The sequence below is a fragment of the Rhinopithecus bieti genome, unplaced genomic scaffold (genome assembly GCF_001698545.2).
Source record: "Rhinopithecus bieti isolate Rb0 unplaced genomic scaffold, ASM169854v2 scaffold_28016, whole genome shotgun sequence".
NCBI lineage: Eukaryota > Metazoa > Chordata > Mammalia > Primates > Cercopithecidae > Rhinopithecus > Rhinopithecus bieti.
Window position 1 is genome coordinate 2,989,456 of NW_016813202.1, and position 64,512 is coordinate 3,053,967.

A 64,512-nucleotide genomic window follows, 5' to 3' on the forward strand; every position below is an offset into this window, starting at 1 on the left:
GTAACTGTTTTTTTTTTTTTTTAGCACTTACCAGATGTCAAGCTCAGCTAGGTGTTTTCCATATACTGTCATTTAATCCTCATACATTTGGAAGGTGTGTATTATTAACCCTGTTACAGAAATCAAGAAGCAGGCTTTCAGAAAGGTTAAGTAATTTGCCTAAAACTGCACAGGACACTGCTTTCAAAATCTATCTGTTTTCACCCTTAATTAAATGATGAGTCGCCTGTTCATTCATAGCTGATGTATATTGCAAGGAGAAAGTGATCCTTTTGCTTGATAAAACACACTTTTTGAATCATCATAGAAAATGTGCTGTAGCCCAAATAACCCATGCAGAAACAGCAAAGAAGACGTGCTGGGGTAAGACTTTCTCTTCCCCAGTCTCAACATATGGATAATTCCTCCTTTTGGAATTGAAGTCATAACTACAGAATTTTCATGAACATTTTAAATGGAAAATCCTCATTGCCCTTTTGAATTATAATTCTAATACTTCTTCATGTAGGCGAAGAGAAAGAGAGAGAAAGAAAAATGGGTAAGGAAAAAGTAGGGTTCCTTGGTAGTCCCATGCTACTCAGAAATGATCACTGTTCAAAATTTGTATGTATTTCTACGAATTTTTTTCCAGGCAAATGCATATGTATGTCTAAGTATGTACACACAGACACGAACAAACATGAGATTTTCTTATAAGGACTTCTGTGCAATCTGCTTTTCTCATTTATTTAACAGTATTTTGTTTAAATATCTCATGATGCATATAGCTACCCAATTTGTTGTAAGAGCTTCACTATGTTCTATTATTTAGAAATGGTTACCAAACTTAAATATCATTTCAAGAGCAAAATAAAGTTAATGAAGAGTGGAACAACACGCAAATCTGAAACTACCTATATTGTGTATCTGTAGTGTATTTGTTCTCTAGTGTCCATTTCTGTACCCTACAGCTAGTTGGCTCAAGAAGCAGACACTTTCAGATGAAATTTTCCCAGAGCAGAAAAAAATTAAAAATCTTAATTGGACCATCGATTGCTGGAGTCAGAACTAGACCCGCAGCTTCTCCTCAATCTTGCTTTGCACACTGGCGATGTCTCACCCACTCCCAACACCCCAACTCCTCTGTCCTGGGGCTCATTCCCATGGTACATTATCTTCTTTCACACCAGGGGCATCCTACAGAGAGTTGCCTACCTAAGAAGCGGCAGCCTGATGCTGATGAAAATCCAACAGGGGCTCATAACTGAATAAATTGTTTATCTGTTCCTGTTGTGTGATGTAGTCACTATATACTCCAGAAAATAATCTCTCTCTCTCTCTCTCTCTTTTTTTTTTTTAGGCCCATGACATGGTTTTACTGTAGCTCCAATCTGACTCTACCCTACTCACACTCTATTCTCAGGGGCTTGGGGAAGGCCACCCCACTAGGGACCCTGTCCTCACCAGAGCTTGGACATGGGATCTCTTTCAAGCAGGGGGCTTTGGCCTTCTTGGAGGCTTCCCGTCTCTCTTGGGACTGTATGTGCTCTGAGCTGGGCTTGGCTGACACTTGGCTGTTCCTTCAGTCTTGGCCCTGAGGCCATGACAATCGGGAAGGTCCAGCTGTCCATGTCAGTGGGGCTCGGGGACATGGCAGTCCACGTAGAAGTTCCTCGTGTTCTAGGGTAGACTGAATTCTGCCCCTTCCAGCTCTAGCGTCAGCACGATCTGCCAGCCCAGAGGGGAGTTCTCCTGGAGGAGTCAGGCCACGTCTAGCATGCTGTCTTTCCTCTCTTCGGGAGCAGGCAGAAGGTCCAGTTGGTCTTTGCTCACATGCACATGGCAGGTGGAGCATGCCAGGAAGGCTTCACAGGTGCCTTTCAGGTTCACCCCATGGCATTGGGTCAGGTGGAGAATATTGTCTTCCGACTCTGCAGCTCACTGGGATCCGCCAGCTGGACAGGTCTACAAACACCATGTTCACCACATCCCTGGGCCGCTCAGGGCAGCTGGGCTCTTCCTCTCCTGCCTGGCACGTCAGCCTATCTCCTGAAAGTTCCTGGCTGTGCTGGCGCCTACGCCTCCCTGGAGCCTAAAGAGCTCCTGGGTCTGTTACACCAGGTGTCCCTGGCAGTCCACAGCAGAACCCTGGCACTCATTCTACAGCGGCCCTCTGAGGCAGCCATGACAGGTGTCAGGTGACTCGGCCAGACAATTCTCTCTATTATCTTTCATCACGGCTTGCCAAAAGGAAATTTTTTCTCAAAGTATATATCCAGGTTTTTATGTCTGAGAATCATAAATAAATCTTCCAAATTTGACGAAAAAGTTATCTAGTCATTTTCAAGTTAAATCATAATCACAAAAAAAGAAAAAAAATGGAGCAAAACATGATGTCATTTGCATAGATCAGGAGTCTGTAAATTAGAGACCATGGTCCAAATTCAGCCCGTTGCCTGTTTTTATAAATAAAGTTTTTTGTTTTGTTTTGTTTGAGACAGAGTCTTGCTCTGTCGCACAGGCTGGAGTACAGTGGCACAATCTTGGCTCACTGTAATCTCTGCCTCCCAGGTTCAAGCAATTCTCTTGCCTCAGCCTCCCAAGTAGCTGGGATTACAGGCGTGTGCCACCACGCCTGGCTAATTTTGTATTTTAGTAGAGACGGGGTTTCACCAGGTTGGCCAGGCTGGTCTTAAACTCCTGACCTCAGGTGATCCACCCACCTCAGCCTCCCAAAGTGCTAGGATTATAGGCATGAGCCATGCGCCTGCCCTAAATAAAGTTTTTAAAAAAACTTTTTATTAGCCCTGCCCAAGCAAGACCTCAAAAAATTTGGTTATCGACTCACACTGTTGCTCTCCTTGGAAACTTTGAGTAAATGGCAAAAACTATATTCGTTCCAAAGAATGAGCATTATAAATAAAGTTTAATTGGAACACAGCCACACACATTGACTTATGTATTGTCTGTGGCTGCTTTCACTCTATAATGGCCAAGTTGAGAAGTTGCAGCAGAGATCATATGGCCTTCAAAGCCTAAAACGTTTACTATGTGGCCCTTTAGAGAATGGTTGTCAACCCCCGATATAAATCAATACTCAAGAATCTTTCCAATAATTTGATATGTTTTCTCTGCTAGAGTTCCAATTTGTTTCATAGAAACACAGTGCCTTATGTCAACAAAATGTCCCAGTTGTAAGAATTCTTAGAAGAGCAGCTGTTCAGTGAGACTGGTCTTTCTCTTTGGGGGCAGTGAAATGTTTCTCTGCCTTCTCCAATTATCCCTCTAAGCGATGCCTTCTCCCCTTCATTCATCCTTAGCACCACAATGACACTTGGAAAGAGTCCTACCATGCCATTCAGCGAGTTCTCTCCCTGCTTACCAGAAAGGAAGAAAGAAATTCAAGAAAACAAATTAAGAAAGAAAATGTGGGTGGAGGACAGATGACTTACTGGTATCTCCTCCACCCATCCTGTCTCCTGTCCCTACTCCGATCACCAGTGAGACGCCTGAGGTGTGGGAGGGGCTGTCGACAAAAGCGTGAGTGCCTGCAGATGTGGGTGTGTGCCTTTGAAAACGAGACTGTTGGAGAATGGCCCTGTGCTCAAAGGAGAGAGAATTTGTCCCCCGGGACAGAGAGCATCTGTAGGAAATTACAAACTTGAGGTCATGTGTATTTAAGAGTGAGAAACTCAGTGTGGAAGAGACTTCGGCAGAATGAGTGATAGAGATGCAAATGTAACCAGGACAGTGAGCGTGTGAGACAGTGAAGAACGCAGGAATGAATATGTGTCCCAGAAAGACACCAGATGTGTGACTAAGTGTGTGTGTGAACAAACAGGGAAGGAAAATAAATGAAATAAATGAGGGATACAAAATATGGATGAGACTGAGATTCTCTCCAGCAAGAGGGGATTTACACATACATGATGTCACTTTGGTGTGACTACATTGCATGTCAATCCAGTACCACCAACAAGAAATTCAATCTTAATCCAACTCCTCTGGATTGTAAAGCATAGTAGAATTGGATGACGAGATGGTTAACTATATCCCTGCATTTTCATGAATTGAGGTAATTTTAAATGATGTAGGCAGGAAAACCATTTCAAGACAGAAATCAACTGTCTCACAAAATATGTATTCTTTCAGTGTTTTGTTGAGATTTCTATTCCACCAATTATAATGTTGTGCTGTAATCATCAATTAACCACTTACTTCACTTGCATTTCCTGCTTCATTCTGGGTCTCCCACACAATGTTTGGTGCATAGTTTATAATCATTAAATAGTTGCTGAATGAATGTATTAATCAGTGAAATAGGTTAGCTCTAAATTGAAAATTACACCTCCTGCCATCGATATGCAGGTAAAAAAGACAGCTGCTCATAGCTTACTTCCATAATCCCTTCAGTGAGACGCAAACTGGCAGCAAGGATCATGGTTATTATCGTTACCACAATTGAAAGACAATGATATATGTGCACCAGTCTTCACTACAATCTTTTTAAACACTTTAAAAAAAATTTTGGTATTTAAATAACTTTTTGTTTGTTTGTTTGTTTTTTGTTGTTGTTGTTGTTGAGACAGGGTCTCCCTGTGTTGGTAGGTCTGGTCTCAAGCTCCTGGGCTCAAGCATGCTCCCACCTCAGCCTCCCAAAGTGCTGGGACTGCAGGCGTGAGCCACCATGCCCAGCGAACATCAGTCCTAGAACAACAAAGTATTAGAACTGACTCATGATCAGCCAGGTCCCCAGTTGTGGAGAAAAAGTATTCTCTCTCAGGACCCGAGTATCAACCCTTGTGGGAGAAGCCTATGTCTGGAGTTGGATTTCACTCAGATAAGACATGGCAGAGCTGACTATTCCCCAGCAGCGACCCAAGTTGAAGTATTTACCTCTGCTCTAGCTAAGGGATAGATGGACATTTCTGTTCAGTTGAACTATTCCCCAAAACAGAACAAGCATATCCTGCCCAAAGGGAAGTTTATAACATCAAGACCATCTCAGGGATTGGATCTGGGTGCAGACAATGAACCTGAGAACCATACAGTTTTAGAGCTTCAAAGCTTCTTAGAGAGGAAATGACCAAATGTTCCAGTTTCTCCAGGAGAGTCCCAGTTTATGCCTGTTGTCTTGGTATAATTTCAAAGGCACCCACTTTTCACTCTAGAAAGTTCATCATATGGTCAACCTGCTCAGAAACGATCTAATGCTCACTTTACATAAGAGATGCTTGTAACCTGGAGCAGGAAAGTGACTCACCCAGTCACATAGCTAGTGGGACTGTGTGCCCATTCGCTGTGGGACTTTCACCATTGCAAATGGTAACAAACCATTTCTTTTTGCAGAAAACTCAGGACAAAGCCTTCACCTCCCTATTGTGTAATTCTCTAATGACATGAATAAAAATGGAAGGAAACTGTCTTAGAAACATCCACTTTCCTAAGGCTTAAGCTATGGAAGGATTTCTTCATTCATGAAGGAAATGCATACATCTAGAGAAAACATTTCAATCAGGAAAAAGAGTCCTGATTCAGGTCTTAAGAGAGGGATCGTGGATCTCTCGCAGGAAGGAATTCAAAGTGAGTTGCAGAGTACCGTGAAAAGAGATAGTTTATTGAAAGCTACTCAGTTACAGAGTAAGGATGTTCTCAGAAGCAAAACGAGGAATGCACCATCTTTGTTTTAAACTCTTCTTATATAGGGATCTTATCTATGTAAAAGCTAAGCTATGTCTACATGCGGGTGAGCCGGAAAAATGACAACATTTATTACTTTGTTGATTTAAAGAAAGTTATCCTTGGCATTTTAGTGCGTAAGTACATCAAAGCATGACTATAGTCACCTTAAAAGCACATATTGTTTTGCAATATTGGGACATCTGGACATTTTGTTGTCACAGGAGTTTGTCCTTGCAGGCGTTATTAAGCTGTTTCCTTGGTGGTAAACATCTTAAGACCGTGGGTCGTGACTGGCAAGAAATGTGTCTTGCTAGTTTCAAGATGGAATTGATTTGAAAATGATGTCACCCTGGCTCTCCTATGTTCCTGTTTCCCTAACAATTCCACCATCATATTGGCCTCATCTCAAGTACAACTCAAAATCCTTGATTGTGGGCATACCAAGGGTGGTGAATTTCAGCTTACACTTATGCTGCTGGGTAAAGTCCAGCCAGGATTATGCCTATTCCTGGCATGGGGATAGGAGATGGGTGTTGTGGCTACAAGGTCAGCACTAATTTGCTGACATTTGATGAATCTATACACTGCATTAGACATTCATGGACGTTTTAAAAAGTATTTGTATAAAACACTTTCCATTCCTTGCTACATAATGTTTTGGATCCTAACACAACTTAGTACAGAGGTCAAATTTTGGAGTTCAGCAAAGGCTCCAGCAATCTTACGCAATACATGGGACCTTCACTGACGACAGAGCTATTGGGTCATCTCATGACGTGATGACCTACCTCTCACATACCCAATTTGTCACCTCCTTTCTTCCCTCTCTGTCCCACCTTGGTTCAGGCTTCGTCACTTTTTATATGGTTGTCAGATGGCTCCATTCGAATGCATCTTGGAGACCACTGTTCTCCATCCTAATGCACCCTGGAGACCACTACAATCTCTGTCACTTACTAGATGAAAAATATTTTAATAATTCTCCATTGTCTATAAGATGAAATCAGGCCAGGTGTGATGGCTCAAACCTGTAACTCCAGCTCTTTGGGAGGCCAAGGCAGGAACTGAAAAGTTCGAGACCAGCCTGGGCAACAGGGCGAAACCCTGTTTCTACAAAAAATACAAAAATTAGCCAGAGTGGTGGCACACGCCTGTGGTCCCAGCTACTCAGGAGGCTGAGGTGGGAGGATCCCTTCACCCTGGGAGTTCAAGGCTGCAGTGAGCCATATTGCCTCACTGCGCTCCAACCTGGGCGACAAAGGAGACCCTTTTTCAAAAGAAAAAAAACTGAAGAAATGAATACACAAAAGAATGAATAATTCATGAAAGAATGAAATTCTTAGCATGGTGCGATTAATGCTGGTGGTTATTGCACCTGCCTGTCCACAAAGCTTTCTCATGATTCACAGAGTAGGAATGTGACACAGGGCTGGCCAATCAAAATGCCCCTTTCCTATCATCACGTGATTCAACTAGGGTGGTCATGTGACTGAAGCCACAGAAATCAGAGCTCCACCCTGTTTTTTTTTTTTTTTTTGAGACAGAGTTTTGCCCTATTTGCCCAGGCTGGAGTGTAATGCCGCAGTCTCAGCTCACTGCAACCTCTGCCTCCCATGTTCAAGCGATTCTCCTGCCTCAGCCTACTGAGTAGCTGGGATTACAGGCATGCGCCACCATGCCTGGCTAATTTTGTAATTTTAGTGAGATGGGGGTTTCTCCACGTTGGTCAGGCTGATCTCGAACTCCCAACCTCAGGTGATCCTCCCGCCTCGGCCTCCCAAGGTGCTGGGATTACAGGCGTGAGCCATCGCGCCCAGCTCACCCTTGTATTTTTTGTTTGGAGCTGTACAAGAGGCAATTTTGCCTCTGAAATCACAATAATAGAAGACTATGAAGTTAGGGCTGTCTGGTGAGGTAACTCATAGTTACAGCACTTTAGGGGGCCAAGGTGGGAGGATTGCTAGAGCTCAGGAGTTTGAGAGAAGCTGGGCAACATAGTGAGACTTTTCCTCAAATAAAATATAAAATAATAAAATATTAAAATAAAATAAACAAAATTAAAAGTTGGGGATACAGGCAAAGACTTGCATATTAGAAGAGAATACAAATAAACAAAGGAAAGAAAGTAAAAGAAATAGATAGCAGTTTGGAGTGTGAGAGCCACTAAATCCCTATTACACCCTCTCTTAGGGTTCTCTTGATACCTTGAACTGCCTCAATGTGTTTCCAAGTTAAATGAGTCTCCCCTCCCCTTACTTTCCTAAAGCTTGAGAGTTTCTGTTTTGTTTTGCTTTCCTGAAAGATGCTAACTCATTAATTAATTAGTTTTATCTTTACCCACTACAAACTAATGAGTCCTGTTTAATACTGCTGCCATTCTGGTCTTTTCTGGGACACTCTTGTTCACTTGCAAAATGTCTTCTTGTTACGTCCCAGTGTAAAAGCTCTGTTGGAACGAATAGGCCTGAGTGTATCCCTGAGTCACCTTCCAGCTCTGTTCTTTGTTCTTTCTTGATCTCCCTTCTGGGAATGTTCTTCCACTGTATCCTTTCTATTCCACTAATGACAAAACTACCCATTCTTCAAGACTGAGTTCAGATTTCACTTCCTTCTGAAGCATTTCCAGCTCACTCAAGCCAGAAATAATCACCCTTTATTAAACACCATAACCAGCATTATTTCTGCCTTTTCTTGTATTTTGGATAATTGTACACAGTTGGACTCTTACCCATTCAGAGCCTTTTCCATTTTCTAGAGTGTTTAGTAGAGTCCTGTGTACAGCAGTGCTCAATGAATATTTGGTGAGTAAATATCCCTATAGGCATAAGTGATTGGTTTTTCAGGAACCAAACAAATCTTTCCAACATGAAGATCATGAGATACATGGCCTACTTCTAGAATCTGTGAAATCTTTTGATAATTCACCCATAAGTGCCACCTTCCCACCTCTCATACACATGTGCATGCACACACAAATACACTTCCTTTCTGAGGGTAACAGTGTAGGAGCCTCACCTCATAAAGAATACATGTGGACTGGGCGCAGTGGCTCACGCCTGTCATCCCAGCACTTTGGGAGGCCGAGGCAGGTGGATCACCTGAGCTTAAGAGTTCAAGACCAGCCTAAGCAACATGCTGAAACCCTGTCTCTACTAAAAATGCAAAAAAATTAGCCGGGCATGGTGGTGCCTGCCTGTAATCCCAGCTACTTGGGAGGCTGAGGCAAGAGAATTGCTTGGACCTGGGAGACAGAGGTTGCAGTGCGTTGAGATCATGCCACTGCACTCCAGCCTGGACGACAGAGCAAGACTCTGTCACAGACACACACAAAAAGAGTACATGTGAATTTAGAAAAACTGGAGAGTTTCCATGGAAAATGTGGAAATTTTTTAGATAGAGAATTGTGCTTAAATATTTAGAGATGTGATAATATACATATAATGTAGGGGGTCTTACCCAACACTTGGAAGCACCAACCCTAAAAGAATGCAATTGAGATAGGAGAGATTTTCACTGTGAAGGTGGATATACTTGTTTGCAGCCTTTTCTTACTCCAGGCACATCCATTTGGGAATTTTTTTAAATGTGCTTCCAAAAGTCATTTCTGGAATCCTTCGGGAATCGGCTTGGCTTTCCTGTTGTTCAAGTGAATCCACATGGCTGTAACACCTCAGGCAAAATGTGAACGAACACCATGCTGGCATGTCCGCAGAGCGGTGAGTCTGAGCGCAGTCTTCTTGCTTTGGTGGTGGGGATGAATTAGGGGAACAGATCATGAGCAGAGAGAAGGCAAGACACTGGACAAGGTAGTTATTACAGCGATTACTTGTTGTTTAAAAAGTACATAGGGATAGGAATGAAGCGTGGCTGGCTTTCTGTCACCTAATGTGAAATATCTGGAAGGGATGTCATCCAGTTCTCTCTCTCCAAGTTCATGGGGATGCTGACAATGTGTTGTCCCAGAACTACATGAAAGAAAAACCTCTGGCCTTATCCCAAACCCATTGCATACTTATCCTTTTTTTTTTCTTCTTTTTTTTTTTTTAAAAAAAGCATACAAACACATTTTCCAGCAGGGATACTTCAAAGCAATTGCTGATTCATTGATCCATTCATTCAGCAAACAACTATGGAGTGTTTATTATGTGCCAGACATCATGGTAAATGTTCAGGAAAATTAATAAAAATAAAATATGGTCCCTGCTCTCCAAAGCTGCCTAGAGGTTTATAGGAAAGAAATACCAAGGAACACAGTAACGATACAACAAAGTAATGATAATATCAATCATAATATTGGGTAGCAATTATTAAAAATGTAACACATGGCTGGGCGCGGTGGCTCACGCCTGTAATCCCAGCACTCTGGGAAGCCGAGGCGGGTGGATCACGAGGTCAGGAGATCAAGACCATCCTGGCCAACATGGCAAAACCCCGTCTCTACTAAAAAATACAAAAAATTAGCCGGGCATAGTGGCGGGTCCCTGTAGTCAGTCTTGCTGTGTCACCAGGCTGGAGTGCAATGGCACGATCTCGGCTCACTGCAAGCTCCGTCTCCCTGGTTCATGCCATTCTCCTGCCTCAGCCTCCTGAGTAGCTGGGACTACAGGCGCCCGCCACCACACCCAGCTAATTCTTTGTATTTTTAGTAGAGACGGGGTTTCACTGTGTTAGCCAGGATGGTCTGGATCTCCTGACCTCGTGATCAGCCTGCCTCGGCCTCCCAAAGTGCTGGGACTACAGGCCTGAGTCACTGCGCCCGGCCCATGCCCAGCTAATTTATGTATTTTTAGTAGAGACAGGATTTTGCCATGTTGGCCAGGCTGGTCTTGAACTCTAGGTCTAGGCCTCAAGTGATCCACCCGCCTCAGCCTCCCAAAGTGCTGGGATTACAGGTTTGAGCCACCATACCCAGCCTACATTATTTAATGCTTACAATACACTCTGAGTTTGGTTATAATTCCAGTTTTACAGATGTGGAAACTGAGGCTTAGAGAAATCAAACAACTTATTGAAAAGTAGAGAGGCAGTTAACTCCAGAACCAGGAAACTTAAGTTCATCTGCCTCTAGAGCTTATGATTTTAACTACTAGGTTAAAGAAAGCACAGAGAAAAGTGGGTGTTAACTCCCTGGATCATGAACCGGATCATGGAAATAAGGGGGAATTTGCCTGTGGAATCAAAAGAAGCTGGGTAGCCTAAATGCTGTGAACCTCCCTCTGAGGGGCCACTGGGCGGCCAGCGTGGATAACCACCTAGCATAGCTCAATCTCCACCGTCTCTGAGCAGTGTGAGTCCCTAGGCCAGCACAAGTAGGCCTCTAGTGAAAACACCTTTGCAAAGATTCTAACAGTGAAAGAAGTCTAGCGTGGCCGATTCCACCTTGCTTCTAGTCTCACAGGCTGGCTGGCCCCACTCATTTCTGGGCATAGGCCAAGCTAACCATGGGAGAAATTTAGTCTATAATTTAACTTTAAAGCAATGATGATCATCGTCTCCCCCTAAAACTGATCCCCTCCTTGCTCTGGGACTGAAACTGCCTTTGTAAGACTAATGAAAGCCCACAAGATTAGGATTAGCCTGAATTCTGCTAAAATGTAGGTGGAGCTAAGTGATAACCAGTCATGTGCCCTAGCCTGTTTTTCCATAATCCCTGACTGCTCTGGAGTCGTGTGGCCAGAGGTCACAAGATTTGTGACTTCTCCAATTGTTCCCATAGATAACATCACTATTGTGAAACCTAAGGTTGCTCTTTTGAGATGTTTTTCAGACTTTTGCAACTGACAACCCCACCCAGACCTGTGACTCCTGGCTCAGTCAGTCCTGTGGCCCCTATCCAGAGGCTGACTCAGCACACAGGGTTCCCTTTTCATAGGCCTAAGATTTCACTTTTTTTTCTTTTTTTTTTCTTTGAGATGGAGTCTCTCCCTGTCCACCAAGGCTGGAGTGCCATATCAGCTCACTGCAACCTCTGCCTCTTGGGTTCAAGCAATTCTCCTGCTTCAGCCTCCCAAGTCGCTGGCATTATAGGACGTGCCACCATGCCTGGCTAATATTTTTAATCTTTAGTAGAGATGGGGTTTCATCATGTTGGCCAGGCTGGTCACGAACTCCTGACCTCAAGTGATCTGCCCACCTTGGCCTCCCAAAGTGCTGGGATTACAGGCATGAGCCACTATGCCTGGCTATGATTTCACTCGTAACCAATCAGCAGCACTCATTTCCTAGGCCCTGCACCCACCAAACTATCCTTGAAAAACCCTCACCTCTAAGGATGAGTTTGCGTCCTTTGTAGGGACATGGATGCAGCTGGAAACCATCATTCTAGCAAACTATCACAAGAACAGAAAACGCAACACCGCCATGTTCTCACTCAGTAGGTGGGAACTGAACAGTGAAGATCACTTGGACTCGGGGAAGGAACAGTCACACACTGGGGCCTATCGATGGGGACGGCGGGAGGAGGGAGGAAGGGATTGCATTGGGGAGTGTATAATGTTATAAATGATGACATTGATGGGTGCTGACGAGTTGATGGGTGCCAGCACACCAACATGGCACAAGTATTACATATTAACAAACCTGCCACGTTAGACACATGTACCCTGTAGAATTAAGTATAATAAAATAAAAAATAAATTAACATAATTAAATAAATAAATAAATAGAAAACCCTCACCTCTGAACCTTTGGGGAGACAGATTTGAGTAATAACTCCCATGCTTCCACTCGACTGCCATGTGTCAATTAAACTATTTCTTTAGTGCAGTAATGCTGTTTCAGTTAACTGGTTTTATCTGTGCAGCAGGCAAGAAGATCCTAATGGATGATTACACTAGACTGTCTTCCTTCTCCATGAAAACATGGATTACATTTCTTTCTTTTCTTTTTTAATTATTATTTTTTGAGATGGAGCTTCACTCTTTTTGCCCAGGCTGGAGTGCAATGGCGCTATCTCAGCTCACCACAACCTCCACCTCCCGGGTTCAAGCGATTCTCCTGCCTCAGCCTCCTGAGTAGCTGGGATTATAGGCGCCTGCCACTACACCCAGCTAATTTTTTGTATTTTCAGTAGAGATGGGGTTTCACCATGTTGGCCAGTCTGGTCTCGAACTCCTGACCTCGTGATTCACCCGCCTTGGCCTCCCAAAGTGCTGGGATTAGAGGCATGAGCCACGGCGCCCAGCCTTACATTTCTTAGAGTCTGTTAAATTAAGTTTAGTCTAAAGCTGCCTCCTTACATATCTTAAACTCAGCCTAAAGGTTTCTCTGTACATGGTGAACTATACCCTAAATGGAGTTGTAAATAGACTATCACTTACTCTTGTGCCAATCACTAAGTTTCAGTCAGTGAACTGACTGTTCGAACTGGGTTCAAAGAAGACAAATGCTGAACTGCAACCAATCCGGCTGTTTCTGCACCTCACTTCCATTTTCTGTATGTCCTTTCCTTTTTCTGTTCATCACATGGCTGTGTTGGAGCCTCTCTGAAGGTATTCTGGCTTGGGGGTTGCCTGACTCTCAGATTGTTCTTTGCTCAATTACACTCTGTCAGTTTGTCTAAGATTTTTATTTTAAGAAGCCCCATAGTCCAGATTATTGACTGCAGCTCTCCTGATAATCCTATTCCTCAATATGTAGACTGAAGGATGGGGCAGGCTACTTTTCAAATTTACTTAGATATGGCCAGGCGTGGTGGCTCACGCTTGTAATCCCAGCACTTTGGGAGGCCAAGGTGGGCGGATCACTTGAGGCCAGGGGTTAGAGACCAGCCTGGTCAACATGGTAAAACCCCATCTCTACTAAAAGCACAAAAATTAGCATGGCATGGTGGCGTGCGCCTATAATCCCAGCTACTCAGGAGGCTGAGGCACGAGAATCACTTGAACCCGGAAGGGTGGTCAGAGGTTGTAGTGAGCTGAGATCGCACCACTGCACTCCAGCTCTCCAACCTGGGCCACAGAGTGAGACTCCATCTCAAAAAAAAGATAGGCTGGCTCTGGACTCACTGCCTATGGGTTAGCCCTGCTTCACACACACACACACACACAAAGAAATGTACTCACTTAGGAGTTTGTGGAACACGCACAAAGCTTTACATTATCTCTATAGCCAAAGTGACAGAATCATTTTGAAACGATTCTTCTTGTATCTTGTACGAAGACCTTTAATTCTTTATATCTCGTCAACTTTAGGCCCTCACACTGACTCTCTGTCTTTAGTTTTCAATTGTTTGTGAAAGCTCACTTCTTTTGAAAACTATTCTGTAGTACTGAGCAAGGAAAACCCTCTCCAAAAGAATGGCTTCCTTATTCAGAATATGAAGGAAAAGATAAAGGAAAAGGCAGAAAAATGTAGGTTTTCAAAAATATCCATGTGTTACTTCAGGTATTTTATTCAACATTTGTTGGTTTCAAAAAAAAAAAAATTTGTTTTTTACTCTGTCACCCAGGCTGGGGTACGGTGGCACAATCTTGGCTCACTGAACCTCTGCCTCCTGGGTTCAGAGGATTCTTGTGTCTCAGACTCCTGACTATCTGGGATTACAGCTGAGTGCCACCATGCCTGGCTAATTTTTTTGTATTTTCAGTAGCAACAGAGTTTCACTATGTTGGCCAGGCTGGTCTGGAACTCCTAGCCTCAAGTGATCGGCCTGCCTTGGCCTCCCAAAGCACCGTTACAGGTGTGAGCCACCATGCCTAACCATCATAAATCTTACTGATGGACTGATTTCTCTCACACATTCAACAATCAAATTTTTTAAAAAAGTATGTGATAAACTTTGAAAAAAAAAAACCCATATAAATACTAGGTGTATTCATCTTCTCTCGCTGCATAAGAAAGTGCCGCACACCTGGGCAGGGTGGCTTGTGCCTGTAATCCCAGCTACCCTGGAGGACAAGGCTGGAGGATCAGTTGGGACCAGGAGTTCAAGATCAGCCTGAGAAACATAGCAAAATACCTCTGTCTCTTAAAAAAAAAAAATTGAAAAAATTAGCTGGGCATGGTGACAGGCACCTGTAGTCCTAACTACTCAGGAGGCTGAGGCAAGAGGACTGACTGCTTGAGGACAGGAGTCTGAGACCAGCCTAGCAACATAGTGAGACCACCATCTCTATCAAAAAGTTAAAAACTAGCCAGGCGTGGTGGTGCACACCCATAAACTACTCAGGAGGCTGAGGTAAAAGGATTACTTGAGCCCAGGCATCGGAGGCTGTAGTGAACTATGATTGCGCCACTTCACTCTAGCATGGGCAACAGAGAGAGACCCTGTCTCAAAAAAAAAAAAAAAAAAAAAAAAAAAAAAAAAAAAAAAAAAAGGTATCACCAATTTAGCAGCTGAAAATGACACTCATAATACTCATAATATTAGCTCATAGTTCTGTAGGTCCAGACAGGCTCAGCTGGGTCCTAGGCACAGAATATCCAAAGGCAAAAGTCAAGGTGTTGGCTGGGGTTAGTTGTTATCTGGAGCCTGGGGAAGAATCCGTTCCAAGTTCAGCCTGGTTTCGGTAGAATTTGAGTTCTTGCAATTGATGTGCCGAAGTGCCTTTTTTGCTTGGTAGCTGTCGGTAAGGGCTGTTCTTGGTTCCTCAAAGTTGCTTACATTTCTTCTCAGCAGCCTTTGCCATCTTCAAAGTCAGCCATGGAGCATGGAGTCCTTCTCACTTTCTGAGTCTCTGTGATTTCCCCTTCGGTCTTCTTTTCTGCCCCCTTCTTATCTCAGCCAGGGAAAATCCTCTGCTTTTCAAGGTCCATTTGCTTGGAGCAGGCCCACTGGAAAACCTTCCTCTCTTAAGCTAAACTGTGTCCTGCAGACCTGTATATAAGAATGTAATCATGGGGGTGGTAGCTTTCCAGATTCAAAGGCTCCAGAGGTTAGGATATGAAGTCTTGGGGGGCTATTTTTAGAATTCTGTCTGCCACATTAAGGTATCAGTAAATAAAAGTACAGAATTTCCAGTTAAATATGAACTTCAAGAAAACAACAAACAATTTTTTTTAGCCTGAGTATGTCTCATGCAATATTTGTGACATACATAAACATTTTTGTTGTTTACCTGAAATTCAAATTTAATTGAGCATTCTATATTTTTACCTGACAACTCTAATAAATATAATCCACTATTATCATACTTTCTTTGCTTTAGCATGCCAGAAATGCTAATTTCCACATGTGCAGAGACAATCGTTTAATAATGTTACATGATCTAATGAATTCACTTTCATACAGAAACTACTTTAGTTTATATCTACTAATTCTAAGTTATTATTATTATTATTGAGATAAAGTCTCACTCTGTTGCCTAGGCTGGAGTGCAGTGGCATGATCTTGACTCATTGCATCCTGCCTCCCAGGTTCAAGCGATTCTCCTGCCTCAGCCTCCTGAGTAGCTGGGATTACAGGCATGTGCCACCACGTCTGGCTAATTTTTGCATTTTATTTATTTATTTATTTATTATTATTATTTTTTAAATTTTTGCATTTTTAGTAGAGACAGAGTTTCATCATGTTAGTCAGGCTGGTCTCGAACTCCTGACCTCGTGATCTATCCGCCTCGGCCTCCCAAAGTGCTGGAATCACAGGCATAAGCCACCGCGCCTGGCCAAAATTATTATATTTAAATGTAAAGGGAAGAAAATTGAACACTTTTGAATGCCCACTGAGTACCAAGCACCAAACTAGGCATGTAAAGAGGGGAAAGAAAAGGAGAGAGAGAGAGAACATGAATTATGGGCAAATATTCTACATTTTTTTTTTTTTTAGATAGAGTTTTGCTCTTGTTGCCCAGGCTGGAGTGCAGTGGTGCAACCTTGATTCACTGCAACTCTACCTCCTGGGTTCAAACAATTCTCCTGCCTCAGCCTCCTGAGTAGCTGGGATTACAAGCATGTGCCACCACGCCCGGCTAATTTTGTATTTTTAGTAGAGACAAGGTTTCTCCATGTTGGTCAGACTGGTCTCGAACTCGCGACCTCAGGTGATCCACCCACCTTGGCCTCCCAAAGTGCTGGGATGATAGGCATGAGCCACTGCACCCGGCCTAAATATTCTACTTTTTTCCTCACAATAGAACGAGCACATAAAAACTGTATCAGTCAGATATTCTATCTCCATTTCAAAAACTGTTTTAATCACGTCTTCTTTTTTTAGTTTTTATTTTTTGTGTAGATGGGACCTCACTGTGTTGCCCAGGCTGGTCTCGAACTCCTGGCCTCAAGTGATCGTTTTCTGTATGTTTGATGCTTTGACATCTTGGGGCCTTACTGACCCTGGAAAGAGGCCTCCTCTCAGGGCTAGCAAATTCCTAGAGGTAGGCAACAATTTGCCTTTCAGCATACCTCACATGTGCAAACCAGCCAGGCCAGAGCCCAAACTCCCAGCCACCTCCTTCCTTGGGCTCTCTCAAGGCCTTTACACTCAGGGCCATTATCAATCATGTGTCCTGTTTAGCTCAGGACCAGTTACCAAAACGAGGGGCATCACCCCCAACCCCAAGGCCCACTGAAATTATTCAAACCAGCTGGTCCCGAACCTGCTCAGCCTACTTCCCCTGCCCAGCCTGTTCCTTCCTGCAGAGCCACAGTAAAGTCTCTTGCCCCTGTTTGCCCCCTGCTCCCTCTGTGTCCCAACAGACCCCAGTGCTTCCCCATGTGGCCCTGTGTGGCCTGCTGTAGCCCCTGTTTCCAGGGATCTGTGAGTACAAATAACTTATTCCCTCATGACAGTCGTTTCCACGTCTGCGTGCCTTACCATACCTGATTCAGACACATTTCAGGTATCCCTAAAACACCTTTAATGAAATACCCACTTTATGCATATGGCTTTGAAAATCACTGGGCAGTAGGAGGGATTGAGAACACAAGGATAAGTAAGACTCAAGTTTGCCTGTCAAGTTTTTCAGTATTCTGGTCAGAGGGTGTACTTCTGTCTACGTATAGCCCCAGGAAGTAAGCGGTTTAGGTGGGGAGAGAGAAGTGCTGAGGTTGTATATTTCATGCTGCATGTTTCCAAGTGGAAACCTTGGTCCTTGAAGCAATGCCTTGATGTTATCCTCCCGCCTCATCGCTTCCTTCTCACCTAGAAGCTGGAGACTGGACATCAGGCCTTCTGGAACATTGTCAAGTCTTCGCAATAGCAGGTGTCAAGGTTTTTTTCTCTAGAACCCACGGGAGAGGAATATAATAGTACATAGCAACTGTGTGCACATATGCAAATACATAATCATATACAAATAGGAAACAAAAGCTTCCACCACAAAATTTACCCATATACATTTTTTTTTTTTTTGAGACAGTCTCCCTCTGTTGCCCAGGCTGGAGTGCAGTGGTGCAATCTCTGCTCACTGCAGCCTCTGCCTTCCGGTGATTTCTCCTCAAGTGATTCTCCTGCTTCTGCCTCCTGAGTAGCTGGGATTACAGGCACCCACCACCATGCCCAGTTAATTTTTGTATTTTTAATAGAGACAGGGTTTCACCATGTTAGCTAGGCTGGTCTTCAACTCCTGACCTCAGATGATCCACCTGCCTCAGCCTCCCAAAGTGCTGAGATTACAGGCATGAGCCACTGCGTCCGGCCCTCTTACACATTTTGATATTTTCTTCTTGCTTATCCTTCCTTTTGTTCTATTTTGTCTGCTTTGTTATTTTTAATCTTGCTGGTCCTGATCCACCAAATTGATTTCATGATTTACTAAGGGGTCAGGGAATAGAGTTTGAAAAACATTGCTCTGAATATTGTAGAGGAGAGAAAAATGGTGGCTGCAGTTTTCTCTCTGAGCTAATGAACAGATGAACAATCCCAATCAGGAAAACAAAATTTTCAGAGTTTGAGGCCCAGCTACAAATTTTTCTATCCTTTGCTCATTGCCTTCTTCCTTTACTAGCTCTCAAACAGAACTACCGTTTTGAAGTTTTGTTCAAATGATAAGCTCCAGCCAGAATTTTCCTTTTAAGGTGGAATAAAAGTGTGTAGGACTTTTAAGATTGATGACCTGGGAGAGGTTTAGGGGATCGTGTATAGAAACTTTCAGGTTTTAACTATGTTTTGTAATGTGTTTTGTAATGCTTTGTAAAGCATGTACCCACAACCTACCCGTAATGTAGGCTATGGGTACATGTTTACTAATTGTACTGTTCTCCATACTTTTTATATGCCAGAATTGTTTCATAATAATAAAAAGAGAATGGCAAAAATGGGAAAGAAATATCAAACACATTCATATGATAAGGATGAGCTAGGAAAGGGGATGCACCATCTGAAAAAGAATTTTAGGCTGGGCGCAGTGGCTCACACCCTTAATCCCAGCACTTTGAGAGGCCGAGGGGGGTGGATCACCTGAGGTCAGGAATTTGAGAACAGCCTGATCAACATGGTGAAACCCCTTCTCTAACAAAAATAGAAAAAAATTAGCCAGGTGTGGTGGTGGGTGCCGTTAATCCCAGGTACTCAGGAGACTGAGGCAGGAGAATTGCTTGAACCCAGGAGACAGAGGTTGTAGTGAGCTGAGATCACTACACTCTAGCCTGGGTGACAGAGTGAGACTCTGTCTCAAAAAAAAAAAAAGAAAAGAAAAGAAAGAAAGAATTTTACGGCTAGGCATGACGGCTTATACCTCTAATCTCAGCACTTCGGGAGACTGAAGTGGGAGGATCGCTTGAGCACAGGAGTTCATTCGAGACCAGCTTGGGCAATCAGTGAGGCCTTATCTTTAGAAAAAAAAAATTGTTTTAATTACCCAGTTGGGGTGGTGCATTCCTGTAGTCCCAGCTACTTGGGAGGCTGAGGTGGGAGGATTGCTTGAGCCTGGGAAGTGGAGGTTGCCATCAGCTGAGATTGTGCCATTTTACTCCAGCCTGGGAGACAGAGTGAGACCCTGTCTCAAAAAAAAAATTATTAATTAATTATTTATTTGTTCTGTAATTTTAGATTCGGGGGTACATGTGTAGGTTTATTACATGAATCTATAGCTTGATGTTGAAGTTTGTGCTTCTAATGACCCGGTCTACCAAGTAGAAAATATAGTACCTGATGGTGGTTCGCAAAAGAATTTTATATATGACATACCAAGTTGAAAACTTAAGACCCAAACTCCAGTTGGTAGGTGGGAACCAAAACTAATTCTTAGTTACTTTTCCCGTGTTCATTCCCATCCTCCTCCAAGATGTATACTAATGATAATAGCTAACATTTATTGAGTACATATTATGTCTCAGACTACACAACTAGTGTCACCTACATCTTTTCACTTAATCCTCACAATAACCTTCAGAAGAAGACTCTGTTACTATCCTTACTTCAGAGATAAGGAAAATAGTATTAGGACGGCTAGGAAACTTGCAAAAAGTTATATACCTAGTAAGAACAGGCAGAACCAGAAATCAAAATCAAACTCCCTTAACCTCCAAAATCTACTGCCTCACAAAAGACAATGAAGAAAGAAGTGTGTGCTAGTTCATTTTCACGTGGCTGATACAGGCATACCCGAGACTGGGTAATTTATAAAGAAAAAGAGGTTTAATGGACTCACAGTTCCACGTGGCCAGGGAGGCCTCACAGTCATGGCGGAAGGCAAAAGGCACATCTTACATGGTAGCAGACAAGACAGAATAAGAGCCAAGTGAAAGGACTTTCCTGTTTTAAAACCGTCAGACCCTTTTTTCAGGTGGCCAGGAAGATGGCAGATACTCAGACAGAGGGTGCCTACTAAAAGCTGCCAACCATCTTTCAAAACAAGAAGAGGGACCCTGCTGGCAGAAACTAGCCAGGAGAAGCCCCCACGGTACTACAAGAACATTGGTCTGGGCTTCAAGAGGCTATTGAGGGCGCCTACATTGACAAGAAATGCCCCTTCACTGGGAATGTCTCCATTCGAGGGCAGGTCCTCTCTGGTGTGGTGACCAAGATGAAGATGCAGAGGATCATTGTCATCTGCCGAGACTGCACTACATCCGCAAGTACAACTGCTTTGAGGAGGGCCACAAGAACATGTCTGTACAGCTGTCCCCCTGCTTCAGGGATGTCCAGATCAGTGACATCGTCACAGTGGGCGAGTGCCAGCCGCTGAGCAAGACGGTGTGCTTCAATGTGCTCAAGGTCACCAAGGCTGCCAGCACCAAGAAGTTGTTCAGGAGCTCTGATGCTGGACATCAGCCTGCTCCTCACAATGAAATAAAGTTATTTTCTGATTCCCAGGCCAAAATCAGATCTCATGAGACTTACTCACTACCACAAGAACAGTGTGGGGGAAACCACCCCCATGATTCAATTATCTCTCACTGGGGCCCTCCTACAACACGAGGGTATTAGGTGAGCTATAATTCAAGATGAGATTTGGGTGGGAACACAGCCAAAACATATCCAAGTGATACACTGTTTAATTTAATCCTTTGTAGTAATAGATCACCTGTTTAGAATGAATGCATTAGAGCAGCAGAATCTTTTACCTCCAGTCATTAAGAATTAAGACAGAGATGGCTGTGTTTATAGCTACTGGAGACTTAATGAGGGAGAGAGTCCAGCAAACAGAATCGTTGGGGAAATCTGGCATCTTCGAGGCAATCTGTAAGACAGAAAAAGTTTATTAATAAGCCACATATGGCCACCCTTGCCACATCAGGGAGGCACATGTGTGGTACAGGCAGCTGTGATAGCAGCCGTGGGGTCTGGAGAATTCCAGTCCCAGGTTTTATGAGGAGTTGGTGGAGATTTGGAGCAAGCACACAGTAGCAAGCAGTCCTCTTGGGACAGCCCCACCCTTTTGCATCGTTGCTGTATTTTTCAATCTCTCTTGTAAAACTGCCTATGTCTCTGCCTTTCAGTCCCAGGGAAATAACAGCACTATTTAATAAAGCATCCAATCACCAGAAGCTGTAAGAATCATTCTCATATACAAAGAGGCATGCAGACTTAGAACGACATGCAGAAGTGGTGCTGAGGAATGGGGGCAGGGTGGGGGGAAGTAGATAAGAATGTTGGGTTCGAACTCAGCAGAGTCCCTTACCACTCATTAACTATCTAAACCTAGCAAGCGGCCAGCAAGGTGGTTCACACTTGTCATCCCAGCACTTTGGGAGGCCAAAGCAGGCAGATCACCTGAGGTCAGGAGTTCAAGACCAGCTTGGCCAACATGGTGAAACCCTGTCTCTACTAAAAATACAAACATTTGGATGTGGTGGCATGTGCCTGTAATCCCAGCTACTCGGGAGGCTGAAGTAAGAGAATCGCTTGAGCCCGGGAGGTGGAGTTTGCAGTGAGCCAAGATCGCACCACTGCACTCCAGCCTGGGTGACAGAGCAAGACTGTCTCAGAAAAAACAAAACAAACAAACAAAAAAACAACCAACCAAACTAATTAAACCTAAGCAAATCTGGGTTTCACCACTCTGAGTTTCTGAGCTTTTCCTCCAATGGAAACTTTTCTCTTAGTCCTTTAACATGCCTCAAAATTTGCCTTCTTAAAGAATAAAATATAAACAGGGTGCCTTTTCTTTGTCAAAAACACCTGTCATGGGACCAGGCGTGGTGACTCTCGCCTGTAATCCTAGCACTTTGGGGGGCCAAGTCAGGTGGATCACTTTAGGTCGAGAGCTTGAGACCAGCCTGGCCAACATGGTGAAAGCCCATCTCTACTAAAAATACAAAAATTAGCCAGGCATGATGGTGGGCGTCTGTAGTCCCAGCAACTCAGGGGGCTGAGGCAGGAGAATCACTTGAACCCAGGAGGGAGAGGCTGCAGTGAGCCAAGATCGTGCCATTGCACTCCAGCCTGGGCAACAGAGTGAGACTCTGTCTCAAAACACAAAAGCAACAACAACAACAACAACAACAACAACAACAACAACAAAACATACCTGTCATTGGATGAACTCCAGAAACCTGTACATTGAAATCCTCAAGGCCGGGCGCGGTGGCTCACGCCTGTAATTCCAGCACTTCGGGAGGCCCAGGCGGGCGGATCACGAGGTCAGGAGTTTGAGACCATTGTGGCTAACACGGCAAAACCCTGTCTCTACTAAAAATACAAAAAATTAGCCGGGCGAGGTGGCGGGCACCTGTAGTCCCGGTTACTCAGGAGACTGAGGCAGGAGAATGGCATGAACCCGGGAAGCGGAGCTTGCAGTAAACTGAGATGGCGCCACTGCACTCCAGCCTGGGCGACAGAGCGAGACTCCGTCTCAAAAAAAAAAGAAGAAGAAGAAGAAATCCTCACCCCCAGTACCCAGAATACGACCATATTGGGGGATTTGGTCTTTAAAGAGGTAATGAGGTTACAATGAGGTCACTAGGGTTCTAATCCAATATGACTGGTGTCTTTACATGAAAAGGAGGCTAGAACACCGACAGATACAGAAGAAAGGACCATGTGAGGACGCAGGAAGCAGATGGCCATCTCCAAGCCAAGGAGAGAGGCCTCCGAAGGAACCAACCCTGCTGACACTGTTATCTCAGATTTTAGCCTCCAGAACTGTGAAAAAGTACATTTCTGTTGCTGAAGCCACTCAGCTGTGGTATTTTGTTATGGCAGCCCCAGCAAACTAATACAACAACTCACCAAATTAAGATAAAACTTATACAACACCAAATTAAGAAATTGGTGCTTAAAGCCGGGTGCAGTGGCTCACGACCAGCACTTTGGGAGGCCGAGGCAGGTGGATCATGAGGTCAGGAGTTCAAAACCAGCCTGGCCAACATACTGAAACTGCATCTCTACTAAAAATACAAAAATCAATCGGGAGTGGTGGCGGGTGCCTGTAATCCCAGCTACTCAGGAGGCTGAGGCAGAATTGCTTGACCTGGGAGGCAGAGGTAGCAGTGAGCCGAGATCATGCCACTGCACTCCAGCCTGGGAAACAGAGCAAGACTATGTCTCAAAAAAAGAAAATAAATCGGTGCTTAACCAGGGATGCTTGTGCAAAAAGGCATGGAGCAAAATTGATAAGAGTAACAACTCCTCAGTCTGTTGCAAGGTGCCAAGTACTGTGCTGAGCACTCGGCATGGATTGAATCATTTCACCCTCATAGTGAATCCTGCAGACGGTATTATTCTCATTTTATAAATGAGAAAACAGAGAATCAAAGAGCGTGTGGCACTTGCTCAGAAACACACAGCTAATCAGTGGCAGAGCTGAGATTGAAATCCATAAGCTGGGGCTGGCCACAGTGGCTCACGCCTGCAATCCCAGCACTTTGGGAGGCCGAGACGGGTGGATCACCTGAGGTCAGGAGTTCAAGACCAGCCTGGCCAACATGGTGAAATCCCGTCTCTACTAAAAATACAAAACATTAGCTGGGCATGGTGGTGGGTGCCTGTAATCGCAACTACTTGGGAGGCTGAGGAACGAGAGTCGCTTGAACCTGGGAGACAGAGGTTGCAGTGAGCTGAGATTGTGCCATTGCACTCCAGCCTGGGCAACAAGAGCAAAGCTCCATCTCAAACAAGCAAACAACAACAACAAAGAAATCCACAGACCGTGCTCCTAATCCTTAGGAGATTCTATGGATGCTTCAAGAAAAGGATGCAACATTTGCAAAAGGACAGTCTACCCCCAATGCTTCTCTTCCTTCTTACTCTTCATTTCTTACCTTTTCAACTTGCTTTTCCATCTTCCCACGTTACTAAAACTGCTCTCTCATGAGTCACACGTAACCTCTGAATTCTAAAACACTGAATAGGTCAACTGGCATTTGGTGCCCTTTCTTTCCCCTACTACGTCCCCCTAAATCAGTATTTCAAGGGATGAAAGGATACAAACTGGAATTTCCAAGAGCCTTTATCATTAAAGTTCTAGGTACAGTTTAGGAAATTCTGTCTCTGATTTTTTGTCTTTATCTTATTTGTTGGGTTTACGTTTTCCTTCCAACCCTTAAATGTTAATCACCCAAGTCTCTGGCTTCGATTCCCTTCTTTTTTCCCACATGTTGTCTTTCTTGAGTTCATCTCCCAGGACATCATGAACAAATTGTAAGTAGGTAGCTCTAAGTGTCACCCAAGCCCCTGACTCACATGTTTTATATCTGCTGGGACCTCTGCTATCTGCCCTGCTGTCAGCTGAGACCCAGAGGTACTCCACACCTACCTCCGCCCACTCCATCTCGACCCTCTCGCCAATGCTGCTCTTCCCGTCTTCTCCCATTTCTCCCATTTCCAGTACCACCATTCAGTCCCATCACGGGCGCCCGAGGTCTTCTGGGTCCTGTTTCTTTTATTTCGTCTGTCCAAACCATGCCACGGATCTCCTTTATTTCTCCCCTTTTCCAGTTCTACTCTTCTATTGACACAGCCTAGGTTCTTACTGATTTACCTAGGAATCCAATGTGTTATCCTTTCTCTGTAATTTCTTTTTTTTTAAATTCATTTAACGAACTTTTCTGGCATACCCATCATATACAAGGCACTGGAGAAGCAAAAATAAAACATCCAAGGTCATTGTCTAAAAGCGTTCATATTGGAGTATGGGAGACAGGCACGTGCATCTATGTGAAATACCTGTGGACATGTGTATATTTAACTGCAATAGGAAATAAATTGACATAACAGTGATCTGAGCAAACTGCCTTGGGACAAACTAGAGAGGAGGAATCAATTCAGTCTTTGATGACAGAAAGGGATTAACAGAGGAAATGATATTTGAACAGGGCCTTGTTGAATGAAGAGGATTTAGACAGGTGAAAAATTGGAAGGAGGGCATCCCTAGGCTGAGAGAAGAGGGTGAGGAAAGGGCGGAAGCCATATGTGCGCCCGTTTGAGAGGAGGTCAAATTGTTTGGAGGAGCTAGAGAACAGATGTGTGTGTGTGGTCAGGACGTGTCAGGAAAGAAGACTGGCAAAGTAAATTAGAGTCATGTTGAGAAGAGCTCTGACTATAATGTTACAGAAATTTATACCTTGTCTTGTAGGCAATGAGGTATTCATTCAAAATTTTAAGCCACGGCCATGACATTTTTATATTTGTTTTTTGAACAACCTGTCAGAAAGCTTTCTGGAGAATAAACGAGAGCTATGGTTTTCTACCTGCATTCCAACAATTCCGAATAGAGTCATGGACACCAACAATTAGGTATAAATTTAAGTCATGTATGTGACTGTGCATTTATCTGAAGAAAGAGTCTGTACTGGCACTGTCCAATAAAAATATAATGTGAGCCACACAAGTAGTTTTAGACTTTCTGGTAGCTACTTAAAAAATAAAAGGAAACAGCTGGGTGTGGTGGCTCATGCCTGTAATCCCAACACTTTGGGAGGCCAAACTGGGTGAATCACTTGAGGCTAGGCGTTCTAGACGAGCCTGACCAACATGGTAAAACCCCGTCTCTACTAAAAATACAAAAATTACCTAGGCATGGTGGCGGGCGCCTGTAGTCCCAGCTACTCTGGAGGCTGAGGCAGGAGAATTGCTTGAACCCAGGAGGCAGAGGATGCAGTGAGCAGAGATCATGCCACTGCACTCCAGTCTGGGCGACAGAGTGAGACTCTGTCTCAAAAAAGAAAAAAAAGGAAACAGATGAAATTAATTTTAATAATATTTAAATAATTTCTTTAATCCAATATATTCAAAACATTATCATTTCAACAGGCAATCAACATTTTAAAAATTAATAGATGCATTTTACATTATCTTTTTATCCCCTCGTATGTGGTCTTTGAATTCGGCTGTGCGTCTTACGCTTACAGCACATCTCAATTTGGACCCGCCACAATTCAAATGCCCTAGAGCCACACGTGGCTAGTGGCTAACATATTGGACAGTGCAGGTCTATACATTTTGTTTGTTTGTAGGAATGGGGTCTCCCTATGTTGCTCAGGCTGGTCACAGACTCCTGGGCTCAACCTACCTTCCCACCTTGGCGTCCCAAATTGCTGGGACTACAGGTGAGAGCAACCACACTCAGCCGAGGTCCATACATTTTTTTTTTTAGATGCAGTTTTCACTCTTGTCGTCCAGGCTGGAGTGCAGTGGTGTAATCTCAGCTCACTGCAACCTCCGCCTCCTGGGTTCAAGCAATTCTCCTGCCTCAGTCTCCTGAGTAACTGGGATTACAGGGGCGCCACCATGCCTGGCTAATTTTTTTGTATTTTTAGTAGAGACAGGGTTTTGCAATGTTGGCCAGGCTGGTCAGGAACTCCTGACCTCAGGTGATCTGCCCACCTCGGCCTCCTAAAGTGCTGGGATTACAGGAGTGAGCCACCACGCCGCGCCAAGGTCTATAGATTTTAAGATTCTCAAACGGGTTCATGGTCCACCAAAAGATAAAGAACTACTGAAACAAGGGAGAGAGAAGCTTATCTGCTACCTCATCCTCCTGTTCTCCAACCAGAGAGCCTCCTGGAGGTCTTCCAGCTTGCTTGGGCCCCTCTCCATTGGTTGCTTCTGATGCCACCCAGTACTGGGATTGGCCCTCGAGCGCCTGCTGGAGCCTCCTGTGCCTAATACTTACCCTCAGCCAAGTCAGCTTCATACTAACAGGATAAGAATGACTGCAAGAGGGTGCTTCATTTCCTAAGTCCACCCAGGAGTAAGCACAGGTTCAACTGCAGTATCTGCTTGGGGCCTGTTCTGAGGGATGCTAAAAATTCCCAACTTCATTGCTTTTCCTCAGACTACTCTGTCTCTCGCAGCTCTGATCATTTTTTTCTCTTTAGCAAGAAAAACATCCTCTTGCATGTTCATGCATTATTCCAGCTCTGTTGTTTGTGGCTAGGGTGACTGTCTCTCAGGCCAGGTTTACGCCTGTTGTCCCAGCATAATTATTAATGGTGCCTCCTTTCACAATCAAAAGTGTTCTGGTTTGGAAGACAAATGAAGATCTATTTTGAAACTCAAAAGCTGAGCTCTGAATAAATTCTTTCTCTCCTCTTCCTGTTGTTACAACTCTACCCGAAAGCAGGGGTGGCTCTTACGGAATGAGTGTGAGAAAGAGAGCACGCTGACTACATGTTCAAAATAGTCCCTTATCCCCCAAAACCAGAACGTTGCCTTGTGATAATTCACAAATATCCATTATGTGAAACCAAGAGCCCACTCTATACTTAATGGGGGAAACACTATTTAGTGGTCATGAGTCATTACGGTTAAACCAGGAGGAAAACAGCCAAAGCTGCTTACTAATGTCACAGTCCTAAGAGGACGTGAAAGTCCTCATAGCCAGTAGGATCAGGATCAGTATTTGATTAGATAAGGGCTGATTAAAGCAGGGAAATTGTATCAATCTCTCTCTCTCTATATATATGTATAAAATAATCTATACGTATTCTATATATAATCTAGGACACATATAAAAATCTAATCAACTATAAATCAGTGACTAATGTTATTCAGGATACAACACTATTACCTTATACTAAGTAACAAAACACATTTCACTTAAGTTAAATTCATTCAAGTTTTTTTTTTTTTTGAGATGGAGTTTTGCTCTTGTCACCCAGGCTGGAGTGCCATGGCATGATCTCAGCTCAACTGCAACCTCCACCTCCTGGGTTCAAGCGATTCTCCTGCCTCAGCCTCCTGAGTAGCTGAGATTACAAGCATGTGCCACCACGCCCGAATAATTTTTTGTATTTTTAGTAGAGACAGGGTTTCACCATGTTGGCCCGGCTGGTCTCGAACTCCTGACCTCAGGCGATCCACCTACCTTGGCCTTCCAAAGTGCTGGGATGACAGGCGTGAGCCATTGCACCTGGCCAAATTCATTCAATGTTTTACTAAATATTACTTAAAATCTACTTTACTTGAATAAATTACTTTTATTAAATTAAAATGTTAAATGCTGTAATTAAAGTAATAATAGAAGAAAATATAGGCCCAAATTGACTTCAACCCTGGATGAGAAATTCATTGCAAATTGTAAAACAATAAAATAAACAACAAAGAAAAATACTGATATATTGACAACATATGCTTTAAAACCTGAATGCTATCTTTTCATTTCAGCATAGGTAAATGCATAGAGAAGCAATATACTGGGAAAATATAATACATGTGGCAAAAGGTTAATATTATGGTATAAAGAGCTGTTGCATGGCCAGGAGTGGTGGTTCACACCTGTAATCCCAGCACTTGGGGAGGCCAAGGTGGGCGGATCACTTGAGCCCAGGAGTTTGAGACTAGCCTGGCAACATAATGAGACCTTGTCTCTACAAAAAATAAAAATATTAGCTGGGCATGGTGGCATGCACCTATAGCCCCAGTTACTCAGGAGTCTGAGTGGGAGGACTGCTTGAACCCAGGAGCTCTGGGCTGCAGTGAGCCATGACTGCACCACTGCTCTCTAGCCTGGGCGATAGAGCGAGACTCTGTCTCAGAAAAAAAGAGCCGCCGCATAGAGTCGGGAAAAATACTAAGATCTTAAAAGTTAAAGGAGTAGAGTATACACAAATAAACAGTAAGTAAACAGTTTGCAGAACAGCAAACAGATGGCTAAGATAAACTTTGCAGAAAATGCTCCAAGGACGTGGATACAAACGGCTCACTTGAAGCAGCTTGGCCCAGGGTCTTCCCTTGGGGTGTCGGAGTGCGCATCTGAACCTCAGCAGCCACACCCTCGCTCCTCCGGGATGGAAGAGTGGATGGCAAGAGGAATCCGTAAGCAAATCTACTGGTAAAACACAACCATTGTTTTTCTTTTAAACACACACACGTAATTGTCAAGTCATTCTCATGAAAACAACTATGACAAACACAACAACAAACCCTAACTTGGGCGAATGAGGAAACCTTCCATGTCAACGAATGATACTGCTGGGCGTCTCATACATGATGGGATGGCAATATGGGAAAATACATTTTCAAGCAATTTGAATCTGTGCATGAATAGCCTTTAATCACGCTATGCACTATACAGACATCCCTCGAGTTTATTACACATTTCTGAAAACCCACTCAAAAGCCAGACATATGAAGACTGACCCCTCGGAAAATAAATATTAAGAGCAATTGATCTCAAATTTTAAAGTGGCTGAGGTCCCTCTGAGGGATTTGTTTAAATACCATTTCTGGTTCCAATCCTTATCCCTGTTGAGGCAGAGGAGTTTACATTCTTGGAAAGCACCCCAGGTAATCCTGAGGCAGACAGGCTACAGGGCACCATGCTAATAAATAGTTCTGAGAGGACGTTTCTATTACCATGTAGCTAAAATCATGTAACATCCCTAAATTACACGTCACTTTTTAGATACATTTTTTACAGTGTATTTTCGGCATTTCACGCATCTCCTGATTTTAGTTTTTATTATTAAGCACATAGTCAAATAACTGAAATATCGTAAAGATCAGAATGAGGGGGAAAAATTGCTGGTAGACATAATGCTTAAGGAATAATTGGTTAATTTGTGTCTTAGGGACTCCACCTGGCACTTTGGCTGTATCTAATACTTTCTTTTATCTACCTTTTTTTTATTTTTTCACTTAGAAGATATCTTTTGTGTGAGAATGATTTTCTTTCATCTAAACCTGTTATATTGTGAGATTATTTTATTTGGAGGAAATCCCAGAAGATTGCAAACTTTAGGTTAGCCAATCCTGTGTAGATCGTAATACTATGTAATATGTTTCTTTAACATCGTAAGAGTTTTGCGTGGTTTGTGGGTTATATCTCCAGTTTCATCAATAGTTGAACAGATGGCTTGAGGTGCTCCATGACAGCATTTGACCTTGAAATTCAGCAGACATCTGCATTGTCACAGTTCTTTTTTTTTTATTTCTTATTTTTTATTTTATTTTTTTGAGACAGAGATATGCTTTTGTTGCCCAGGCTGGAGTGCAATGGCGCGATCTAGGCTCACCACAACCTCCGCCTCCCGGGTTCAAGAGATTCTCTGGCCTCAGCCTCCCAAGTAGCTGGGGTCACAGGCATGTGCCACCACTCCCGGCTAATTTTGTATTTTTTAGTAAAGACAGGGTTTCTCCATGTTGGCCAAGCTGGTCTCAAACTCCCGACCTCAGGTGATCCACCTGCCTCGGCCTCCCAAAGTGCTGGGATTACAGGTGTGAGCCACCGCACCCAGCCCACAGTTCTTATATCATGTCTTGTATCATATTGAGTCTCACGACAACACTTTATAGGTGAAGAAACTGAGCCTTGTTCAACCAGTAAATTGAAGAACAGCCGCATATTTTGTAAAAAAAAATGCATTCCAAGGCTGGGCGCGGTGGCTCATGCCTGTAATCCCAGCACTTTGGGAGGCTGAGGCTGGCGGATCATGAGGTCAGGAGTTTGAGACCAGCCTGACCAACATAGTGAAACCCCGTCTCTACTAAAAATACAAAAATTAGCCTGGTGTGGTGGAGCGTGCCTATAATCCCAGCTACTCAGTAGACTGAGTCAGGAGAATCGCTTGAACTCGGGAGATGGAGGTTGCAGTGAGCTGAGCCACTGCACTCCAGCCTGGGCAACAGAGTGAGACTCTGTCTCAAAAAATAAAAAGAAGCATCCCTATCAGCGCAGAGGCAAGCTAGTTAAAGAAACAACTAGTGGATCTGAGGTTTCTGTATGACTCAAAGACGAAGGTATGGGATCAGATATGAGTGAGTGGGTGGGGCGTGGTGGCTCATGCCTATAATCCCAGCACTTTGAGAGGCTGAATTGAGAAGATCACTTGAGCCCAGGAGTTGAAGAGCAGTTTGGGCAACATGGCAAAACCCATCTCTACTAAAAATACAAAAAGGTTTGGTGGTGCATCCCTATAGACTCAGCTACTCTGGGGGCTGCTGTGGGAGAATCAGCTGACCCCAGGAAGTTGAGGCATGATCCTGCCACTGCACTCCAATGGACATGAGACCTTGTCTCAGAAAAAAAAAAAAAAAAAGAAGAGTGATGAGTGAGTGAAGGGAGCTCATTGGATTGGGAAAAGCCTTGGGAAAAACCAGGGAGATACGGTGACAGAGTATCAGTTACTGCTTGTTACAGGTCAAATTATGTTCCCCTGGACATGTTGAGGTTCTAACCCCCGGGTTCTGTGCATGTGAACTTATTTAGAAATAGGGTCTTTGCAGATGTAATCAGGTTAAAATGAGGTCAGTAGAGTGAACCCTAATCTAATAAGATTGGCGTCATTGTAAGAAAAGGAGGAGATAGAAACACACAGAGAGGAGAATGCCATGTGACCACAGAGACAGAGATGGAAATGCTGCAGCTGCAAGACAAGGATGCCAAGGATTGGCAGCCACCACCCAAAGCCCACCAACCACTTGATTATGAGCTTCTAGCCTCTGGAACTCTGTGAGAAGAAATTTCTGTTGTTTTAAGACACTCTGTGATATGTATTTTGTCATGTCAGTGCCAGGAAATTCATATACTAAAGAAAGTAAAATAGGCCAAAGGAAGCTAGATCATGAAATCTGTCTCTGGAACTGTCTTAGTGTTGCTGGTATTCAACATCTGATGGCAGCTGGTAGACATAACATTTAGGAAATAACTCGTTAATTTGTGTCTTAAGGACTCCACCTGGCACATGAGATCATGGCCTTCCACGTGGTATATTGGGCTACTAAGGCAGGCAGAGTTGGATGCTAGTATTACGTTTATGTAATACCAAGTATTTTTAAATGAAGTAATGCCAAAAGACAGGACATAATGAACAGAGATCACTAAGGCCTGAAAGAGACAGGAAAGTCTGCATGGGAATGAGGTGAAGCTTAGAAAATTTCTAGAATGTTTTCTTCTGGTTGAACAAGGTGAGGAGTGGTCAACTGTTGAGAATTACAAAGGATCAAGGTGCTCAGGCTTATACAATGTGATTTGTATGAAGACTTTAGGGTCTCACACCAAGCTTGACTCTGTTTTGCATCCTTTAAAAGTGATTTCTAATAAATACATATATATACATATACATATACATATACATATACATATACATATACATAGATAAATAAATAAATATTAAAAGGCAGAGGCCAGGCGCGGTGGCTCACACCTGTAATCCCAGCGGTTTGGGAGGCCAAGGTGGGTGGATCACCTGAGGTTGGGAGATTGGGACCAGCCTGCCCAACATGGTGAAACCTTGTCTCTACTAAAAGTACAAAAATTACCTGGGCATGGTTGCACATGCCTGTAATTCCAGCTACCTGGGAGGCTGAGGTAGGAGAATCACTTGAACCTGGGAGGCAGAGGTTGCAGTGAGCAGAGATCATGCCACTGCACTCCAGCCTGGGCAACAAGAGTGAAACTCCATCTCAAAAAATAAATAAATAAAATAAAATAAAAGGCCAGGCGCGGTGGCTCATGCCTGTAATCCCAGCACTTTGGGAGGCTGAGGCAGGCGAATTGCCTGATGTCAGGAGTTCTAGAGCAGTCTGGCCAACATGGTGAAACCCTGCCTCTACTAAAAACACAAAAATTAGCCGGGTGTGGTGGTGCACACCTGTAATTCCCAGCTACTAGGGAGACTGAGGCTGGAGAATCGTTTGAACCCAGGAGGCAGAGGTTGCAGTGAGTGGAGATCAAGCCATTGCACTCCAGCCTGAACAACAAGAGCAAAACTCCATCTCAAATAAAATAAGAATTAAATTAAAGAGTCTTCTTGATAATACGAAACCAAAGAATAGACTGACTTCAGAGCTATTCACAAGGACATCAGGTGCTTCTACTAGCTTTGATTTATTTACCCACCCAAGGTCTAATTCTACTGCCTGAGTCAGAGATCAATGTTACCTATCAATTTAGTTCATTTTATTAACTCCTAATATGCTGACACTTGGGTAAAGAAGTTCAATCGATATTTTCTTGCAGTGAGCCATGTGCATTTCTTCAATATTCATGAATTCCTGAATTCATGAGCCTACAGTACAGAATCTCGTTGTTACCAAATCCCCATGGATATGTAACTCCACCACGCTGGCTGTGTAATGACTCTTGATGAGCAAGTCCTCACAAAGGCACCAGCTGGAGAGGAGCCCCTCACCATTGCTTTGCTAACAGGACAGCCGTGCAGTCCTTATGGGGCGGAGCTCCTTCTGAGGCCGGCCAGCTGTCTCTCTGTCACTGATCCCGCAGGGAGATATGTCGCTTTCGGAAGTGCGTGCAGGGCAGCCTAAGATTCACGTTAATACAAGACAGAGGTCAAATGCTGTTCCGTACTAACTTTTGTTCCCTTCCAAATATATCAGGAACGTTTGCTTCGGGTCCTTCCAGACGGCAGGAATGTGTGCGGGGGAGAACAGAAGCTGGAGTGAGGGTTGTTTTATTTTAATTCTGGCTCTGGGCTGGAAATGGGTGACCTGACCTATTTTGTAAATAACCTGACCCACAGTGTAAGAAATAAGGGCACTGTGTATTGCCATGGGTAATAAGAATTAATGAAAAATTAATACGTCCTATTCTTTAAAAGCACAAATGGTGAAAATAATGTCTCCAGAGCATTTTTAATTCTTCCTGCTTCTCTAGAAACTGCTTTGAGATGCGATCAGTGGATCTTCTGTAGTATCAGGCAACACACCCGTCAGTCATGGGCTCCTTCCAGTGTCCCCCACACCTTGTCCTCTGTGGCCACCTGTTGGCAATTGAGCTTTGGTCATAGTCACCAAGTGATTCCTGGATTCTTAAGAACTTTATACTCAGAGAATAGGCACTGGGGTGAAGACAAACTGGGAATGAAAGGAAGCCAGGAGCCAACGCTGAAACATTTTTTGTTGGCTTTTTGGATGGGAATTTAACGACATAGCATTCATAATTATACAACATCCAGTATAACTAAGATAAATGTACATGTGTCTATTAACAAGCTTGTTGGATCTTATCTGTGCATAAGAGTTCTGGTCTCCAAAAAAGTGACTGTAGAAATGCGTAGCATCTGTCAGTTTAGATTGTATTATGCTACAGTCAAGAAATGACCCCAAATCCCTGTGGCTTGTGACAGCTAGGTTTTATCTCTCACCTATAAGACGAATATGCTTCACATCACCTGGCTCTGCTGCACGCCATTCTTATTCAGGGAACCATGGACCTCATCGGTTTTCTGGAAGAGAAAAAAGAGAAGTGGTAGACCACACAATGGCTTTTAAAGCTTTGTTTTGGAAGCACACACAGAACTTTTGGACATATTCTAATGGCTACAATAAGCCAAATTGCCAAGCCTCAGTCAGGGGAGTAGGCCTATATCATCCTTGCTTAGTAATGGGTCCTGTGGGCAGGGAAGTGAATATTTTGGACAATAATACAATCAACCACCATCAAACATTTAATTCAAACAATATTTCTATTGGATGAAACAGACTGGGATTCCTTCTTTAGAATTATATTCTGTGCCAGTTTACAATCCACATAAGGAAGTCATCTTTCCTTCAATAAATCATCAATTGGTTAATTTTTTTTTTTTTTGTGAGACGGAGTCTCACTCTGTCACCCAGGCTAGAGTGCAGTAGTGTGATCTCGGCTTACTGCCACCTCTGCCTCAAGCCATTCTCCTGCCTCAGCCTCCCGAGTAGCTGGAACTACAGGTGCCCACCACCATGCCTGGCTAATTTTTGTATTTTTGGTAGAGATAGGGTTTCACCATGTTGGCCAGGCTGGTCTCAAACTCCTGACCTCAAGTGATCTGCCCACCATGACCTCCCAAACTGTTGGGATTACAGGCATGAGCTACCACACCCAGTAGTTAATTTTTTAATAAATTAATTTATAAATTGTTATTCAACTCACCTTTACTGAGTGCCAGCTCTGTACCAAGAATAGTGGCAAGCACTGGTTAGAAAAAGTTGGATAAGATACAGTTTCTGCACTTAGAGAACTTAGAGACTCTTCATATATCACATTGCTTTAATTGTTCTCTCAAATGGAAATAGCCAGTCTAATCTCCCTGGTGAGGAATAGCTCTGAATGGTTTGGGCTTATTTCTAAAAGCCAAATCAGTATAGTATTCTATGGGTGCCCAAAACAATCCCAGAGAGAACACTCCCCCAAACTATCTTGACCACATAGATTCTTCCCTCCACATTCAAACGCTGGCTAGTGAGCTTCAGCAACCTTTGCTATTCCCTTTAGCAGCCTTTGCTATTCCCAGCATGTGAAATGCCTACTCTATTGAGCCTGGATCCTGAATTTTATGAAGTATTTTCTCCGGGCCAGACATTGTGTAATCCTTCTAAACGAAAATCTAATTTAATCCTCCTAGAACCTACATCGCTGTCAGCTAAACTTTATTTTATATATGCAAAAACTGAAACCCCAGAAAAAAGCAAGGAGGCCAGGCATGGTGGCTCATGCCTGTAATCCTAACACTTTGGGAGGCCAAGGTGGGCGGATTGCCTGAGCTCATGAGTTCGAGACCAGCCTGGGCAACACAGTGAAACCCTGTCTCTACTAAAATACAAAAAATTAACCAAGCATGGCAGCGTGCACCTGTAGTCCCAGTTACTCCGGAGGCTGAGGCAGGAGAACTGCTTGAATCTGGGAGGTGGAGGTATTAGTGAGCCGAGATCGTGCCACTGCACTCCAGCCTGGGTGACAGAGCGAGACTCCCTCTCCAAAAAACACCACCACCATCACCACCAACAACAAAAAAGCAAGGATATCCAAGCAGTAAGTGACTCAGGATTCAACCCAATATTGACATTGAAGTCCAGGCACCAAACTACGATGCAATAGTGTTCATCGTCTGAAACTTAGCCTGAGTTTTCAAACTTTTGAAACTTCATAAATTTTCAAACTTCTTAAATTTTCAAATTTCTTAAATTATGGTACCTGCTTTGATTTTCTATTGGGCTTTTTCCCTCATGCACTCTTCAAGGAGGAGAATGTCACACAACTGACCTCAAACATTGAGAGATTTGGTGATGGATACACACAGAAACAAGGGAAATAAATACAGTCAGGGCCCGTGGAAGCTCAAAATGATTAAACAACTGGACCTCATCTTTTCTTGCTCATATGCAAGACATACATTAGAGGTCTATTAGATCTCCATAGACATATTCTAACCATGACCATAGCTAGTATACTCTATCTTCTTTGATTTTCTTTCTTTCTTTTTTTTTTTGAGACGGAGTCTCACTCTGGAGTGCAGTGGTGCAATCTCGGCTCACTGCAACCTCCACCTCCTGGGTTCAAGCAATTCGCTGCCTCAGCCTCCCAAGTAGCTGGGATTACAGGCGTGCACCACCACCAGCTAATTTTTGTATTTTTAGTAGAGAAGGGGCTTCACCATCTTGACCAGGCTGGTCTTGAACTCTTGACCTTGTGATCCATCTGCGTTGGTCTCCCAAAGTGCTGGGATTACAGATATGAACCACCGTGCCTGGCTTGATTTTCTGACTCTTTAAGCTTATGTTATTGCTATCAAATGACAAAATTAGATAGATACAGATAGAGAGATGGTAGATAGATAGATAGATAGATAGATAGATAGATAGATAGACAGATAGACAGACAGACAGACAGATAGGTAACCCTAGTTCAATCTCCTCAAAGGGGGAAATCTGATGGACAGTCAACTCCCATTATCTCTGCATGGGTGGCAGATTGGATCCCTTTGAGCTCAGCATGCTCTCCTAGTCTGATGTCTGTAGCCATAGGGACAGATGAATGTGGTACTTCTACAGCTATCTACAACACTATCTAGGTATCCTTCCTCATCTGGCCTATCGGGTCTGGGAAAGAGCTAAGGAAGTGGCTGGTGCCATGATGGATCCATTCTGGCCACTCCTTCAGCTACATTTGTCAATCTGAATCTTAGTTTAACCATCTCCTGCATTCACCGCTTATATGATGTCATCAGCACTTGCAGGTCAAAGGTGGCTCTGCCTTCTCTTCACTCTCGTTTTGCCCTCTTCACCTCTTCCCATCCATATCTCAGAAGTAAGAGTACAGCGCAGAGCCCTTGCTGACATCTAATAAGCCTGGGCTAATGAATCAAAAAACCCCACAGCCACCTGCTCCCTGGGTCTTAAGGGAAAATATAGGGATTGAGCTGAATACGTGGTCATTCCCCATCCTATTAATCTCCCCAGCTCCTCTGTGGGCTGTGCTCTCTGCTCCACTGGGGTGACACAAACATGACAGATGGCACGCTCATGGACAAGGAGTTTATTCTGCGACACAGTGAGATCTATATATTTTGCTATAAAACTCTTATAAATCACTCATATATTCTGGGTAGAATCACCATGACACAAGAGAGATAAATGTTATTTAATACATGTGAACAGTTGAAATTTGTGAACCGTAAGAGCATAGAGTCATATATATCAGTGAATCATAATATAGATTTCATTTTGAGGTTTTGATGTAGACATACAGTATGAATAAACAAAGTTTATGACTTTGTAGAAAATAAAGGTTTCTTGTATGGTGGAGGAATAAATATTTAATAATCAGTAAATTGAAGAATTTGCAAACTTTGTGCATCAAAATCATTTTAACAATTCAAAATGTAGACTATGATCATCTAAGAAAGAATTATAGCTATCAAAGGACAAAACAAGCGTGTATGGATTTATCAACAAATCCATAGGTTAAAAGGAAGCTGTTAAGATAAATAAAGAGATAACCAAGGGGAAAACATTAGCATTAGAATGCCGTCCAACCTAGGCTAGAAAGAAAACACATGAATAGGTACAGACAAGATCAAGAATGTGATCTTACGCTTATCACACTGGGAATGCAATGTCAGTCTTCAGCAAACTAGTCATATGGAAATCTTGTATCTTTGTATACTACAGGAAGAATTATAAGCTCTTCTACTTTTTCTTTTTTTTTCTTTTACTTTTTTTCTTGTTACAAATTATACATATTCATCACAGAACACACAGATATGTCAAAAGAAGGATAAAAGGCCATCCACGGTCATCTACAGTTCAGAAATATACTTAGATCATAATCATAATCTTTTTAAAACTTTAATGACATACTGTGAAAATTATTCAATAAAATTATAAATTATTCTGTAATATATTAAAAACCAATAATAGCTTCAGAGATGATTTCCAGCTGAAGTAAACTCTAGGTTACTTAGTCTGACCTTTATAACAATCCCTTCATAATCTCCCCAAATAATTGAGAGTCCTTTTCTTGACCACTTCATTGACCTGTATCAAAATCTCCAAATCATCAATTTGCCAGGAAATTCTTTCAATTTCCGAAAGCTTTGACTTTGAGAAGTCTTTCACTATCCTGATTTTTGCCCACCCTTATTTTCTCTCCAGAACAGCACTGGGTTTCGGGTCCACTTCAACTTACTCCCATCCTCTGGCATCGTAACTATGACTACATCAGGGTGACTTTACTATACAAACGTTTTCAATCTGTAAAATTAGCCTAGTAGGATTTATCCTACTTTCCTCATAGAGTTGTTTAAAAAATCAAGAAAGAAAATATTTATAAAAATGACAATACATTTGAAGCCTTACATGAATAATAAACATATTTCCTCTTTTACTTTTACTATTTGAAAACATTATCATTTTCACCTCAGTTCCTGCTCCAAGATGCCTAATTCTCTCTTGCATTTCTTATAAATTATAATATTCAGAATCATCGTCTTATCAACTCCTTTGGATACATGCCAATTTGTGAATGTCTCCTGTAAAAAGTGCCACACTGAACTAAGCAGGATGATCCTGTTGTGGCTGAATAAGTGGAAAATAAAATGATGGTTCTGTCATGAATCTGCCTGGCTGTCCGCTAGTGTGCATGCTGAGATGCAAGAGTTTTTATTATTACCAACGTCTGGGTCATTTATAAAGGATTTAAGAAATGTCTTTAAAAACTCTTCTAAAGGTAGTAAAATGACCAAAAGACTAAATGTAGAAGAATAAACACTGATGATTGATTTTCCCTTAACCACACAACTGGTTGGGTATAGGAGATGTCCTTTAAATCATCCAGTTTTGCTCTTCCTTAACTGAAGGACAGAGGGCTTGAATTATTATCTAAAATGAAGTTTAAGATACATCTGTGACTTTAAGTCATCCACGATTTCACTTACACTGTCTTTTCAGTGATATGAAGAGCTATAATGAGCCCTGAAAATAATAAGCAGAAAATATAATGGTTTTATCAGTCACTGTTTCTCTCTTTTCTAGAAAGGCAATTCTAAGGCAAATTATTGGTAACTTATCTGAAAATATCATGACCTGTTCTGAAATAACATAAATGACTATTTACCAAGTTGGACAGATGATTTCATGAATTGTTAGCTCTTCTGTGAAAAGGCAAGCAGGAATGAGAGTCAGCTGTGTTAACCCTTTGCTTTCCTTTGAGTCGAAGAGTTGGTATGAACAAATGGGGCAGTCATCCACTCTCCCAGCTCTAGTTGCTGTCTGCCTTCAGCAAGTCACTTTATCATTCCTCCACTCTGTTTCTCCATCTGGAAAATCTGGAATATCATGCCTATAACTCCTTTTTTTCTAAGACTGTCAAGATCTTCAGAAGAATTACACTCTACACATTCAAAGATTTATGACAGTATTTTTTTTTAGCTGCCTACCTAAAGAAAGGGAATGAACTGGAGTTGTTAAAGTAATAAGGATATGCCAGTTGAGGTTAGACTGTGGTTAGCAGGAACCAACAGCTAAATGTGGTTTTGTTTTGTATTTCCTTTGTCAATTTCAGCTGATTTCAGCCTGACCCATTCTGAAAATAAGGCTGCATTTCACAATTCCTGGAATGTGCCCACGTAAGAAAAGAAGGCAGGTAGTCTGTTTGGTGATAATATATTTCAAGAGCTAATTGTTATTTCCCGTGAATTTGCAACACAACGTTCTGTGAGTTGAGTTGGAACTAGAATATCAAATAGCAAATAGTATACAAGAGGAATAACACTAAACAAAAAAAAAAAAATTTCAAGTCAAAAATCAAAACAGAGCTCAGAGATTTCAGAAGCAATGGCTTCTTGTCAAGAATAACTCATTAAAATTTCCATAAGCACCAGTGAAATTGATTTTGGGGAACAGTCTAAGGGAGGGTCTGTTTTATAAGACACAGTGAGACTTTATTTTATTCTGAATTTCCCCAGCCAAGTTTGTAAGATCTCAGATTTTTCTTGGGCCCTTTCCCTGCCAAGGGGCCAAAGGTTTATCTCTATTGACACATACAGAGAAAAAAATTTCATCCAGGGACCTCTATCAGCAGAGTCTGAATAGTCTTCTTTGGCTAGTGAATCACACTAAGAGAGTCTCAGTCCTGCGATGATCAGTGGCGAGAAGTTCAAAAAATAATAAGAAGAGCAAGCATGCAGGCGTCACAGTACGCTTCTGATATAAGCACCAAACCCACGAAGCACAAGAATTGGTCTGGCGTCATTGTTTTATGTTCTCTGGATGTTGAAGAGTCTGATTTGCATTAGAAACCTCTGCATTCAATAAACAAAAATCAGGATAATAATGACCAAAGTACTATTTGGAACAGAAAACAAACTCAAGCAATGAGTGTTTTGCACTGAATTCATTCAAGATTTTATTAGTTAAGCTCTCACTTAGGTTATTAGGCTCAGCTTGCTTTTTATTTCACTGGCCTCAGTTATTGCAAACAAAAGGAGCCTGGTGTGTGTGTGTGTGTGTGTGTGTGTGTGTGTGTAAGCGCACGTGTATGTGTGTGTGTGACAATGTCAGACATATCACACACAGGCTTTCTACATTCTTCACATTGCAAATCCATCAACAAAAGGAAGAAGATCTGAAGGGAATGAGTGCTTTTTTTTTTTTTTTTTTTTTTTTTTCTGGTTGAGGGGATGGAGGGAGAATTTCTCCACATAAACAAGAAGGTTAGAATTGGAAGTCTGCTAAAAAAAATGTTAGAGCTGACCACAGGGTTGTAAATCCACTGACTGGAAGGAGGAAAAGAGAAACATTGCAAGCGACTGAAGTGTGTGGTGTGGCTGCAATGTTTGTGGGTTAGATGAGAAACAAGCGCTGAGTGAAACAGAGAAGGGGGGTGGCTGGTGTGATTTGTTTGGTGTTCAGAGCCAATAGAAATCCCAGACTGTGATAATATCCCCATGCAGCGCCGAGAGGATTCAGAGCTAAGTCTCCGGGCTCCTTTCACATCTGCAGGAGCAGCCAGGCTGGGACCGCGCGGCGCGGGGCGCGCTCTCGCCTCTCCTGCACCCTCGGCCGGCGCGCTTCTCTTATGGGCGTCTGCTGCAGTCCGGCTGCGGTGGAACTGAAAGCGGCGGCGGGAGACCAAACTTAGACCCCGCTGCGCACTAGAGAACTCAAAGAAGGCAGAGGGAGAGGGAGAGAGAGAGAGAGAAGGGACCCGAGGAGGAGGCTTCCATCACGTCATTGCAGGTACGCAGCTTGTCACGACTAATGTGACACGACGAGGTTTCTGATTTCTACCTTCACTAGGCACTGGGGCTGAATTGACGTGGTTTGTTCCGTGGCTGGTCAGGACAGAAAGCCCCGAGTGAAGGTCTCGCCGGTTTCACCCCGGGTAATTCAAGCTGTTGGCGTGTGTTTGGGGGCCACAAGGTTTACTCACCTATTGAATTATGCGTGGGTGTAAAATAAGGACCTTCAAACTGGACCGTGATCGCTCTTTCTTTCTCTTTTAAATAACATCAATACCAATATGTTGTCATACCGCCAATAAACACCTCTTGGTGACCGCCATTCTAACTATGACTATAGCGAGGTAAACACCATCCGATTGTTAGAAAGCGGGCAATGAACCTCTCCCACCTACCTATCAGGTTAATATCCACCCTACAGGAATAAGAACCGCAGCGGACTTCGGCAGAGTTTTGATGTTTTAAAACATATGGCCGAGGTGCACTCGCCTCATGAGTGAAATATCACTATTATCACTATGCTGTGGTTGAAGAAGAGAGAAGGGAGGTAGATATTTTTTAATGTGATTGTCAGTGATCCTGTGTACCTGACTTATTTCTACATTGTCTTACGAGTTGAAAAATGCATTTGTATTCTGCACGCCAGAAAGGATCAGTTCCAGGATCTCATGTATTACTACATTAAAAAGTCATGAATTGGAACTATCTAGTAGATATGATAGTTGTAAGAAAATATTGATGGTTGATTTTATTTTATTTGATCCTAAAACTCATAGACTTCTATTTCTTTTCTTTTTTTAAATTTTGAGGTGTGGGTTTTGTTTTAAAAAAAAATCTATTTCCTAAGATTTTATCACGTTTGATTTGAAATTTTAAAGATGGTTATATAACTCCCCCCTCCCCCGCCGCGTTGATTACTTGTGATTAAATTAGCATTGCTTAATGAGTTCAGTTTTTCCTGGGAAAAGCCAGAGGGGACTGCATGAAGTCTCAGTTAAAAAATCGGTCTTGCTTTGCAGTCTTCAAGGGCTGGCTGGTATTCATGTGGCTTTGAATCCCTATGAAAAGTGCTTTTCTGCAGTGGAACAGATTGGAACTCCAGTACAGCCAGAGAATGGCTCTGCAGCAGGTGCAGGGGCAATCAAATACCTTACCTTCCGTCTAAATAACACTCTTCCCGGCGGAGTCTTAGTCGATCATATCCAAACCATTCACTGATAATTTACAATCGACTCACCATTCAGCAGTGTTTAGTTTTCAAGGTAGCCCTTGTCCCAAGACATGTGCCCGACCAAGGAAGATAAGGAAGTTATAAGAAAGGTATTTGTGTTGTATATCACAGTGGAGAATTTATATCGACTTTTTATGTTTGTTTGTTTGTTTGTTTTTTATTTCTTATCAGATGAACATGTTCTTTCTGTCATTAAAGGAAATGCATGCTTAGCTCTCCCATGGAGTCAGGAAAACTTAATCGTTTTTGCCCATTGACTGATCTGAATGATTTTATAGAGTGTTTTTTGAAATCGTGTCAAAGTATAGACATGGCAAGTGAATACTATGTTTAGGAGAAGGCATTTTGATTTTATAGATGAATACTTTTTTCCTTTTACATCAGAAAGAAACTGTAAATAATTTAGCTGTTCAAATAAATATAAGTTAATCGACCCAACTACATTCTATTAGTAAAGGGTTGTTTTGTATGATTGTGAGCATTTATCAATCTTTTATAAACAAAGTAGATGCAATAGGTTGGGATCTATTTCCCTCCTACCTTTCTAACTCGAAAGCAATGTTGGGTGTGTTGGTAGCAACTTTGTGAGTGTGAGACTGATTATATTCACTTTGTACAGGCTAGGAGACACTGAAGGCTTTTCAAAGATAAATATAAACAATGCTGTGATTATTCATTGTTTTATGCTATCATTCTTCATTGAGAGAGGTAATCAACAGTTCATTCTCTGTGAATCTTACTAGTGCCAGTCAGAGCTTTACATACCCTCGAGTTATAAGTTTGGTAAAGTTTAAACAAGGTACATGTCTTTAAATCTCTTTAAAGTAAACACCTCTTTTTCTAATGCAAAGGAATGGTATTAGACTCTCAATTCTTATTGATATGGAGAGCATTGGCCTGTCTGGGTCAAGGGCAGACACTGAGAGGCTGCAGAGGCGCAGGCATAGGACAGATTAGTTCAGTCACTGTTGTACTTCAGTGTTCCTACGGCAAATTGCCCCTGTGCGATGTGCCAGGTTGCAGGTGTGTTCTCAGTATTAGGGTCCTTCAACTATCTAGGGAAAAAAAAGAATTATTTCAACCAGGGAAAACATGCCCAGCATTGAGCTTAAATGGGTCACATAAAGCACCCACAAGAAAGACATTGTTTTGAAGGACAAGGTGTTCAGTGAAAAATTAGACCTATGGTGCCATCTACTTCTTGGATTAGCTGCTTCTTGATAGTTCTTTTGTTTCTAATAATATTCGGTATAATAGATCTAATCATGTCTAGAATTAATTTTGATCACATGTCAGGCTAAAATGTGGTCCTCAGACTCAACACTGACCAATGACTTCAGCAGATTTCCTATCACCACCACTTCTAGTTGGAAAGATGTCTTTAAGTGGCCAGCACATTGACGGGACGCAGACGGTGTTGGGGCACTGATTTGCAGAACAGAGTCCCAGAGCCACATGGGTGTTAAGAGGTTGGACAGTGAGTGGGTAGAAGCCACAAGGGTATAAAGTAAGATGACATAAAGATTGACAGGCTTCACTATAAATCCTGGAGCCAACGGAAAATGAAAATGAATGTATTTCCTTTAATTAGCTTCGGGTATACATTTTTGATTAGCTTCAAGTATACATTTTTGATGAGACATCCTGAATATTTTAAATAAACTCTCTTGGGTTCTTAGGTATATCCCACACAGGTGTGGGATTGAAACAAATGCATTTGATGTACTGTGACACTCCTGTCCATACAGGCCAGGAGAGGGCAGCATGCAAACTCTGAAAAAGTGATTTGCTACCTCCTCTTGACCATGAGGAAGACTCCAGTCTCCAAATGGCTAAAAAATGTCTCTCCAACTTGAAGTACCCTCTTCCCTTTGGAGTACCAACTCTAGAATCTTAGTAAAGGCACACCATCCAGAAAGGTTTGTTTCTATTTTGGCCTCCAAAATTGGTGCTACCTGGCAAAATCAGAAAAGCAGCAGCATATTTCACAGGGAACTCAATTTCCCTTTCATTTAGTTAGCTTTACCCTTGATCCTATTCAAGCAGTCTTGATCTTGACTCTGTTAGGAGATGGGTGAGAGAAAGGGAAAGAGAATGCAGGGAAAAGAGGACAAGAAAGAATGGGATTTCTCAAGTTGGTTCTCCAGGGGAAATGTTTATGAGCCGCTTTCTCAGTAGACCCAGTCTTTATTTTTTTTATTTTTTTATTTTTTTGAGACGGAGTCTCGCTCTGTCGCCCAGGCTGGAGTGCAGTGGCCGGATCTCAGCTCACTGCAAGCTCCGCCTCCTGGGTTTACGCCATTCTCCTGCCTCAGCCTCCCCAGTAGCTGGGACTACAGGCGCCCGCCACCTCACCCGGCTAGTTTTTTGTATTTTTTTAGTAGAGACGGGGTTTCACTGTGTTCGCCAGGATGGTCTCGATTTCCTGACCTTGTGATCCGCCCGTCTCGACCTCCCAAAGTGCTGGGATTACAGGCTTGAGCCACCGCGCCCGGCCGACCAAGTCTTTATTTTAAGCATATCTCAAATACAAGTTCAGAGCCACAAGGATCCATTTTGTCCACTGACAATCAGAATCCTAGCAAATTTGGTTTCAAAACAAAAGAACTGGAATAGCTTCTCTTCGTTGTACCCAGAATCTAAAAGACATATGCTGGCTGGGCGCGGTGGCTCACGCCTCTAATTCCAGCACTTTGGGAGGCAAAGATGGGCAGATCACCTGAGGTCAGGAGTTCAAGACCAGCCTGGCTGACATGGTGAAACACCATCACTACAAAACTACAAAAATTAGCCGGGCATGAGGGCAGGTGCCTATAATCCCAGCTACTCAGGAGGCTGAGGCAGGAGAATCGCTTGAACCCAAGAGGCAGAGGTTGCAGTGAGCCGAGATCGTGCCATTGCACTCCAGCCTGGGCGACAGAGCAAGACTCCATCTCAAAAAATAAATAAATAAATAAATAAAAGACACAGGCTAAAAAATAAGAATTATGTATCCACCTCTTAGAAGTTAAAAAACGATTAAAACTAGTCCATCATAAACCTAGCCTAACTTTTTTTTTTTGGAGACAGGGTCTCACTCTGTCCTCCAGGCTGGAATGCAGTGGCACTATCTCAGCTCACTGCAGTCTTGACCCCCTGGGCTCAAGGGATCCTCCCACCTCAACTTCTCCAGTAGCTGTGACCACATGCTCATGCCACCATGCCTGGCTAATTTTTGTATTTTTTGTAGAGACAGGGTTTCACCACATTGCCCAGGCTGGTCTCAAACTCTTGGTCTCAAATCTACCTGCCTTGGCCTCCCAAAGTGCTGGGATTGTTACAGGTGTGAGCCACCATGCCCAGCAAGTTAAAACTTTTTAAAGCTTGTGGCTAATCGGCTGTATCCTTGTGCAGTTGCTACCATCAGAGATGAGTCATCTTCTAGGGACGAATTATAATTGCACATAGAAGAGAGAAATAGTCACTCTTAAAGTGGGTGTCCTGTGACTGGCAGCGATGATTTCCAAATGGTTCATCACAATTTCGCTAGGCTGGAGATGTTAGCTTCAGGAGCAACCTTGTCTCTTTACCGTCTTTGGTTCAGCTGCTGCACAACTCACTACTACATATGAGGGACCTAGGGGGAAGTTTAGAGAGGAGCTTTTTAAACATCTGAGAAGGCCAGAGTAAAAGCATTCTGGAGGAAAACGCTGTGGCTACTCCTGAGAGAGCAGAAGGCAAAAGAGATGTTGGGCTAGGGATGGACGCATTGGGGCAAGGATGTAAAGACATCTGTGTGGAGAAAGAGTGATTCCGCTGCTTGGGTGCGCAGGATTCCAGGAGGCTCAAGAGGCTGTGCCCATCGGGGGCTCAGCAGCTCGTGTGCATGTATGAGGCCTTGAAAGCTCGGATCTCCACTTCTCTTCAGTGCCACCATACTCTGCTGGGAGGTGTGGTGGCCTTGAATCAAAGCAAAGGTTTTTTCAAGGACAAAGTCAAGATTCTTGGCATCTGGGAGGAGCAGGGAGGTCACTGTTTGTCTCCTCCATTTTCAGCCAGATTAGCCTCTGCTGCACTTCCATGTGCTGCCTAGAACTACGTCGTGCTCTGATGGAAGAAAAGCATGGGTGAGTGTGAGAGGTTCACCCAGGGTCTCCATGGAATCAAACACAATGCTGTAATAGTAGGATATTAAGAAATGAGCGGGAAAAATAAGCCATAGAGGCCAGAGTGGGGAGGAATTGTAAAATTTATCACCCAAAGTCTAAGACCAAGAGTCTCTGCTGCTGTTTTGCAGATTTTAATGTAGCACGGCCCGATTGTTTTAGTCAGAAAACCCCAAGCTCCATCTCTCTTTTGCAGATTACTTTCCAATTGAAAAAAATCTAATAACTGAAGGAGAAATCTCTTTGAAGGTGTTTACCTGATTGAGAGATACAGTCAAATGAGTGAGACTCTAGCAGATACCACAACCCTCATTAAAAGGCATACTAGAAGGGTATGTTTCACTAAGAAATCGTGTCTGCATTGTGAATGCAAGTGATTTGAAAACAAAAGAAACACATGACTTGTAGAAAAGTCCTCTTAAAGGACAGTTTTTGAAGGACAGGAGGCCAAGAACACAAATATTCCCAAACACCACTTTCACGTTATGATTGAGGAGCCATTCCAAGCTAAAATTCTTCTCTCCTATAATTTATTTAAACAATGAGAGAGGTGGAGAAAAGAGAACGCTGAGCAGGGGAACACTTGACCAGCTCCTGTGAAATGCTAGGTTGACTTTGTCTAGTACAAACACTGTCTGCATTAAAAATATTATTCAACCTGGCTCTACAGCTGTGACTCTAAAGGCTGAGAGGAAGCTAATCTTATCATCTATGGAAAACTAACCGCCTCTCTCTGCTTTCATGCAATTATAACACGAACCCTGGATAACGCATTATATTTTCTAATTATAGTAGCTATATTTTGGGAAAGTTGATAGATGTGTGACATTGTACATATAGTTAATAAAAATCCAGCAGCTCTGTCATGAGATTTTCCTGCCTTTACTAGGAATCTAAATCTCATCAGCATTTCAAATGATTTTTAATTTTCCCTTATCAATAATTTTTAAAAATTGAGATTGTTCTAACATTTGTTGAATGCATACCATGTGCCAGATTAGAGTAGACACATCCCACAGATTATTTAATTCAGTCTTCACCACAGTCTCAGGAGTTTACCTTCTGCAAGTTTTACCGATTAAGAGAATTTCTCATAACCATAACATCTGATAGCTGAGAACATATCCCTTCAGTCAGTCAGTCCTACAGGCGTGCATTCAACAGATATCTATTGAGTCCCTTTAAGTATAAGAGAATAACAATTAATCATCAATAGTATGGTTGCTTTTACTATTGTAGTCCTTTACATTATATTTTCACAAACATTCTTGCGTTTAATTCATGTATTTCACATACATTCTTGTGTTTATTTCACACATTCTTGCATTTAATTCCTGCCAGTCATTCACATATTCAAAAACAATAACAGCAAACGTCTTCTATAACACTGGCCCATCACTAAATGATTGAATTTACATATATGATTTCATTCATGATGGAATATTGATTGATTCAGTTTCAGATCCACGGGAGTGGATTCCATCAGATGTTTATCGTCCATCTAATAGACGATAAACAGATGGAAAATATTCACCCTCAGGCCCATTACTTCAGAGCAAAATAGATCTGTGTAAACTTTAACTTCTCTGCTAAGAGTGTGCTCAGTATCTGGGGCAGCATCCCCTGGCCTGCAGAGACCACCTTTCCTTGTTCCTTATGAAAACTTGGAGCAATACAGAAATAGATATCTTCAAACATACGTATTTCAGACTTCAACTTGACCAATGGTAGGGAAAATACACTTACGATGTCATTTCTATGAACTCAGAGAATGTAAACTTTGAAAGAAACAGGCAAAAAGTATCACTTTGTTTTAGAGGGTCAAATAGTACTAAGACTTTTTTCACCTAGAAGAGAGTTATCTGGTAATTTTGAAAAAAAATATTAACCTAAGAAACTCAGGAGACCTGGGTTTGCACCTGTTTCCATTTTTCACATCTTTGGGGAAAGTCTACACTGTCTCTTGAGTTCACTCTTTACATTGAGAAGGCGGAAGTGGCTCTTTGGGCTTCATTCCAGCTGTAAACATCAATTCTACATGCTTCCCTCTGAGAAATGGCTGACAGTTGTTAGTTAAAGAATGACTATTTGCTAAGCATTTTATAGGTATCATCTAATCTTTACAAAAATCTTAGCTAATAGTGTTATTATCCTCATTTACAGATGACATTACTAAGACTTAGAGCTTTCAAAAAGTGACAGTCAAGCATGCTGTAGAACCTTTCAATCTGGCCGGGCGCAGTGGCTCATGCCTGTAATCCCAGCACTTTGGGAGGCTGAGTTGGGTGGATCACTTGAGGTCAGGCGTTCAAGACCAGCCTGGCCAACATGGTGAAATCCTGTCTCTACTAAAAATACAAAATTAGCCAGGCTTGGTGGCACATGCCTGTAATCCCAGCTACTTGGGCGCCTGTGGCAGGAGAATTGCTTGAACCCGGGAGGTGGAGGTTGCAGTGAGCCGAGGTTGCACCATTGCACTCCAGCCTGGGCAACAAGAGCGAAACTCCATCTCAAAAAAAAAAAAAGAACTGTTTCAATCCTACCTCTTCCACACTTCCTATAGTATGTTGTGCCTTCATTCACTTAAAGTACTGAGAAGATACTATGTGCAAAGCACTGTGCAAGGTTACAGGGTATAATAGTGAAGAAGACAGTTAAGATACCTTTAACGAGCTCAATACTAGTATGAAAGACCAAGAATAACCTAATCATTACAATGGTGTTTGTTGGGTGTTATAACCAGGATCCTCCGAAAATCTATGGCATTGTTTCAGCCTTACTGACAAAGCCATTTGACAACGTAAGTCTTTTCATTGTAACAGCTCAAATTTTTTCTTTATATCATTTCAGATATTTTTTCCACTGGAGTTTAACATGGTTTTAATCTTCCTTGTATAATTATTTTTGTAACATGTTTACATCTTTCACTAACTTTCAAGCTCCCCTGAGGCCAGAGGCTATTTCTTGTTCCTCTTTTTATTGCTCAGCACAAAATCGATGCTTAAGGAACTATTTCTGATCTGACTCTATTGAGATCCAGCTGCAGCTAATTTAGAGCTAGGATCAGAGACTGCTGCTTATCCGCCGAAAGACACAGTCTTCAAAAAATTCTAAACACGCATCTATCACAGGCTAGACAAAGGACAAACTCAGTCTTTTGTCCTGGGAGCTTTTTGGTTTTTTTTCTTTTTGTCTTCTGTTATTTATCCCTTATGTTACAGACTCCTAGCTGTTTATAATGATCACTGCAGTGAGAAAATAAAATGTCATGAAAATCAATTAAGTTTTTTAAATTTACTACTTAGACACTAAAATACTAAATCAACCATTTTCACAGGTTTTGTTTTTCCAAGTGAAAGAAAATTTATTTATTTATTATTAGAGAATGCTGAGGTGGTCCTGTAAATTTATCTGTCATTCCCCTGGGATGGGCTGGTCATAGCAACCTGGAATGCATGCTAACCTTCTGGGCTCATTGCTTCCATTTGGAAACTAACAAATTCTTGCTCAAGCAGAATAAAATGATAAGATTACTAAAAATTCTGGAAACACTGTCATTTTTGGATTAGAAGACTTAATTTAGGAGATGCAGGAGAGGTTTTAAGAGGACTAATTTGTTCTACGTGGTTTTCAGAGGTTAGATTTTGAGAAAATCTCTGTAAGAATACTTTACCTTGGTGATTTTTTGTCTATTTGTTTTTTGAGACAAGGTCTCACACTGTTGCCCAGGCTGGAGTGTAGTGGTGCAGTGGCCTGATCTCGATTCACTGCAGCCTCAACCTCCCATGCTCAAGTGATCCCCTGACCTCAGCCTCCCAAGTAGCTGAGACTAGAGGCATGTGCCACCATGCCTGGCTAATTTCTCAGTTTTTTGTAGATGTTTGAGATGCTTGTTCCTCGGTGCCATAAAGAAATAGCACTTGAACATAAATGTAATTTATTTAGTAAGACCATTTTTACTTCCTGCAGAAAGGGTACACTCGCCAGCAGTTTTGCCACGAGAGTACACTGAACAAAGGAGCAGGGGTCATTTATAACCTGATGCGTCCACCCTACTGCTGTGTCCGGTTTCCACTGGCTGGAACGGGACCTCACGTTCTGTATTTGTCCCGACTGGCTAACAGCTTAGAACTTTCTAAAAGAGTCAAAGGCAGAGGAAAACAAAGGAAGGAGGAAGTAACTTGTGGAATGCTGAGAAAGGTAAAAACACTTTTAAGTAAGGAAGAGGAAAAGGATATGACCTAATGCTTGCTTGGACCAGTATAAGCATGCCAGGGCAAATATTCAGGAGCAGAGGTCTTTGAATCAATTTTGCTTCTAAGATAAGTTACTATTTATTTCTAATCAGATGGGGAGGAAAGTCTTTGAAAAGGAACTTCTACTTTTACTTTTTACAGACCTGACAAATTCTAGAGTCGTTTGCAATTGTTTAAACGTACATGATTCTATGCTTGAATCCAGGAGGCAGAGGTTGCAGGGAGCCAAGATCGTTGACACTGCACTCCAGCCTGGGTGCCAGAGCAAGACTCCATCTCAAAAATAAACAAACAGGCGGTGGCTCATGCCTGTAATCCCAGCACTTTTTCTACGCTTTCCAAAAAAACAACAAGATGTGCCTATCCACAGATGTGGCTGTGCAATAAAGATCCTAACCCAGTGGTTTGGCCTTTGCCCTTGGTTCCTGGGAGGTAATCCTTTCTTTTCCCCACCTTCACATGGTCCAAGATGAGACTGGGAGGTCATCTCTAAGCCCTTAGAATGCCCACTCTATGGGAGCAGTGGCTCACGCCTGTAATCCCAGCACTTTAGGAGGCCGAGGCGGGAGGATCACGAGGTCAGGAGTTCGAGACCAGCCTAGCCAACATGGTGAAACCCCGTCTCTACTAAAAATACAAAAATTAGCCGGGCACGGTGGCGCACACCTGTAATCCCAGCTACTCAGGAGGCTGAGGCAGGAGAACTGCTTGAACCCGGGAGGCAGAGGTTGCGGTGAGTGGAGGTTGCAGTGAGCCGAGATTGTGCCACTGTACTTCAGGCTGGGTGACAGAGCAAGGCTCTGTCCAAAAGAAAAAAAAAAGGATGTCCACCCTGTTAAGTGCTTTTGTTAACTGGGGGCTTTGAGCCACTCCAGATAGTTTCGCACTGTGATTTACAGTGAAGGGCTTTCAGCCCCCCATGTATTATCAACCTCCTGAAGGGCTGAAAACTAAAGGTCACCATGCCAATAGTCAATGAGATCCAAGTGACCAAGCCCCAGTACAAATGCTGGATACCAAGGCTTGGGTGAGCTTCCCTGACTGGCAATCTCCGTAAGTACTGTCAGAAGGTGGCACTGTCCACAACTTCGCCAGCAGAGGATAACTGGAAGGTTCGTAAGTGGAACTCTTCTGTGTGCCCCATGCACCTCTTCCCTTGGCTGATTTCATTCTGTATCTTTTCACTGTAATAAATCCAACCATAAGTAAAACCCCTTTCAGTAGTTCTGTGAACCCTTCTAGCTAATTATTTAACCTAAGGATGGTGTGGATCCCCAGATTTGCAGTTGGTCTCATGAGGGTGGTCTTGGGACCCCCAACTCCGCGATGGCAAAATGGCACTGTCCTCCAGTACTCATTCTTCTTTCTTTTAGTAATGGAACACCTCTCCTGCCCCTCTTAGCAGGAGGCAGAGTGGGCAAACAGAGACTACATTTCCCAGGCTCTTCTAAAAATCAGGGGTGGCCACGTGACTCAGTTCTGGCTAAGGAGGTATGAGCAGAGTGATGTGTACAAAAATATGAGCCATACTCCTAAAGAAAGCTGTTTACTTCTTTTTCTGGGATGCGGTTGTAAGGTAACCCAGCTTCACCTATGGGAATAAGGACAATACCCTATGGAATGGCTAAGCACACAGAAGAAATGTGGAACCCTTAAAACACTGACGTGCTCACCCACTACGGACTGCCTGTCTACCTCTGGACTATTACGGGAGAAAGAAAAACTTAAATATTGTTTGTCCTGTTGTATTCTGAAGTCCCTGTTACAGCAGCTTAGCCTGTACCCTCATGTATAAGTACATCTGAGCATTTTAGTATGATTTTGATTCAGTGTCTACATAAATCAGAGACAAAGAGAAAGACATACAATAAGACGTACTGTATAAAAAATATTTGGATATATTAAACCTGAAAATGCATAACAAACATTTGTATGTCCCAGTTTGGGGCTGATCTGATTAAAAGGAAAGCATCTATCCCAAACAATTCAATATAACAAAGAGTTTTCTCTTATTCTTCTTGCTATTCACAACTACCAAAAAAAGATGCTTGATTTAACAAAATCAATAGTTAATACAAACTGAAGGGGGCTTCCTGAACGAATGACTAATGCTTTCTTCCCTTCAATCAGATTTCCACAGAAAAGGAAAGAAGTAGAGACACTGTTTTAATAAAGTACCTAGGAGGCTGGGCACAGGGGCTCACGCCTGCAATCCCAAGACTTTGGGAGGCCAAGGCAGTTAGATCACCTAAAGTCAGGAGTTCGAGACCAGCCTGGCCAAAATGGCAAAATCCCATCTTTATAAAAATACAAAGATTAGCCAAGCGTGGTGGTGCACACCTGTAGTCCCAGCTACTCAGAAGGCTGAGGCAGGAGGATCACTTGAACCCGGGAGGCGGAGGCTGTAGTGAACTGAGATCACACCACTGCACTGGGCAACACTGAGACTCTGTCTCAAAAGAATAAAAAATTTAAAAAAGGAAGTACCAAGGAGAACTGCCTTCTCTAGTTTTCCAGAGTGCAGCCAAATCACCCCGTTTCCAAACACCTTCCCCTCAATTTTCCTGCTTTCCTGTGTTCCAAACCACGTGGCCCAATTGCATTTATTAAGCATCTCCATCCACTAGGATGTTCTACACATCTCAAAGTCAGCATGTCCATAAGTAGGATCAAGCTACAAAGTATGTTCTGGAGATGACATGATAAAAATTAAAATCTAGAGGAAGGAGTTAAGAAGCCACTGATCTTCACTAAGGAGAAGTGGTATAATCTCACAGGAAAGCCAAATGATTATCTGTGGAAAAGTTCAAGGTTGCAGTAAATAAGGGATTCCAAAGGCCACAGCAGAAGAGCTAGGAACAGGAACAGAACTTAGCTGAAGAATAAAGGAAGTAATATCAAAGAAGAGGGAAATGTATCTAAAGCAGTAATTCTCATGCCTGAGCATGCTTCGCAATCACCAGCACAGGGCCTGTCAAAGACAAGATGCCGGGCCCCAACTCCAACGTTTCTGACTCAGTGAGTCTAAGGTAGGGCTGGAAATTTGCATTTCTAAAAAGTTCCCAGATAATGTTGATGCTGCTGGACTGTGGCACACACTTTGAGAACCACTGGTTTTGCCTGTACCTAAAAATGTATCTATAGTGGTGAGAACAGAGAAAAGGACAGTTCAGTGGTAATGAGAAAGGTTACATACAGTAGAGAGAATGATGCTACAATGTGACCTAAGTAGAATGAATTTCACATCAGGAGTAACGCAATTCACCAGGTGAAGATTTTAATTAGATTGCAGGTGACAGGCTGGGCGCGGTTGCTCATACCCGTAATCCAGCACTTTAGGAGGCTGAGGAGGGCAGATCACGAGGTCAGGAGATGGAGACCATCCTGGCCAACAAGGTGAAATCCCGTCTCTACTAAAAACACAAAAAATTAGCTGGATGTGGTAGCACTCCCCAGTGTCCCAACTACTTGGGAGCTGAGGCAGGAGAACTGCTTTAACCAGGGAGTGGGATGTTGCAGTCAGCCGAGATCACGCCACTGCACACCAGCCTGGGTGACAGAGCGAGACTGTCTCAAAAAAAAAAAAAAGAAAGATTACAGATGACAAAATCTCTCCTGTTCTGCCCCCTACTTCCCCTTAACCCAAATTCCAGGTCTGAGCTTATGTTTTTTCTCCATTCACTTAGCATTTACTATAATCTTCAGTTTTCAAGTGAGTAAAATGAGTATAAACCACAATCCAAGGTTATCAGAGATTTGCATACAACTATAATATGAGATCTGTAATCCCAGCATTTTTGGAGGCCAAGGTGGGAAGATCTCTTGCATGAGACCAGCGTGAGCAACACAGCAAGACCTCATCCCTAAAAAAAAAAAAATAATAATAAAAAGAGCCAGGCACGGTGGCACACACCTGTAGTCAGGAGGCTGAGGTGGGAGGATTGCTTGAGCGTGGAAGGTCAAGGCTGCAGTGAACCAATGCACTTGGCCTGGGAGACACAGCAAGACCAAAAAAGTAAAAATAATAATACTAATAAAAGATCCTGCATTATAGGCACTAATGGAATGAAATAAATGCACAGAGAAAACAGCCATAAATCTCATGTTCGAGAAGACACCCAAGAAAGCATCACCGAGAGGTAGATCTAAACTAAGAACAATCAGTAGGATTTTATGGGATAGAAGGTAGGTGGGAAGGGGTGACATGAAGGTAAAGATTTCAGGAAGAAGAAAAATTCATAATCAAAAACATAAAAGGGCCGAGCGCAGTGGCTCACACCTGTATCTCAGTACTTTGGGAGGTTAAGGCAGGAGGACTGCTCAAGTCCAGGAGTTCGAGACCAGCCTGGGCAACAAAGTGAGACCCTCCTTGTCTCCACAAAAAAAAGTTCTTTAATTAGCCAGTCATGGTGGTGCACGTTCGTGGTCACAGCTACTTGGGGGACTGAGATGGGAGAACTGCTTGAGCCTGGGAGGTTAAGACTGCAGTGAGCTGTCATCACATCACTGCACTCAGGCCTAGACTATACAGCGAGACCCTGCTTCATAAAAAATAAAAAGAAAAATACAAGAAGATGTTTAGGACAACATTCTAGAATTTACTGGTATGTAGGAACATGGCCAGATGTAGAGGGAGACCAACTAAGGTAGGTAGAAAAATATAACAGAAGGCCTTGAATATATCATACTAAGAAGTTTAAACCTTACTTTCTAAGTTTTAAGCAAGTATAAATTGGGTGGGAGAGGGTCTGGCTCCTGAGCCTAGCCTACACCATAACCTATAAATCTTAGCTGAAGTCCTCACCTTGTGCACTCCACCCACACAAGTCATTAGATCTCTACACTCACAAGGTAACTGGCATAAACAATGATACATAACTAAAAACAAATCTCTCAGAGCAACTGCATTTCAAAAACATAGTCAAACTCTTCTTTTCTGGACCTGCTATCAGTTCCAGCATTCATAAATCCCTTTTCTCACAAATCCTTCTATTAAATATAATTGCAAGTAAACATAAAGGGAGCAGAAGAGGTCACTGCTTCTGGAATCTTCCCTTGCTTACACCAATAATATCATATATTTAAAATTAGATACTTTTAAAAAAACAAAAACATAACACTACAACATGCTACATTCTTCAAGACACCAGAAGTCTTATTCAATGTAACAATTTAGCACACTATAATCTCTGAGAAAGTGAGTTCCAAGATAATTTAATATAATCTGAGTGACAATCTGAAATAAGATTAGGCATAAACAATATGCAAAGAATATTAACCTCCAACACAGTAAACCTGAAGTGTTAGTAACTTTGACTCAAGTGCTAAAATTCAAAACAGCAATTAAGTTACTGAAACATTTTACAACCCTAGCATCTTGAGCACGTATCTATTCTCACTTATTTAGCCAGCATTGTGTAATAAAGAATTTGGGGCCCAGGCACAGTGGCTCATGCCTGTAATACCAGCACTCTGGGAGGCCAAGGCAGGAGGATCACTTGAGGCCAGGAGTCTGAAGCCAGCCTGGGCAACATAGGGAGATTCCTACACACACACACACACACACAATATTTAAATTAGCCAGGTGCGATGATGCATGCCTGTAGTCCTAGCTACTGGGGAGGCTGAGGCAGGAGGGTCACTGTGGCCCGAAAGCTGGAGGGTACAGTGAGCTATGATAGCACCACTCTGACAGAGTGAGACCCTGTCCCTAAACAAACAAAAACAAAAAAATTTGGCCAGTCTGATTCCTGGAAAACTCTACTCTTGGAGTCTTCCAGCTGATAGGAGTGTCTTTGCTATCCATGAATCCATAATGGGTCCTTCTTGGCCCACAATTGAGTTTCTGTTAACAGGGTGACTCCCAGTAGGCCCCTAGTTTCAGGATGGGGGTTGGCAATGCTAGAAATGCCAACAACCCTATGAATAGTGGGTTGGGGCTTTGAGCAAGCTGACACCAGCCTAACAACCTGACCTCCAGGGAGAAGGGGCTGGGGACTGAGTCCAATCACACCTATGTAATAAAATCCCCACAAAATTCCAGATGCTGTAGAGTAAGTGGGGCTTCCTGGCTGGCAATCATTCACTGATGTACTGGGAGGATGACACGCCCTGAGGACGTGGAAGCTTCACATTTGGGACCCTCCCAGATCTTGTTCTATGTGTCTCTTTAATTGTCTGGTCCTGATTTGTATCTTTAAAAAAATAACTATAATTCCAAGAACAGCACTTTTCTGAGGTCTGTGAGTCATTCTAACAAATTATCAAATGCGAGGTGTAGTGGGAACTGCCAAAGTGGTAGCCAGTTGGTCAGAGTGTGGACAACCTGCAAGTTTGTAGAGTTTGCAGCTAATATACGAAGTGAGGAGAGTCTTGTAGACTATACCCTTAACTTACGATGCCTTACCTAACTCTGGGTAACGGGTGCCCAAATGACACTACAGCTATAAAACAGGATACGCTGCCTTACCTTTCCTCCCAGGACTCTTAAGAGAATTAAATGAGAAAAAAGTTAGGTAAAGCACTCTTTAAGATATAAAGCGTTGTGTTTGCTTTGGCCGTACATGTACTAAAATTGGAATGACACAGAGATTATTATCATGGGAAAAAATTCTGTATTAAAAAATTTACACTTTGGGAGGCCGAGACGGGTGGGATTGCCTGAGGTCAGGAGTTCGAGACCAGCCTGGCCAACATGGTGAAATCCCATCTCTACTAAAAATACTAAACTCAGTTGGGCGTGGTGGCAGGCACCTGTAATCTCAACCACTCGGGAGGCTGAGGCAGGAGAATGGCTTGAACCCGGGAGGAGGAGGTTGCAGTGAACCAAGATCACGCCACTGCACTCTAGCCTGGGTGACAAGAGCAAAACTCCATCTAAAAAAAAAAAAAATTGTTAGGCTCCTTAAAATATTGAAGAAGAAATTGTTAAAATATTTTTTAAAGTTCAGGACTGTCCAGATTAAATGGCTTTAAAAAAAAAAAGGCTTAAAATAAACAGCTAAGGAGTCATCAAGAAACTGAATTTTTAAGAGTAAAATACAGAACTTAATGAAAACCAATTACAAGAACAAAATATCTAAATAAGAGTTTCAACTACATAATTCAGACCAGTGCGCCTAAAAGATAAAAATGCATTAAGTCCATTCCTAGAAATCGCAAATGTAGAAATGATGGAGCTTAGAGAATGTAAGATGCAGCCATTATTTTGTGACTAAACCTCCAAAAAGTTCATTTTAGCCTTGGGTATGATCAGGAACGACTGAGGTCAGTAAGCAACACTTTGCTTAATCAGATATGAGTTTGAATACAAACTACTCCCATCACAACCAACTTTTCTTGCCCATCACTACCTAATAGTTTAATTCAAGCACAAAGTCATGGGACCCGACTGGTCTTTAAAAGGTTTCTCAAAGCATCCTACGTAGACAAGGCAGTTACCTGCCCACATGAGAAAGCATCACTTTCAAATGCATTATAATAGAGGACAAAATTTTTTTCTACTATGTTCCAATGATAAAATCAAGACTTTAAATCATAATTTTACAAGAACGTATCATTTTATTTTCTGCCCTCTTGAATATGAGATACTAAGTGTTGCTGGTCTTTCCCTCAGTAATGCAGGGCACAGTTTAGTGTAGCAGGGGGAAAAAAGGCCTTGGGGGGAAAACCTAGGCGCTAGTCTTATTTCTCCTCTTTAGCAGGCAAATGACCCGCGGGGTCTCACTTTCCTCCAGTAAGATACAACAGCATGGCCTATTGAATCTGTAAGATTCTTTCCACCCCTGACATTCTGAGGCATTGAGAAGCCAGTAACTCGTAATTTAGATATTCTTACAAATTAAAAAAGCCTTGCAAGGAAATGTCAGAAACCATTAAAATTTATGTAAAAACATCCCACCTATGTGTTCCTCCTTATTGAAGGAGATCCAGGTAAAGATCAGATATGTAGACTATTACCCTTAGCAAACTAACACAGGAACAGAACACCAAACACCACATGTTCTCACTTGTAAGTGGCAGCCGAATGATGAGAACTCATGAATGCAAAGAAGGGAGCAACAGGCACTGGAGTCTACTTGAGCATGGAGGGTGGGAGGATGGAAAGGAGCAGAAAAAGTATTGTGTATCAGGCTTAATACCTGAGTGACGAAACAATCTGTATAACAAACCCCCATGACATGAGTTTATCTATACAACAAACATTCATATATATGTTCCTCAGAACCTAAGAAGCTTAAAAAAAAAATTGCCTCCTAATCAGCAGGAACACATCACTAGGAGCTTTCATTAAATATTTACTTGCTACCTCCAATTTAGCCTTAAGCAAACTTAGACGTTTATGTTTTCTTAAGTCTAACGTATTAGATGCAAAACCTTTTCAAACTATTTACAAAGCTGAAGCACCAAGACACAATTCTTTGACTTATTTATAATGACTTTTAAATGTGAGTGAGAAAAACATTATGATGCAAGTCATCATCCTATTAAAACACTTCACACTTTTAACACAGGTATTTAAGTATAGTAGTAGTTAAATCAAAAAAAAAAAAAAAAAAAAATTGTAACGGCAAGCTTCCAAACAAAACCTTGTCATTTTAACATGCCTCACAGCAGACTGGGTATGACCTCAGGAACTAGCCTGAAATCTTGGCTCCTTTCTTGTGCAACCAGCCAAGTAACAACATCTCTCTAAATCTGTTTCTTTATAAGGTGCCAACCTTATATGGTAGCTGTAGATATTAAATAAGACACTGCACTTAGCAAAGAGCCTAGCACACAGTAAATATTTAATAACTTACAATGAATAAATTTTGGAAGAAATGTTACCCAAAGCAGCAGCCCTTTGACTTTTTTAAAAAAAAATTTAGGCCTAGGGTTTAGGATCCTATTGCTTGTTAAAGTTCAGACTGAGAAATAAAACAACAAGCCTACAAAGAAGCATTTTACTAAGGACAAGGGAATTTAAAATAACTGGTATTATGCAAATTCAATTACCACAGGCAGAATTTTAGTTTATGAGAATGATTCAAGTTGTATTAGCTCAAAGTATCTATTATTACAAAGTCACTGTCTCCATCAATTCTTTCTCCTATTTCTGTAACTGCTAAAGAAAAATAAATCATATTATGAAAAGAACAGAAAGATACAAAGCACAGCTGGGTTAAGTTCCAATTAATAACCAAACACAATTTGAGGAGAAAAACCCACTGAAAGAAGGGGGAAACTGAACACAACTAAAGATGATAAAAAATTTCCTTCCTAAATACTACAAGACTCATATTTCAACTGGATCTTCAAGGACTTTCCCTGTCTGAAGACAGGAAGCCTCTAGCAAGTCCTTTCATCACCACAATCGGATCTCAGCTGAACTTCAAAGGGAACTATATAAAAGCCACTTTGGTGGGCAGTTGTTGAGATAATCACTCTTAGCATCTTCTACAGATTGAAGACTAAAAAAACCTGACTTACACATTAAGACCAAACACCAGTCACTATTCTCAGCAGTTTATTTTTTAATTTGTTCTAGACATCCACAAAATGTATTTTTTAAAGGAGTTCCATAAATATAATTTTGGTAGCTAACATAAATTCAGCACTAAAGTAATACATAAAAAATTTAACCAGACACAGTGGCTCACACTTGTAATCCCACTACTTTGGGAGGATGAGGCAGGAGGATCACTGTAGCCCAAGAGTTTGAGACCAGCCTGGGCAACAAAGTAGGACCCCATCTTTACAAAACATTAAAAAACTAGTCAGGCATGGTGACACACGCCTGTAGTGACAGCTACTAGAGCATCTGAGGCAGGAGGCTGGCTTGACCCCAGGAGGTTGAGGCTGCAGTGAGCCGTGATCACACCACTGCATTCCAGCTTGGGCAACAGAGTAAGACCCTGTCTCAAAAAATTTAAAAAAAGAAAAAAATTCAATTAATCCAACTTTATCTCATGCCAAAATACAAAATCCTAAGTGAACAAGCTAATTTCAAATAGTTCTTAGAAGGCCTAAAATTACCCTGTTCTAAGCACTTTACATATATTAACTCAATTATTACTCACCATAATCCTGTGAGGTCGGTATTATCATAGTCATCTTACAGATGAGCAGAACTGAGGCACCACCAAGTTATTAATTTGCTCACGGTCTCACAATCAGTAAATGGTAGGAGCCAGAGAATTGTGACCTAAGCTGTCTGATTCCAGAACCAATATTCAAATCAACTATACTATTCATTTACTCAACAAGTTTTATTGACAGCCTACTATGTACCAGGTGCAGTTCTAAACACTGGGGATAAAGCTGTGTACAAGTCAGACAAGGCCTCTGCTCTCTTGTTGAGAAGAGGGCTGGCAGCAAACAAGTCTAAACGGGGAAATAACTAAATAAGTGAAAAAAACAGTGTATCTTCACCTAGTAATAAACGCTACAGAGGAAAAGAGACTAAAGAATAAAAGATTATAAAAGAAGGGGCTGATTCCTATTTTAGAATCAGAAAAGGCCTCTCTGAGGCGATGACATTTGAGCAGAAACACAAGATGTAAAGAGCCATGACCACTTAGAGGAAGGGGTCATGCTAAGAGAATAGTAAGTATAACATCCCAAGGTAGAAACACTTTGTTCAAGAACCAGCAAAAGGACTATGGGACTGGGGTAGGTTGCTGAAAGTCTGTCACCTAATAAGAGGTAAGCTGGAAGTTGCCAAATCATGCTATACCCTGATGGGATGTGCTAAGGGCTAAGATTCAAATGTAAGTGTTAACAGGAAGCTTTTGGAGGACATTAAGTAACAAAGTGACAATCTGATTTACATTTTTAAAAAGATCCCTCTGGTTGTCAAGGGGAATCCCTAGGGAACAGTCAGGGAGCAAGACAAATAAAGAAACCAGTAAAGGCACTATGGCAACAGTCCAACCAAGAGATAATGGAACTTAGACTAGGATTCATGTACTGTTTATAAGTAGATGCTAACAGAAGAGCCTGCAACCTAACTGCCTCTGAAGAGCCTTTTTAATATTCCTTTTCCCATCTCCTCTCCTGACTTGCTTTTTGAAAAAAGTAACATTATTTTTTAATGTCCATGTTAACGCTTCAGTTGGTGCTATTACAGTAACAGAAAAAAAACTTTTCATTTTTAAATGTTGTTTAACATACCCTATGATTAGTAATATGCCACATATACACACCCATACATTCTTGAAAAGCAGAAAGAGCCACAATGCTCCTTAGTGTAGGACTTGTTCACTTATTTGGAGAGAAGAGGTACCTGTCACCTCTTCTGATTACCTTTCCTCTCACGCGTTGTCTCTAGCACATCCTGGCTCATTCTAGATTGTGAACTGCAATAAACTGGTATATCAAAGGGAGTATGTATTTACTGAACACCTCCTGGGTACCATCGTGTCACTAGATGTCTCACATTTAAGAACTCAATTAATTCTCAGCTACCCAAGGTGGGAAATGGTATCTTCATTCTACAAACGAGAAAAAATCAGAGATCCTAGTAACTTGTCTACAGTCACCAGCTAACAATTTGCAGGGCCAGAAATCTAACCTCCATCTAACTGTGAAGTTCCTGTCTTTCCATTACAGCTGCTATCAAAGAAAGTGCTTTCAAATATATGTAGTCACTGCAACTTCTTACGAATAACGACCAGATTGTTGCTGGTGAGGAAAAGATTTCTTTAGTTCTCTTATGTAGAACCAGAGTTTTGAAGCTGGGAGTGGGGGAATCTTATAAGTGTGGTGATCTTAGATATTCAAGCACATTATTTTTTAAAATTATGTTCTACTTGAGACTTCCTAGAAATTAATCCTAAAAGAGAAATTCCCATCTTTAGAAAAAAATATTAAATATGTACTGTTTACCATAAAATAGCGGTTAAGGTTCTACAACAAAAGACAGGAGTCTGGTACAGACTCTACCCTCAAAGGTCCTACAAAATAAGAAAAGACAGGGCCAAAAAGATAATCATAACACAGTAAAGGGGGCAAATAGCCTCAGAATTGAACGTAAGAGAGCCTTGTATACCGGAGAATGATTCCTGGAAGTAGAGGAACTTTAGGTGAGTTCTTAAGGGTCCAGAACAGGAAGGCAGGAAACAACACGCAGCACTTGTGCTTGCACGGGCAAACCCAAGGATACGTGTGAAAAGTTGGCGGACAGATAGATGGTTCTCAGAGGCTTACTGGCTATCTACAGCACTCCATAGAAAGAACCAAGATTATGGTTGGTCCTACCCTACCTAAACAGGAAATGGCTTATTCTCGGAGACTAAAGTGTCAAGTCGAGAGAAAAGACCAGACAGATAGACAGAATTACGGACTGTTACATAAAGTCCTTAATAGTTACAAGACCTTGTGCTATGTGCTAGTCTGCATTATCTTCACCTAAATGAAACCATTTCTACTTACTACGTGGCGTGAGAAGACGTGGAGATAAAGAGACTTAGCAGACGTATATCACCTGCAATTTATTTTATGGGGCAATACATTCTGGAGCGCTATGTGAGATTATTTCTTTACAAACTGGGAATAGGTAGGAAGAGCAGCGAAACACACAGCGGCATCACTGTAACAGTACGGAAGAGGGCAAGGGGCGCTCGGAAGGACAGTTGGGGAACGGCGCCCTGCGTATTAAGGGAACAGACAAGCGGCCAGAAAAACAAGGGAGCAGCAACCGCCTTCGGACGTTCCGGGATGCACCGGCGGCGTCGGGGCCGGGCTGCGGGGCAACGCTGCGGCTGGAGTGCGGGTGGGAGCGGCGGCTCGGCCGGGTCCACATTCTACAAACGCTTGTGGAACGAACGCCCGAACGCGCGCGCGAATGAATGGCGCGGAACTGAATGGCCGGCCGAGGCGCCGGCGCAGGAGGAAGGAGTTTGCGGCGCGGTCTGACCGGGCCAGCGGGACGTGGGGGAGCGCGGGGGGAAGGGCCGCAGCGCCAGGGGTCGGCGCGGGGCGGCCATGGAGCCGGCGGCGGCGCGGGGCTGGCCGCGCCATG

The 64,512-nt window shown here is 42.5% G+C and overlaps 2 pseudogenes; one reads left to right on the forward strand and one right to left on the reverse strand.

Moving 5' to 3' along the window:
• Window positions 1-1,611: 1,611 nt before the first annotated feature.
• On the reverse strand, window positions 1,612-2,165 carry LOC108512517 (adrenodoxin-like protein, mitochondrial pseudogene; annotated as a pseudogene).
• An 18,171-nt stretch (window positions 2,166-20,336) lies between these two features.
• LOC108512506 (40S ribosomal protein S11-like) lies at window positions 20,337-41,794 on the forward strand (annotated as a pseudogene).
• Window positions 41,795-64,512: the final 22,718 nt, after the last annotated feature.